Source organism: Chenopodium quinoa, unplaced genomic scaffold (genome assembly GCF_001683475.1).
Source record: "Chenopodium quinoa cultivar QQ74 unplaced genomic scaffold, ASM168347v1, whole genome shotgun sequence".
NCBI lineage: Eukaryota > Viridiplantae > Streptophyta > Magnoliopsida > Caryophyllales > Amaranthaceae > Chenopodium > Chenopodium quinoa.
The window spans coordinates 1,059,576-1,130,588 of record NW_018744080.1 but is presented as its reverse complement, the minus strand read 5'-3'; the positions used below and the strand labels follow the sequence as shown (position 1 = coordinate 1,130,588).

Genomic DNA, 71,013 nt, shown 5'->3' with positions numbered 1-71,013 from the left:
CGACAAAACCGGGTACCTGCTTATCGGGTACCCGATTTTATAGGGTCGGTTCACCGGGTACCCGTTTTTTTTTTTTTTTTTTTTAAACATTTTTATTCAAGCTTAAAAATTATCAAAGTGTGGTATAAAAACACATCATGAACATATATAGCTATAAATCCATAATTTAATATTACAATATTATAATAGTAAATCTATCCATACATTTCTTGCTTTACAAAATTACAACAAAACTAATTTCTCATTATCTTACGATTTAATTCTTACCCCTATCAAACTAATTTCAAAAACTAAACTAAGTGGAGTGAAAAACACATAAGTAATTACATACAAAACTAATTAATTATTAAGAAAAATAAAATACCCAAACAAGTCTCAAGCGGTGGAGATCGAGCTTGTAGCCATAAATAAAGACAGACGGTGGAGTGGTCGAGATCGAACTTGTGGTTGCGCGCGTAGAGCAGCACACAATACTCGGGTGTGATCTTCGGTGGAATGGTGGTTTATAGTGTAGACGTGAAATGGTGTGGGTACTTGTGGTCATGATTGCGAGTGGAGTGGTCGTGGATGCGGCTCAACTGCTCAAGGATTGGAGAGAGAGAGAGAGAGAGAGAGAGAGAGGAGACAAGAGAGGAGAGACCTCTATGCGGCTAGATGAGCAATGTAAGATTAACCCACTAACCCTAACATCTTTCCAGAAACCATAAAATAATAAATAAATTATAAAAAAATAAACGGGTATTTAACGGGTACCCGGGTACTCAAAATGCGACCCATTACCCAACCTGAAATTTAGAATTTTTTACGGGCCGAGTGTAGGGTTTTAGGTACTATAATGCAAAATTTCACGAATCATATGTGTTTGCACCTAAACAGAATCTACAACCATAACGGATAAAGAATCACATAATACATACCTTTGACGTTTGATTTCCACAAGCGATTAACTGTCAATTAGGGAGATAATTGAGCCCCAAGCGTTGCTCCTCTACTTAGTCCACGAGATAGGATTAAACCTCCACTACTACTACGTAGTTGGGCACAAACACTTCGAACCACCTTCTACGGAGAGAGGTGGAGGAAACAGAGCCACGAACAACCACAACCACCACCGTGCACCACATGCACCACCGGCGTGTGCGATCATGATGGAAAAAGAGAGAGTATGTGTGTGAGGCGTTAGGATTTAGGAAAAAGAGAGAGTCATAATAAGGTTCTTGGATTGAAGCAAGTTATGTAATTTAAGTTTTATATGTTTTGAGAAAGCATATCACATAAGTAATACGTTAACTTGCAGAATTATATTTATCAATTGAAACAAAGGTTAACTCTTTGAGATTTACACTACTCCCACTTGACCTTTTGGAAATGACATGTTTTCCATAAGGGAATATACTTGAGAAACATACATTTTGAGCTAAGCATGACTTTTGTAGTAGTATCCCGTGCTCTGTATAGGAATTGTACGTGCATTAAATGATTTAATACAATTTTATTCCTTGCTTTGTAGAAAGACTTTATAAGAACTTTTTTTTATCCATATCACATATGAAGCCTTTGCTACACTTTGATTTGACATATGTAATTTTGTTTAGTTTTGTAGCTCATCTTAAAAGTATATCCCTTGAATAATGGTTGGATAAGAGGGTATTTTCATCCATTATCAAAATGTATCTCATATAGATTGATAGCTCCTTTTCATAAACACTTCACAGGGTTTTCCTTTGGAGTTTGTTGTAAAACGATTTCACAACTTTTGGATGTTTATCAATGTCTTGGCTTGAATTCTCATTGTCACGATTATATCGCAATAAATTGAATATATATTTCCAAGTAAATGTCTTGACTCAAACTTTCACAATTACAATCATATTGTAATGTAATCATTATCTTGTCAAGTTGATACTGAACTTTTTGAACTTTTCAAATTTTTCACAATTTAACTTCAACTAAGCACATAAGATCATAACACAAATGAAGTTTCATTGTCTGTCTCTAATTTTTGAACCTTAGGTTTTCTTACATCGATATGTATTCGACCTCGAGTTCACATCATCATTTCTCTAAATGGCGTCTTCGTCAAAATTTTCAAATTAGAATGATGTTCACATATATCAATAGATTCACAATCTAATGATATTGAAAGTCCATCCCTTTGGATCTTCCGCATTCAATGTTCATTTTTCATTCAAATTAATTGACATTTTAGAGACAAATTATACATATAGAACTGGTTTATCTATATCTACCATATAGAATTTTTAAACCTATTTAGATTTTCAAAACACATCGTGACTCAATAAAGCATAGAATAACATTTTCTCCATGTTTTTGAATCTTCAATGCTTAGTCATTACTAACACTGAATGGTATTTCGATAATGGCAAGAATAAATAACATTTATTTTATTCTAGCCAATACTAGGTAAGGTGGAAAAAGTAAGCTTCTACTTGTAAAGTTGAAACTTTTGCTTCTAGATTTGTAGATTCTACTTTTGAAGTGGCAACATTTACTTCTAAACTTGTAGATTTATTTCTCAATAACCCATACTTCTTTATTTAGTTCAACCACATTCTCAATAAGAGAGAACTAAACTTGACATTATATGTTTAAGAAGTAGTTTTACGCTAAAACAATTTTTATAATATACTTCTTAAATTGGAACATTTCTTTTATTTTACCTTCCAACTATATGAGGTAGTTTCTAATCAATTGGAGTTTGTCCATTTAATTGGAAACATTTGTTGTTCATAACAAATTTTAGCATATAAGTAGTTATAGGTTTGAGAAGTAGAAACTTGTTTGCATTTCTTGGCCTATAACTTCTTAATGCAATTCTCATATATTTTTAAACCCTTTCCATTTGAGTCACTTAGAACATTTCTCTTAGGTTTAAAATGATACTTTGCTTAACTACTTTAAGCACTTTTCATGATTTTTCTAAGTCTATTCAATCATTATTCATTTTAGAGTTTAATAAACTATAACTCCATATGAAATGGATGAAGAATAATGTCATTTGATTTACTTTTAATCATTGATATTTTATTGGACTTCTATACTTGTCGTTTTAGAGGTTTTGTACCTCCCATCTCATTATAACCCTTGAAACACTTTGCAAAATGAAGATAGTGCTGGTATTTTATTCAAACATTTTGAGTTAAAGTAAACCAACTTTAGACATATGACATGGGTATCTAAAACTTGCTTTTTAATATCATCTTAGCAAAATTGGAATATAGGTTTATGGATTATCTTTTAACCTTTTGAGAACATTTATCAACTTTATTTTCAATCGAGGAGATTATACATAATTATAAAATTAGAATGAAATATTACTCATTTAATAAATGCAAAATTCAATTATGTCTAATTAAATTTAAAGTATCATAAACGATTTAAATTAAATATGTTACTTTAAAAGGCACTTTATTTAATATTAAGTGATTCCAAGATTCTTTATTCGTGCAATAATTGACCGGACTTTGGCCCTACTATCAATCATATTAAATTTTCAAGGTGAGTAAACTCTTTACTGATTACAACTCTTATAACTCTTGGTTGAATAATTAACCATCGCATGTTTAATTATTACCCTTTACTTCAAGGTTCTAAACGCTTTAGATAACCTTGTTGAGCATAACCAATTTAAATTGTAAAACTTGATTTAACCCAACTATCCCAAGATATAAAATGACACCCAGCTTTGGCATGACCTATTAAAAATACTGAAGGATTTTTTGGTTTTTAATTTGAAAAGCAACCTCAATATTTCTAGGACCTAGATTCATTATGTTGTGAATAATTTAGTGAACTCTAGAGCATCATAACAAATATCAATAAAATCTAACATGCATAATATACTGAATGCACAAACAAGACATAGCATGACCCCTAATCCTAAGAAAACTAATAAAGTTGTAACACCCCAATAATTCTCTCTTAAAACCTGTAAATACCCTAAACAAAATCCAAAATAATTACTGGCGTACTACCGGCTATATCAAATATTAGCAGCGGAAAAACTAAATCAGTTATAAATGAGTTTCAAAACTAAAAAATAAAACCAAATTAAGTGATACAAGTTGGAACCATTAAGGCCCTTATTCAAAACTCAACAAAAGTAGTAAATAAATAAAACCAGAGTTTAAATAAATTCAAACTTATGAAAAGAAATAAACTGCGAACAATAACCAACTCTCCACTCAAAATCCCACCACCTTGATGCAATTCCAAACTATGTAAACACCTGTGATGAGTCTGCTCCCCAATATTACAAGTGTAAAGATTGGATCATTACAGGGTCATTAAAAGGCGAAGGCCATGACCAAAGAAAGACACACAAAGCACGCAATCAGCAAAGCTGAGTACATACAAGCTGCGAAACATAATAAGAAACCCCTAGAATACTACTAATAATCAATCATCACACATCATTAATTTGTAGACTCAACACATGACTAAACTATCAATTTACTAAGACTTCTCTAGTTAAAAGTAATCAACTCATCATTTTTTTATTCATTGGATTAAGCAATAGACAAGGTTGTCCAACCCATGCTCCATTTGGAACATCAATAAAAGAAAAACCCTATGCCTCCTTTCGGAAACATCAATAAACATCCAACGACCACGAGCGCGACTCCGTGACCGTAGCTAGTATGAGATCTCATCTAACTCCTAGTTTTGAAAAGTATTTAAAATAAGAGACTCGTAGATCAGACGACCTCGAGAAAAGTGCACGGCTAATACCCCGTGTATCCCAACCCCTGATTGTCATTACTCCAGATGTGCACCAATCCAGAGTTTTATTGCTCGTCCATCTTGCACTTTACATGATTTACAAGTTTAGACTTGCTGATGACTCATATGCAAAACAATATAATCAATCCAATATCAATTCAATCAAGTAAACCAAGTTTCCAATTCAATTCTTGATTTATTAGTGACAAGCAATATTTATTATTAATTACTTTATCTACCTCGGTGTATAAACACCTTGAGTGCATAAAGCACCCCAAAACCTTAACCTCGTCTTATAAGACTTTAATAAATTAATCATTTCACCAATCACATACCTTTGCCTCTAAGCGCATCTTGTATAATTAGAGCATAAATAATACTTGCAATATAGAATAGTGCACGTCATACGAAATTCACAATGTATAACCAAATAATTTAACCCATTCATCCCTATACATGATACTAAGTTCTCGATCCGTCCTTAAATATGCACCTAAAAGCAAGGTTTCGTAACTCGTACGTACCTTGAATAAACGAATTGGTATGCCACTTTACTATCTAGAAACCACCTTCAATAAACTCCTCTCGTAAACCAAACAATAACATCTCAATCAATACCCAATCAATCAAGTTTACAACAATACTAACTTAATTTAAAACCTTCAAAATCCAAATCAAACAACACTTTAAAACCTTCCCTGTAGTTAAAATTAAAGGCTTATACATAGTTCTTTAAATTTTCTTTTAAAAACCTTAAAATACACTCTTATACATGAAATTACAGCAAGTTTAAAGTTTAATAAAAATCTAAAAATTATTTAAAACTCCTAATAATCTCCCTTTTTAATGGGTGATTAAACCCTCTTTATAAAACATCAAAAGTAGTACTTAGAATCTATTTCCAGCACTTTAGATTAATTAAAAACCCTTTAAAACTTTATCAACACATCACTTTTATACTCAATTAAAAGTCTCCTAGGAAATAATCACTTCCTAAAAAACAACCAACAATTAATATAACTAACCCAAGTAATTTCCAACAATATATCATGACAAAAAACCTCTTAAAACTTCAATAAAAACATATATTTATGCTTAATTAAATTTAAACATAATTGATTTTATTAATCAAACTCAAGGATAAAATTGTAAGTATAAAAAACTTCGTTAAAAATCAGAAATTGCCCGAAAATCATATTTAGAGGCTGAATTTGGCCACGAGAAGGTGGTGTACACTACCAAAGGTAATGTGGCTTTCTTAAAACGTTGTTTACACATGAAAAACACTACTTTTTTTTTTGAGTTCAGAACCTGATTGAAATTAAAACAGGATTAATATTAACGAACGAAAATCTAAAAATTAAAACATGAATTTACGTGTTCAAAATAATCTCGAATTAAGTTAAACTAATCATTAGTTATAATCACCAAAATTTCAAAACATCATTACCATAAAGTCCCTAAATCAATTGTTCATAAAAACCCTTAAATCATGATTTTCAATAATTAAAAACCCTAGGTTATAAAATTTACAAAATCTGAAAATTATGACATTAAAAATCTGAAATTATAAAGTTTAATCATTAAAATACAATTTGATACTAATTAAATTAATTTCAAGCAATAAAATCAAAACCCATAAATCAATAATTATAATTACACAAATTAATAAAATAAAGGAGAAAGAAAATAAGACTAACCTTTTTGTGTGGGAAATTTTTGGGGATTCATAGGATATTTATAGGAGAGAATTGTAGGGTAAATAGGAAGATTGAGCCTCATAAAAATAATGGGTCAAATGAATGAAATGGACTAAGCTTTAGCTGTATTGAAATAAATTATAGAATGAAGGTTCATAAAATAATTTGTACCAAAATAATTTTTGACCCAAATTAATAATTTGAATATTTTGAAATTAAATTACGAAAAAGTACAAATCAATATTATAAATAAAATTAAATTTCATTTATAACATATTTGAAAATACGGGGGATTACAAAAGTAAATGCTCCCACTTGAGCCTTCATGAATCTCATCCACCTCGGTCCTTTGGGCCTTCACTTTATGGGCTTCTTGGACTAACTACAACTTGTAATTCTATTCTATTTACTACTTCAATAAAAATAAATAAAATTACAAAAATACTTTATCGGTTTGTAGACCGTACTTAGATTACAAAAATACATCACGATACGCAGATCGTATTTAGCGATCTAGTGGGCCATACTAGTCTTTATATAGCAACACAATATCATATATCATAAAATTGCCACATAATAAATCACTAATCATGATTTCTTAAACTACAACATCAAATGTTCATAATTAAGGAAACATGATATCTAAATATCTCATATTTTAATTACTGCAATTAGATAATATCATATATTATTCATGATCATCAATAAAATATCATATATTTTAAATTAGGCATGATATAGAATTAAATCTTATTTTAATCTTACAAGATACTTCCTCTGTTCTTTTTTACTTGACATGTTTCTTTTATCACACTTGCCAATGCATAAAAGCTATATATTATGATAGTACTTATTGAGACGAATTCAAAAAGATCCTACATGAATATGTTTTTCCTTACATATTATTCATAAAATACAATCAAAGAAGGGGTGGTGAATAGTGTAAAATTCAAAGCGGGTCAAGTAAAAAAGAATGGCGGAAGTAAATCATATTTATCCTCAAAGATTATCCTAACAAAATTAGGAAATTCTATCCTAATTACTAGACAATCACAGTTTTAAATAAATTACTAACTGAATATGAAGATAATCATATTATCAATTCAATTAACATTATTGGAATATTGCTCAATTATCCTTACATATTTTAAAGATTAAAAAATATTTAAAATTTGAAATTATCCTTTAACTTTTAAAATTATCTTAGATAAAATCATATTTTATTCAAAATTAAAATAAAAATTTTAATAAAACAATTTTTTATTATTATTAAAACTTGCTGCCACGTCAGCTAAGGAGTAATCCCCAACCAACGAAGCAGCTGCTTCTCGCAATCCCGCAACCGCAGCCAGGAACAAACCCCATCCAAGGCACACCTACAGCCTGACCAAAACATTTCTTGTCGGCTATTCAGTGGGCTCTGACCGCTGATGCTACCCTCACCCTGCCTGAAACTCCTTGTCGTCCTCTAAGGACTACCGCAGCAGTTAGGCCGAAGCCTAGCCACCAGCAGAACGTTGGCTGTAGCAGAAGACAGTGCTAATAATGTTTGAATTGCTTACTTATATTAATCATGCAAAATATACAAATATATATAGGGTACAATAGAGAGCAAAGAAGGAAAGAAAATATAATACATGGAAAGCTTAAATCAAGCTAGTTAATTATACAACGTAATTGTAGCAGAGAATCATGAGATTTCATGATTATGGGGATTGTAATAATTTGTTGCCATGTTTAGAAGGTGTGCCAGAATATTCCTTGATATGCCCCCGCAAGACGGACGACCCATCAGAGAGGCCGATCTTGGACATAAGTTGCTGAAAACAGGATTGCGACAATGGCTTTGTCAGAGCATCTGCTAGTTGGTCATCGCCAGAAATATGAGTAACTCGTAGGTTTCCTAGTTGCACTTGTTCTCGAAAAAAAATAAAAATCAAGAGCTAAGTGTTTCATCCTTGAATGAAACACCGGATTAGCTGAGTAGTAAGTGGCACCCAAGTTGTCACAATAGATGGTTGGTAAGGTAGAGGAAGTGACCCCAAGCTCATGTAGTAAGGATTTGGTCCAAAGAACCTCCGTAGTAGATGCGGCAACGACACGGAATTCGGCTTCAGTGGAGGATTTAGCTAGAGTACGTTGCTTCTTAGAACTCCAAGAGAGCGGGTTGAGGCTAAGGTAGACAATATATCCAGTTGTGGAGATATAGTTGTCTTGATCCCCAACCCAATCTGCGTCGGTGAAAGCATGCAATTGTAATGGTGATTGTTGTTTGAGCATGATACCATGATGAGAGGTGCCTTTCAAGTAGCGTAGTAACCTTTTTAATGCACACCAATGAACATCAGTGGGTTTATGCAAATATTGAGATAATTTATTAATAGTGTATGTGTATGGAATATTTCAAGCATTATCCCTAGCTTGAACCCCACTGTGATCATACACTAAAGTACGGTGGCATCCAAAGGGAAAGAAGATAGAGCAAAAGAGTCTCCAACAAGTTTTAGGAACTTGTAAACCGTTCACGAGGTGAAGGTTACACCCCTTAACGATCCAGGAGATCGTCAACTCCAATAGGTCTTGAACCATGACTGGTGTTCGGGGATGAAGGTACAAATCCAACCTAAAAGAGATTGAACCTGCCCTAATAATAGGCCTCTACTTTATTCTGATCGTATTCATGTGCGCTTTTTGATTAACATGCAATCAATAGGATTACCCTAAACCTGTTTAATCTATGTTGGTTGAATATTAATGTACAAATAAATCTATTATTGGCGGTCACTAGAATTATAATCAAATTAACCCTAAACAAGATTATTAATTATCTTATTAAGCGTGATTACAAGTACTAATTCCCTATAAACATGCATAAAAAGGTGTGATCAAGCCATAACAATAAATATCAAGTAACAAAATAATAATCATAAATTATAATCAAAATAAATAAAAATCATAATCATAATCATAATCATCATAATAATAATTATAACCAGAACAATCATACTTAAAAATAAACATCATAATAATAATTATAACAATTATAATCATAAATCATAAAAATAATCATAATAATGTTAAAGCATAATAATAGCAAGATCCTAGGCATGATACTAACAAGATTAATAACAAACCCTACCATGTCACTAAACATTAAAGATCAAAGCTTTAACCCTAACATGATACTAACAATCATAAATATTAGGAAGAACATAAAAGGCATCATACTTTTAATCATACTTAATATTAAAGTTACCCTAGATATGATACTAGGAATTTATTGTTGTCACCCTAAACATCAAATTAAGAAAAACATCCTAACATGATACTAGGAATCATAATAACAATCTAGACATGATTTCTATATCATAATATCAATGCAAACAATTAAAGCACTTACTTGGATGCCTCTTATCTCTTTCTAATAACAAAATACACACGTTATTAACTTCAAGGAAAATAACAAACAACAATTAAATTAAATAATTGAAATAGAGATTAGGGACCAAACCCTCAGAAATTAAAACCTTTCACGTCTAGGGCGAAGACAACTTCGAATATGGCTAGGTGTATCTAAGTCTAATGAATGTGAAATTTTGTATTTGAGAAAAGGCTAGTTTAGAAAAGAGAGAGAGAGAATAATCAAGAAAATCTTGATGAGAGTTGGTGAATGAAAACGGAGTTTTTAGAAAGCTATTTATAGTGAAAATCAGTCAAAAAGATAGAAAATCGAAACAGAGTTCTGACGCGCATAAAACTTGATTAGCGTCGACGCTGGAAATTAGCGCTAGGCGCTGAAGGTTAGCGCTAGGCGCCAAGCGTTAGCGCCAAGCGCTAATTCTTAGCGTCGGGCGCTAATAATCAGTTTCAGGCGTTTTTTTTATCATATATTTTGATCCGGAAGTCCAAATAAGGCATATAATATGTCGTTGGAAAGCTCATGAAGTCTAATTTTCAACCCAATTTGAATCAGAATAAAATCTTTTGTAAATAAAATTATATGGCCGAAATAGTGGAAGGGTGTCAGTTTTGGATAGAGTTTCATGTCTCATTCATATCTTTTTCGTTTTAGCTCGGATTTAATATTATAATATATCATTGGAAAGATAATTTCAAGATCTATCCAACCATATAAAATTTGGATAAAGATTATGAGTCACGAAAATAAAATCTGAATATATTCCACTTCGTACAAAACAAGGATTCTCAAAAGGAGTAGTTTTATTCAATTTCAAACTCTTTAAAACATAATTATCAATCCTAACTCCATTAGGATTTAAGAGAACCTTATAGAGTATTCTAAAAGACTATAATAAATCCTAATAGCTTTAGGAATGATAATTAATAATAGGCCCTCCTCTAGATCATTGGGCCGCATATAAAAACCAAATCGGGCCCAGTTTAGTATTTTGGCCATAACTTCTTCATTATTCATCGGAATTGGGCTTATAATATATCGTTGGAAAGGTCTTTTCAAACCCCATCCAACTACACCATTATTGGACCCTTATCATGGACCAAACTAAAATATAATGCACGTTTTTCAAAAATAAGGTAAGAAAAGAAATATTTTCAAAAACAGAAAGAAGAGATATTTTAATAAAAACATCCTCATCACTAGAATTTTCACACTTTCGCTTTATTCGATAATCAAATGACGTGAAAGGTATTCATCACTGGGTTTGGTTTTGGGGAGACACAAATGGGTGTCTACAGTATGCGACATCTGGACGAGTAAGAGAGAGGTATTGAAGGCTGCCCACCAAAGCACGGTATTGAGTGGGATTTGATAAGGGAGTTCCATCAGTGATGGTTAAGGGAGGGTGGACGGCCATGGATGTTGATGTGGGCTTAGCATCCAGCATTTGAGCACGATCTAGGAGATCATGTATGTACTTTTATTGGCTTAGAAAAATACCAGTTGGTTGGATGTCAACTTCAACACCTAGAAAGTAGGATAGTGGGCCTAAGTCCTTTAAGGAAAACCTATTTGCAAGAGTTTTAATAAAGTTATTTAGATGAGTGGGAGATGGTCCTGTGATGATTATATCATGAACTTAGACAATTAAGTAAATGATGGTTTGATTGGTTGTGTAGAGAAAGAGAGAAGGGTCAAAAATGGTATTTCTAAAACCATAAGATAGAAGGTAGTTGCGGAGTTCATTGTACCAAGCCCGTGGAGCTTGTTTGAGACCACATATTGCTTTGTTGAGTTTGCATACATGGGTGGGTTTATCTTTGTCAACAAATCCAGGAGGTTGAGCTATATAAACATCATCTGTTAAATTTCCCTGTAAAAAGGCATTATTTATATCTAAGTGTCGTAATCCCCAACCATTAGTGACAACTAAGGATAGTATGACACAAACAGTTGTAGGTTTAATGATTGGGCTAAAGGTGTCAAAATAGTCAATACCCGGTCTTTGATGGAAACCTTTTGCAATAAATCGAGCTTTGTAGCGCTCGATAGTTCAATCGGGTTTACGTTTGATGCGAAAGATCCATTTTCCACCCACTAAATTTTGTGAAGGGTGTGCGGGAACGAGATCCCACGTGTGGTTTTTAGTAAGGGCAGTGAATTCTTCAGTCATGGCTTGACGCCATTGTGGATCCTTAAGAGCTTGGGTTATGTTACGAGGTTCAAGAGGCTTTGATTGGAGGGTGATTTGATTAGCATATTTCGGATTGGGTTTAGTTATATTATTTTGAAGGAGAGTAACTATGATGCGAGGTGGTGGTAGTGCTTGGTTATTGTTAAGATCAGTGGGAGAAGAAAAAGAGTTAGTGGGTGAATTGTTGGATTTAGGAGTGTGAGATTGCTGGGGTTGGGTAATGGGACTTGTGGGGGTGGATGGTGTTGGAGATAAGGTGTCATCACTAGTAGTATTTTGCAATGAGGTAGTAGTGGTGGGAGTGGGATTGTTTAATGGTTGGTACTGGTGGACAGTGTGTGGTGGAGAATGTATTGTAAATGTGCACCATTGTTCTAAATTTAGGATAGGAGGTGTAGAAGTGGATGTGAGTGTTGGGTATTGTAGGGAATAATTTCAAGCCTTTAAAATCCCACTAGCTTGAACCCCACTGTGATCATACACTAAAGTACAATGACGTCCAAAAGGGAAGAAGATAGAGCAAAAGAGTCGCCAACAAGTTTTTTTAGGAACTTGTAAACCGTTCACAGGATGAAGGTTACACCCCTTAACGATCCAAGAGATCGTCAACTCCATAAGGTCTAGGACCAAATAAGAGTTCGGGGATGAAGGTACAAATCCAACCTAAAAGAGATTGAACCTGCCCTAATAATAGGCCTCTACTTTATTCTGATCGTATTCATGTGCGCTTTTTAATTAACATGCAATCAATAGGATTAACCCTAAACCTGTTTATCTATGTTGGTTGAATTTAATGCACAAATAAACCATTATTGACGATCACTTGAAATTATAATCACAATTAACCCTAAACAAGATTATTAATTATCTTATTAAGCGTGATTACAAGTACCAATTCCCTTTAAACATGCATAAAAGGCGTGATCAAGCAATAAAAATAAATATCAAGCAACATAATAATCATGACAATAAAATTATAATCATAACAATAATAATCATAAATATAATCATAATCAAAATAATAATAATAATAATATTCATAATCATAATCATCGTAAATTACAACAATTATAATCATAATCATATTCATGTTAACATTAAAGCATAATAATAGCAAGATCCTAGGCATGATACATAACAAGATTAATAACAAACCCTAGCATGTCACTAAGCAATAAAAATCAAATCTTTAACCCTAACATGATACTAACAATCATAAATATTAGGAAGAACATAGGAAGCATCGCAACAATCATATTTAATATTAAAATTACCCTAGACATGATACTAGGAATATCATAATAACAATATAAACATGATGTCTACATCATAACATCAATTATAACCATTAAAGTACTTACTTTGATGCCTCGTAACTCTTTCTAATAACAAAATACACACGTTAGTAACTTCAAGGAAAATAATAAACAAACAATTAAATTAAATAATTGAAAGAGAGATTTGGGACCAAACCCTCAGAAATTAAAACCTTTCACGTCTAGGGCAAAGGCAACTTCGAATATGGCTAGGTGTTTCTAGATCATGTGAATGCGGAATTTTGTATGAGAAAAGCAAAGTTAGAATTAAGAAAAGAGAGAGATATTAGAAAACTGATTGTGGATGAATGATCGTGAGAATTGGTGAGAATTGGTGTCTGAAAACGGAGTTTTTGATACAATATTTATAGAGAAAATCAGCCAAAAAGATAAATTAGCAAAACAAAGTCTGACGCTCAGAAAACAGGGCTGGCGCCAACCCTGGCTAGCTGGCGCCACGCACCAACACTAGCGCCAGGCGCCAGGCCTGGGGTTAGGCGCCAAGCCTGATTCCAACGCGTTTTCAAAAATCCGATAAGTTTACCGTACTGGAGAATAAAATAATATAATTTCCTCGAAAATGCTATTTGACTTTGATTAAAACTCTGAAAAGTCAACAAAAGTGAATTTATCAATGCTTGTTGAATTGAATGAAAAGAACCTTCTAGAAGAATCTAGAAGACTAAAACCATTCCTAATTGCATTAGGAATGATAAATCATATTAGGCCCTCCCCTAGATCATTGGGCCGTACATAAAGCTCAAACCGGGCCCAGTTTAGTAAATTGGCCATAACTTCCTCAATATTCATCGAAATCGGGCTTATAATATATCGTTGGAAAGGTCTTTGCAAGCCCCATCCAACTACACTACTATTGGACCCATATCATGGACCAAACAAACTGGATTGGCTGTTTTCTTAAAATAAGTTTTCAAAAACAGAGAGAAGAGAAAAGAAATAAAAAACTTTCCGCAACACTAGACTTTCCACACTTTCGTTTCATTAGATTATGATTTGACGTGAAAGGTACTCATCACTGGGTTTGGTTTTGGGGAGACACAAATGGGTGTCTACAGAAGCCCCCACTTTGACTGAGTTTGGAGAAACGCGAGTTTCGAAAACGAAAGTCAAAGTAGCGATAGGGACGGAGAATGATTCAGAACGTTCTGCGATCCTAAATCACTCTTGTAACGCCGATACCTGCAAAACTAGCATTAGTTAAGCAGATAAAAGAGTTAAGAAACGCGTATCTTGCACCGTCGAGCACACGTCTCTAAAAGTAACCGATTGTTTTGATGACCTCCTGCAAGCTAGAGAATTCTATCCCGCTTGAAAACCGCTACGCCTGTAACTGCTTCCAAATTTGGAAGATTGCTTCGCCTGAAACGATCCTCCTCCGCATTGATAATTTTCCACATCCTAGGGAATACCATCGAAGATTGCTTCTCTTGAAACAATCTCCATCCGCATTGATAATATTCCACATCCTAGGGAATACCATCGAAGATTATTTCTCTTGAAATAATCCTCATCCGCATTGATAATATTTCACATCCTAGGGAATACCATCGAAGACAACTTCGCCCGAAATTACCTCCGGTTGTTTGTGACAACTCTCCGCAAGCTAGGGAACATTGTTGAAGATATCTTCTCTTGAAGTCACCTTCATTTGATGCAATAATTTTCCAAAGGAAATTACCGAATATCCACGCCTGTCGATCTTTAAAAGTTCGCCTGAACTTTGCTTCCGCTATGCCTGTACGTCGGTGCTTTTGCTGTGATGACAATCCTCTTTTCTTTGGGAATAGTTGCCAACACAACTCTTGTATGATGTATGACAATCCGATTTAGGGAAGGTTGTCAATGCTTCGTAACAATCCATCCTTGGAAATGTTGCCACGATGAAGCGACAATCCGTATCTCGGAAAATTCGCCAATATCCAATTTTTGGAAAAGTTGCCAATGCTTCGTAACAATCTTTCATAAGAACTTTGCTACGATCGACAATCCACATCTTTGAATATAACTCTTGAAAGCAATCCACCTTGGAAATTTTCCAAACGCTATGTGACAATCCTTTTGGGAAAATATTGCCACTATTGACAATCCGCATCTTGGAAACTTTGCAAAAAAGAGTCGACCGACAAACCACTTCGGGAAAATTTGCCACTTGCTGAAATGAATGACAATCCACGTTGAGGAACTTTTGTCGAAATTTATGATGAGTAGAGACCTACGACAATCCTTTGGTAAATTTTGCCATAGGGAACTAGGTGTATGACAATCCAATCTCGGAAAACTTGCCAACGAGCCGATGAAAGTATGACAATCCGAACTTGGAAAAACTTGCCAATAAAGAAGGAGCACGACAATCCACGCTTGGAAACTTTGCCAGAGATGACAATCCAATCTTGGAAAAATTGTCGTTGAAGAAGATGCACGACAATCCATTTTTGGAAATATTGTCAGTTGGGGATGACAATCCAATTTTTGGAAATCTTTGTCGTTTAATGCGAATGTGCGACAATCCATACTTGGAAACATTGTCGTTTGAGTGCTTGCTTTTGAACCGATGCTTTGGTGCTTGTAATGAGCCAATACTTAGGCACTTAAGCTAAGTGAGACGATCTTTCATCAGGTCAATCACTTATTGCGATTGTAATCAAACTGACTACTTAATCATGTCAAATTTCGTATAGGGGCTAACTAGCGAACCAAGGAACCCGAAATTGTTGTATGAGGTCGAAATCACCTTTCTGAGAGGCTTCGAGCTCCGTCGCTGCTGAGATATCTCTAGAGTAGGGTCTTCCCTATTTTGCTGCACCTGTATTTATTTTGACCATAGAACTTTGCCAATCTTCTTTAATCATCTTATGGTTGACCTAAGGTTTAGCATTGCTTTATTTATCGACTTGACACGACTCAAGGTATAAACTTGACTCGCTGATTGACTGACTCGAGGTTGACTCGACTCAAAGTGAAATGACACGTGTGACTCGTGACCCGTGTGTGCATATTGTTGACTCAAAAAAGCAAAAATTTTCCATCATTTTTGTGGAGGGTACCGACTTTCTCCCGAAAAAGAAAGACGCGAGAAAAGAATCGAAGTTTTCGAATGCATGTTGAACGAGCTTAGTCAAATGTCATTTGATACTATCTCTCAAGGTTCAAGGATTAATCCATCCTAGGCTATCTCAACTGTTGACTCCACGATGAAAGTATTTAGGTAACTTAGGCATGGAGGCTAAGCACTTCGTACTTCGTGATGCAATGATAATTATGATTGATGAGTGATTTTGACGAAGCATGTTTCAACGGTGATCCATGACAAAGGGTTCCTAAGGGAAGTATATTTGGTCATGTATCTGTGATGTGTGTGAAAGTGACACTAAAGTTAGGCTGCAAGGGCTAAGTGCGTGAAAAAATATATTGAAAAGAGTCAAATGGTGGTGACTCTTAGGCTAGGTAAGCTAATGATGTAGGGATCAAGCCCCTAAGTCTAGCTCTAAATGAAAAGGGATGAGCATAGGGAATCCCTTGATATGATCATGGTGCAAGTGTGAATATAAATGTATTTTTATTACGGCCGCACCTCGATGTGAGGTTGCCTACGTATCCATTAGGAATCAGGCCGAACGTAGCTCTAGCCGAACCTCGCACAAGTGTGTATACCTCAAAAAGGTATTTTTAAGGGTTGTAACGTGGTTAGGCTAAAGGTTTGAAGAAGAAGGGGATAAAGGCTCAAGACCCTAGATAAGCCCCCAAGGTGTGCAACCTCGCTTTTGAATCTTTATATTTTTATGCTTGAGTTTCTACTCTTTTTTTTTAGCTCTCTTTTATCTTTTGCTTTAGCATCTATTTTATTTTTATAAGTGTGGGCAATCCCGATCATGCGGTCTATCACTCACTTGGCATTCATGTTTCTTAGGCACGGTACCGAGCACTCGATAAGAGACGCAATCTGAGACGTGTTCTTATCGAAGATATTTTCATATCAAAGACATTGGAACACTTGCCCTTTTGCACACTTTTATTATATATTTTTTGCTTTTTCTTATTTTTGCTATTTTAATTTTTTGAATCACTCAAGCCCTTTGAGATTGCATAAGCTGCACACTGTCCCATCCCAAGGTTAGGAAGATATGGGTTGAAAAAATGAAGGGTCTATCGTTAGACGAGGCTCAAAGTGGTTTATGAAGAAAGGATTGTAAATTGAAGGGTGAAAGGAGATATGATGTGGCTACAAGGGGTGCCTCAAATCATTGGTATACCTTGTGCTTAATTTGACATGGATTTTAATTTTTTTTTAATTTTTTTTTAAATGCTATGCAATGAAATGATCATATATAAGGAAATAAATGCTCATTTTATTAAAAGAAAAGAAAGAGAAATAATCTAAAAATTAATCTAAGGAGAATAAAAAGGTGCCTATGCTAGACTTATTGGGGAAAGGAAAAAATGAAAATGAAATGGAAAAAGAGGTCACGAAATCTCGTCGTTGAAGCTCGCCTCTTGTCTTGTGTTGTTTCCTTTATCATCACTCGCTCTTCTTGTTAACTGGAGGCATGGGAAGCTTGTTATTATCAATCAAATGTTGGATAGCCTCCTTTAGCTTCCAACAGCTCTCAGTAGTATGACCCCTACCTTGATGGTACTTGCAGTGTTCGTCTGGATTCCAACTAGGCAATCTCTTTTCAGGTGCGGGATCTTGAATAGGTCCAATGGGAGTAATGAGTCCTTTGGCATGGAGTCGATCGAAGGCAGTATCGTAACTCATCCCAATGGGGGTGAAGTCTTTCCTTAGTTGCTTCTTAAATCCTTGGTTATCTATGGCTAAAACTTCACTGAGATCAAAGGTACTAACATTGTTACTAGAGTGGGCGTTTTCGGAAGAAGAAGGATTGTCGCTTGTTGAGGGTAAAAATACCCCGTATACGTGGACCAATCCCACAGTGACACGTGGCCCAATTATGGGGTGACACGTGTCACCACGGGAAGATGCCACGCAATCCAAAGTTTTTAAGGTCTCAGGCCAATCCCATGGTGACACGTGGCCCATCCATAGGGCGACACTTGTACCACGGGAAGATGCTTCTAAAAAAGAGCATGCCAAAAAAGCCCTAACAATGTCAGGGCCCAAATTCTGAGAGATGACACTGAAAGCCGCAAAACGGCGCCCCTAGAAGGGCACGTGGCGATCGCTGATTACGCAGCCAATCACGTCACGCAAATCTAGGGTATAAACCCTAGAGGGGCACGAATCCCACCCCTATAAATACCCCAATCATTTATGATGAGGAGGGATTTTTCGGACAATTGAAAACACAGAGCATTAAATAGCTCCAACTTCTCTCTACTTTCTCTCTCTAGCTCTTTTTCCGTTCTGATCACTGACTTGATCGTCGAAGGCGAATATCCCGTTGAACGGAATATTCGTGGTTTTGCAGGTGGGACCAACGTATTGCCAGCAAAGCGTGACTAGTATCCCAGGAGATCCAAAAAAGACCCGAAACATTTGGCGCCGTCTGTGGGGATACTCGTACGTTATTGCGATAGACGGTCAGACACCTAATCCAGGTGAGGATGGACATGTAGAGGATATAATCCCTACGATCCGTACTAGTGATCCTCTAATAGCCACATTTGAAGAAGCTGATGATCCTCCTGTTACTGCAGCCTCTCTTAAGGCCGCGCTTAACAAACTCAGAAAGGAAATTGAAAACGGAGCCTCTACCTCTAGGCAGCCGCCTAGGAGAGAGGAACAAAGGGCTCCAAGAAAGACACACAGCAAAACAGTCCATGCAACGGACGCTGGAAACACTCCATTTCGGAGGCCGACTGGAAGGTCCCCGAGAGTACCGCGGACTAATTTCTCTAACTTGTTGGCGAAAACGCAGTCGGCTGGGTGGAGGGGTAGGCAGCCTCGTAGAGAAGAGCCTGAACCGTCCAGATGATGGAAGGACGCAAGAGAGTATCTTAGGCATAAGCAGCGGGAACGCGTTGCCCACTCGGACACGGCTTCAACCCCAACTATGCCGGATAATTTTTCACATCACTCTCTCTCTCCCAACATACCAACACGGCCACCTCCAGTGGAAGTCATGCAATTCGCACCCCAACTCCTATTCCAGTCTTCCATGCTCCAACTCCTGTTCAGGCCCAATCACTGCAATATCAACCTCAGGGGTTCAATGGCTTGATGCAGCCAAACCCCCAGGCATACGTACAATATGGGCCATATGGGCAGGTGTACGGACAAGCTCCCTATCTGACTGGACCGTCCGTACAACCGCAACCCATTGATTGGCAAATGCGCCTACTTACTCTAGGAGATAAACCGCCCCTGTTTTCGCAAGATATCCTAAATGCCCCTCAGCCACCAAAGGTGAAAAGTGTACTTGTGGGAGCCTATGATGGCACGGGTAACCCAGAGGAGCACATCACCTTGTACAGGAACCTGATGTACTTGCAAAGTGTAGATGATGCTATGTGGTGCAAATGTTTCCCGGCCACTCTGAAGGGTGTGGCACAGGACTGGTTCAATAGTTTGCCGGCCGGTTGTATCAATTGTTTTACCACTCTTAGTTTGCTGTTCGTGGGAAATTTTTCATACAACATACCACCTCGAAAGACTAGCCTTAACTTGGCGACAATCGTCCAAGAAAAAAATGAGGGCTTCAGCTCGTACGTCCAACGATTTAACCAAGAAAAAGCCCAAATTCATAATCTACCGGATGGAATGGCTTACTCTGAATTTCTCCGGGGATTAAGGCACAATGGTTTTAAATTTGACTTGGTAAGGAAAAAGATTCGGACATACGCAGGTGTTCTGCGGGAAGCCGAAGCTTATATTGAGGCGGCGGACTTTTGTTCATTCACAAAAGCAGAAGCGCCGGCCAAGGGGGCTGAGAAAAAATCTTCTCAGCAAGACTCGGCCGGCCAAAAGAAAGAAGGAAAAAAGAGAAAAGAAGTCTAGTGGATGATGGCCAGCCGCAGAAAACCAAGAAGGTCAAGGCATACGAGCCCCAGTTTGAATTCAACAAGGATTGTTATTCTATTTTGATGGAAATCAAGGATAAGTTTGAGTTTGAGAAGCCACAGCCGCTGAGAGGCCCGGCTCAGTACAGGAACAAGAACAAGTATTATCATTACCACAAGGACGTGGGACATGACACAAATGATTGTATCAACTTGAAGAGACTGCTGGACAAATTGGCCGAGAAGGGCATGCTGAATTCATATGTGATGAAGTCCAAATTCACTTACACACGGACAAACAACAAGTCCGAGCAAAGACAGAAGAATGATAAGAATAAGAACAAAGATAAAGAGGATGATGGCAACAACACTGATTCGGGCTTTGTGGCCGTGATATCAGGAGGATTTGCCTCAGGCGGTCCCACTATGAGAGGGATCAAGCAGGATGCTCGGAACCTGGGAAAGGTGATGCAGATGGATTCAGTGAAGGCTGAACCCTTCCCCGAGGTAATTATCAGTGAGGCTGATCGGGGGGAGGTCAAAGCCTTGCACAATGATCCCATGGTATTCATTATGAAGAAAGCCAATCTGAAGTTCGGACGAATATTAATAGACACGGGTAGCGCGGCTGATATCATCAGCCTGGCCGCCTTGAAAAATCTAAGCTTTCCAGAGGATGCTCTCCAAGACATCACTCACCCGTTGGTTGGATTTGGGGGGAATGTCATCCACCCGATGGGCCGGATAGATTTACCCGTCTGATTTGGGAAAAAAGGGGAGGGAAGAGATATGGTCGTCCGCTTCTTGGTTGTGAAAGAGCTTACTGGTTATAATGTCATACTCGGCCGTCCTACGTTGAATGCAGCAAAAGCAGTCATTGTGCCTCACCTAATGCTGCTAAAGTTTGAGAGGACGGACGGGAAAATAGGTACAATCCAAGGAAGTCAGAAGATGGCAAAGGAATGTAATCAGTTGGCGGTTAAGCCTACAGCGCGCGGTCCAAAATCGTCCGAGCCAAAAGAAGAAGGAACCTCACTCCCAACACACCAGGTCGGCCAGAAGCGTAAGGCGGCCAAGATAGAGCAAGCATAGCAGCTAATGACTGTCGGTCGGCCAGAAGAGTTACGACCCCAGCCGGCCGGCAGTCACCAAGATATAGTGCTCGACCCCGAGCAACTTAATCGGACAGTCAGTATGGGCACTATAGCTTAAGGTGTGCTTGGGGATGAGTTAATTCAATTATTGAGAGAGTTCAAGGATGTATTTGCATTTGAGGTCGGCGAGATGCCAGGCATAAGTCCAGATCTGGCTGTGCACAAATTAGCGGTAAATCCGGCCGTTAAACCTGTCCGCCAGAAGAAAAGAAATCATGGAAAGGAAAGGAATCAGGCGGCCGCGACAGAAGTTAAGAAGCTTCTGGACGCCGGTTTCATTCGACAATGCTTTTACCCAGAATGGGTGGCTAATGTGGTCCTTGTCAAAAAGCCGAATGGAACTTGGAGAATGTGCGTGGATTACACAGATCTAAACAAGGCATGCCCTAAGGATAGCTTTCCCTTGCCCAAAATCGACCGGCTGGTTGATTCGACGGCCGGGCATGCCCTGATGAGCTTTATGGACGCATACTCCGGATTCCATCAGATTCCGTTATGGGAAGAAGACCAGGAGAAAACGGCGTTCGTGACTGAGCAGGGGTTGTACTGTTACAGAGTCATGCCATTCGGCCTTAAGAATGCCCCAGCTACCTTTCAGCGACTTGTAAACACAGTCTTCATAGATCAGCTCGGTCGGAATATGGAGGCGTACATTGATGACATGATTGTCAAGTCAAAAGAGCCGGCCGACCATTTGAATGATCTAAGAGAAACATTTACCGAACTCAGGCGGCATAAGATGATGTTAAATCCAAAGAAATGTGTCTTTGGTGTTGAGTCCGGTAAATTTCTTGGATTTTTAATTGATCAACGTGGAATTAAGGCTAACCCTGAAAAAATCCAAGCTGTCTTGGACATGAAGTCACCAAGGACAATTAAAGAAGTCCAAAGATTGACCGGTTGTTTGGCCGCGCTTGGTAGATTTCTGTCAAGATCAGGGGATAAGTGCCGCTATTTCTTTCAAACCATAAAAAAGAAAGCTACGTTTGAGTGGACAAAGGAAGCCGAGGAAGCATTCGTACAGCTAAAGGGCCACTTACATACACTGCCTCGGCTTGTCAGTCCAGTTAGCATCCTCAGCATGGAGACTTCGAGGCGAGGGAGCCGGCCATGATAAAGTACTTGAAGATTGTAAAAGAGGAGGCTGAGAGCCTAGATCATTTTACCCTACAGCAGGTCCCACGTTCGTCCAACCATCAGGCGGACGCCCTCTCTAAGTTAGCATCCTCAGCATCATGTGATACTCCCAGGTCAGTGTTTTGGGAAGTAAAGGAGAAGAGGAGCATTGATGTTGAGCCAGTGCATGAAATTGATAGAAGCTCCACTTGGATGGACGGGATCCTGTCTTACCTCAAGGACGGATTACTCTCGGCTGATCCCAAAGAGAGCTGGTTGATGAAAAAGAGAGTGGCTTGGTTTGAAGTTAAGCAAGGAGAGTTGTTCAAAAAGGCATTTGTAAAGCCGTACTTGAAATGCATTACTCCTGAGAGAGGGTATGATGTCTTGGATGATATTCACCAGGGGCAGTGTGGTTCTCACATTGGAGGACGCGCTTTGGCTGAAAAGGCTGCCCCCTGGGTTACTACTGGCCGAGCTTAAAGTCAGACGCAATAGAAATGGTGAGAAAATGTGACAAGTGCCAGAGGTTCGCAACATTAATTCACCGACCCGCCAACAGCCTTTCGGCCATCAGTAGTCCGCTCCCTTTGCCAAATGGGGGGTGGACATCTTAGGTCCATACACACCAGCGTCCGGCCAGAGGCGGTATGTGTTTGTAGCAGTTGACTACTTCATAAAATGGGTAGAGGCCGAGGCCGTCCGAGGCATCAAGTGGACAGATGTTACAGCCTTCATATGGAAGAGTATCATTACGCGTTTTGGCGTTCCCCAGTCTATGGTGTTTGACAATGGACCTCAGTTCGAAATGCCTCAACTCAAAAAATGGTTGGAAGACCAAGGCACGACTCATTGCTTTGCTTCGGTCGGCCGCCCACAAGCGAATGGTCAGGTAGAGGCATACAACAAATTAATCTCCAATGGAATTAAGAGCAAGCTAGAAAAAGCAGGTGGCTTGTGGGCTGACGAGTTGATTAATGTGCTGTGGTCCATACGAACCACGGCCAAAAGTTCCACAGGAGAAACTCCCTTCTTCCTAGTATATGGTGCTGAGGCGGTCCTTCCCATTGAAATGTATGAGCCCACTCTTAGGGTGATGCTATATGATGAAACGGCCAATTGGGAAGCCATGAAGACCACTCTAGACTTCCTTCCTGAAGCTATGGGCAATGCGGCGCTTAGGCATGAAATCTATCGTCTTCGGATGACCAGGGCATACAATCGCCGAGTGTCAAAGCGGCCGATAAAATTGGGAGATTTGGTCCTAAGGAAGATGGAAGCGGTCGGGCGAGCAAATGAGGATGGCAAGCTGACCCCAAATTGGGAAGGGCCTTATCGAGTCAGGGAAGAGGTCAGAGATGGGACTTACCGTCTTGAAGCCATGAACGGCCGACCGATCCCGCGTACATGGAACACCGACAATCTGAAGAAATATTATGTTTAATTACTTAGCCAAAAAGCTGTGTATACAGCTAGGTCTGCTGACCGAGCAATGTAAGCCGTACGACCATGAAAATGTAATTTTGACAGATTAATGAAAAAGTCAAACATTGTTATAATCATTTTTCCATTTTATTAATGCTTATTTGTACAAGTCATAATTTATACGGATAGGCCGCGTGAAAGTTGCAAGTAGGTTACTTGAAACATAGCAACACGATCGCAGAACAAAAATAAATTAAATAAAATAAGAATGGGCAGCTTGAGCCCAAGATTCGCACGAATGCGTCCGTCCTAAATTAATGCGGACGATAGGGGTAAGGTACCCTGTGAAACCCACATAGTGGGGAAAGGGCATACCAAGGCACTCCAGCCTAGCCGAACATGAAAATTTTAAGTTGAGATCACACTTGGAATTTCCTGAGTGCGTCCGAGCGATAGTTTCAACGGGCAAACTCAAATAAAGCCCATCGAACGGCCAATTTATGTGTTTATTCGGCGTACCACCAAGTCCAAGGGAAATCATTATTATGATTTGATTAACTTGGTAAAAGTCATACCACCTAAGGTATAAATTCTACCAAGCCAATCAAATCACCCAAAGTATGGACTAGGCGAACGCCGAATAAAGGGGCATACCCCCCAATTGTACGCGTATAAAAATGCAAAAAACTCGTTAAGTATAAAATAGGCAAAGTATGAAGCAAAATCGGAAGACAAATCAATAAAAGGGCCGCTCAAAAGGCGGTAAAATATCTTACATAAAAACCGCTCAAAAAGGCGGTTGAAAAAGTCAAGAAAACTATACATAAATAGAGCTTAAAAACATAGAAAGCTGAAAGTCAGGGGGCGGCCGGAGCAGAAGCTGAGTCTGGGACTGGGATGGGATCCTGAAGAGCTGCAGGAGAGGCGTCCTCAGTTGGTACCTCTTTGCTCTCCGCTTCACCATCATTGCCGTCGGCCACTTGATTTTCCTCATCCTCTGAGGTTGTTGGGGTGGCGTCCAGCTCAGGAGAAGGCTGGCCAGCCTTCTTAGCCTCCTCCCTGAGGCAGACGAAGTTGAGGCGCTTAGTGAAGCGCTCTTGAAAGTAGGCGGCCTCCCCATCCTCCACCATGAGCTCGAACGCCTTGAAGAAGAAACTCTTCAGCCTATCCTCAGCGTTCTGCTCAATGCGGACGACCTCATCTGCGCTAGGGGCCCGAGGTGTTTGCAACTGGAGAGTCAAGTCCTCAACGGACTTCTTTAAACTTTCCACCTCGGCCCTCAAAGTGTCCGACTCGTCCAAGGCCTCCTTTAAGTGTTTTTGGGCCAGGGCCACATCACTTTGGAGCTTTTTGGAGGCCTCGAACCCTGCCCTCCAGCGTTCGCCGTCTAGTAGGGCTTGGTCCCTCTCTTTTCTCATGGCATCCCTGGCCAAGGACTCTTGCTTTAGGGCGTCGCCCAGCTTCACCAAATCCTCTGCCTGTCGCGCAGCTTTGTCGGACAGCGCATTGATTTGGGTCTCAAAATAGCGGCGGTGGATGGCCGCCTCCTCAGTAACAGCATCCTGGGTCTTTTGAATCTGGGCCCAGGCATGCTTCAGCCGCTCGTTCTCCTTGTCCTTCCATCCCAAGAAGGCATTCAGCCGCAAGAAGAGCTGCGTACAGGGTAAATGTGTTAGCAAAATGAGCGAAAAATTGGCTAAGTGCATTTGAGGGAAAGATTTACCTCAGCGCTGCAATTGATCATGGGGCCGAGGAAGCCCTCATAAATTCCCCGCAACTTGTCTCGCTGCTCAGCAGGGACGGCCCGAGCCATGGCCTCCCACATTGCCTTCCTGTCCGCTCCAGTAAGGGACTGGCCGGGCAGCTTCATTGGTAGCTCCTCTGCAATGTCTGTAGACGGACGCAAAGAGTAAAAAAAAATAAAAATAAATAAAAAAAAAGAAGAAAAGTTATTGGAACTGACCATCAGAGAAGCTTGGAGGAGTTGGGAGGTTGAAAGTGAATGACGGGGGCGGCGCCGGCTCATTACTCTCCTCCTTCGTCCGGCCAGGCTGATCGCCGGCCGACTCATTGGCATCAAGCCAATCAGATTCATTGACTCTTTGGACGGGCGGAGTCGTCTTGGCCGCAGAAGTGGAAGTGGTCTTGGATGCGACCGTCTTCCTTTGCTTAGAGGCCTTGCCATCCTGATCCGTCTTAGACGCAGGAGACGACTGCTTCCGCTTGGACCTGGGGGTTGGAGTGGCCAGCTGTAGAAACAAAAGTTAGAAAAAGAAAGCAAGATAATATAATAGGCCGAGCCTAGTCAGGAAGAAGATCTCTTCCGTAATGCATACACGGACGTAAGAAAGAAAGCTAGATGGGTTTACTTACTCCTTTAGTTTGCTTGTACAGTCTCTGGCGAGCCTTGTACCGAGCCAGGTCAATCTCGGACATGTTGACCTCCCCTTTTTGCTCCTTGTCCAGCATCTCGTACGCCTCAGCTGAAAGAAGAAGAAAAAGAGTTAGAAGATTTTTCAAGATCAAATATTATGTGTAAGTGTAAGAATATGTGTCCGTGCGTCTACTTGGAACGCGCTCAGTCTTGTCGTTCCTTTTCACCCGCTTGACTTTGAAATATTCAAGCTGGTGCTCCTGGCTGGGGTGGACGGGTGGCTTATCGGACTTGAGATCCCCGCGTCCAAGTTGAATTGGCTCAGCATTGAACCGATTCATCCGCAAGTTAAATTCGACGTCCTTAGTTTTGACGCAGTAGAATCGGTGCTTCCAGTCACGCCACTTGGAGACGCGGTCCATCACCACCATGTAATCCCTAGTGGTGCTCAAGATGAGCCAGCCGTCCGTATCCGCGTCCAGCTTAGTCAGTGAGTGCATCTCACAGAAAACTGCAAAGTCTGGCATGAAGCCCTTGCAAATGCACGTCACCAGGTATCCAAAAATGTTCAACCAGCTGTTTGGCATCAACTGGAAGAGAGCTATGTCATACTCGTCCAAGATTGTGCGGACGAAAGGATGGAGGGGGAAGCGCAGTCCAACGTCTAAGGCCGCCCTGTAGACGCTGAAGGATCTTTGGCGCGGCCTCTCTTCTTCCCAGGCGGCCAAGGCGCGGGACTTCCTTAGAGGCTGGATCTCAAGTCCTTCCCCGAGGAGGAGGAATGCCTTGTATTCCTCAAAGTTGTGGTTCAGGTAGCCCAAGGCCGTGCTACCCACCATGCAGGCGTACGGATCCTTGAAGTTGTCAATATTGGCAACCTCTTCATCGGCCGCCTCTTCGCCCTCTGCGGCCGCCGCTCCACCCTCGGCCGCATTTTCAGCTTTGCCCTCCTCTCGTTGAGGAGCGCTCCCAAACTCGGAGGACAGCACTCTATCGAGGTGAGCTGCCTCCGCCGAGCTGCGGCTCCTAGAGCTATGGCCGCCCCGGAGGGAGATTGTGTCTTCAAGTGGTCGTTTGCCCTTATCTTTGGCACCGGCCGCCTGACTCCTAGTAGGAGGGGCCCTGCGAAGGGGCAGGTCGGACGGTTCGTTAAGAGAAATCCCCGTTCTTGGTCTGTCCAACCCGCCATATCGGAGATAGAGTTCTGAAGGAGTGGGGACGGACGCATAAGCGTCCGCTCGAGAAGAGGAAGGAGGCCCCTCACAGAGTAGCAACTCGGCCCCATCCATGACCGAGCTGGCATATTGGGGGAACCTCAAATCCGGAGTTTGCCCGGACGTTCCCCCTACTAAAGGAGCGCCTTGAGTTCTTTGACGCTCCTCAAATGAGGAATTTACCTCCACGGCCGAGCAGTGAGTGCCCGTGGAAGCGGTCGTAGGAGTAGTGGAAGGGGTCTCAGCATTAACTCTGTTTTGGTCATAAGGCGGCCTAGGGTTTACCAGACTTCCGTCTGGATTTCTGGCCGCGTGACGGTCGTGCGTTTGCATCGTCCGTGCCATGTTCGACTGCGGGGACAGAGAAGAATGGGTGGATATGAGTTGGTACACACTAGAAATGGACCCACTCCATGAGGAGAAACGGACGAAGCCGAGTGTTGAGCCAGCTTTTAAATAAACAAAGAAATGAAAAGACAAGGAAAAGAAATGCAGGCGGCCTACCTCTGTACGTGTTGAAAACCTGGAGAAACTTGAAGATTGATTGGAAACCTCAACTAATGTCACCGGAAAACTCAAAGGCGCGGTAGAGCTCTTGAAGACTCAAAGGAAAAAACACTTTCTCTCTCTAGGAGCTCTGACTTCTCTCTAGAAAATGTAAAGTTCCAAAGTGCCAAAATGAAGTCAAAGCCCTTGTATATATAGGAAAAATTTATGGGGGAAAGATGGTAAATTCAACTTTCCCGCCCAACTTAGCTAAACGGTTACAATTTGAAAAAAGTGACCTAGAATTTGGAAGGACAAGGAGTAATTCCGTCAAAATAGACGGAAGGGACGACCTAATAAACGGCACGTCCAAGGGAAAGCTGGAAGAACTAAGGCTCATTCCGAAACGGCAAGACGGCCGCAAAAATCGACAGCCCAGCTTCGTCCGCGCCGCTCGAATAGACAGGCGTTCGCCTGTCTATTCTGTTAGGCGGACAGAAAGTCGACAAACCGCTAAAATATCTGTACGCGCCAAGGCTATCAAAGGTCAGAGGAGCCGGCCTATTAGCGTACGAGCCATCCCCTCCGAGGGGCAAATGTTGAGGGTAAAAATACCCCGTATACGTGGACCAATCCCACAGTGACACGTGGCCCAATTATGGGATGACACGTGTCACCACGGGAAGATGCCACGCAATCCAGAGTTTTTAAGGTCTCAGGCCAATCTCATGGTGACACGTGGCCCAGCCATAGGGCGACACGTGTACCACGGGAAGATGCTTCTAAAAAAGAGCACGCCAAAAAAGCCCTAACAATGTCAGCGCCCAAATTCTGAGAGATGACACTGAAAGCCGCAAAACGGCGCCCCTAGAGGGGCACGTGGCGATCGCTGATTGCGCAGCCAATCACGTCACGCAAATCTAGGGTATAAACCCTAGAGGGGCACGAATCCCACCCCTATAAATACCCCAATCATTTATGATGAGGAGGGATTTTTCGGACAATTGAAAACACAGAGCATTAAATAGCTCCAACTTCTCTCTACTTTCTCTCTCTAGCTCTTTTTCCGTTCTGATCACTGACTTGATCGTCTGAGGCGAATATTCCGTTGAACGGAATATTCGTGGTTTTGCAGGTGGGACCAACGTATTGCTAGCAAAGCGTGACCAGTATCCCAGGAGATCCAAAAAAGACCCGAAACATCGCTCTTCTTTCCTTTCCAGCCACCGTGGTTACTATTGTTAGTAGCTTTTTGCTTTGCGAGGTCATCTTCGATTTCAATTCCGATGTCATAAACGGCCTTAAAATTATTCAGATTGTGTTGATATTTTAAGTGCTTTGAATACTTTTCTTGGAGGTTCTTGATAAACATCCTCACAGACTCCTTTTCGGTGGGGACCTCAATCATCTTGGAGGAAGTTTCCCTCCATTTATTGAAGAAAGAAGTAAAGCCTTCATTCTCTTTTTATCTTAGCATCTCAAGTTGTCTATGGTCGGTTTCAACTTGAATATTGCATTTGTACCTATCAACAAAAGCGTTTACTATCGATTCCAAGGTAGAGGTTTTCTCTTTTTCAAGGGAGAAGTACCATTGTTGGCAAACGGTTTCAAGAGATAGTGAGAACAGAGAAGGGAAAACCTTCTTATCGATACTCTTAATGTTCATTATAGTTTCAAAAGCTCTTAGATGAACGTAAGGATTATCCGTTGCCTTGAATTTAGGGATGTCAGTGGCGTTGAACTTATGTGGAAGAAGTTCCTTGTCCAGGGAGACCCCTTGTGAACTCATGCCCTGAAATTTATAGTCAATAGATAGCTTCCTCAAACTTTCTTGCATGAGGTTCATGTGTTGTTGCTTCATGGGATCATCGACCTTAAGGGTGAGAAGCTTCATGTTTTAGTCATGGTAACTAGTTGGTTCCTAAGCTCATTGACTTCTTCTTGAGTTGCCATTATCCTTTTAGCCTTCCTCTTTTTGACGAATCGGTTTATCAAAAAGTGAGACTTGAATAAAGAGGTTGTCCTTGATTAATCGCCCTTCTCTCCTTGACCAAGTACTGTGGAAAAGGAATTTGGGGATACTTATTGTTAATTATTTGACTCAAGATTTATTCAACATGCAATGGATGGAGGAGGTGAAGAAAGATGGAATAGAATGTGAAGAATATTTAGATGGAGGGATATGAAGGATTAGGAATAGAATGTACCCCCCAACTCAAATGACGGAAAGACCGACTCATGCATGAACCTAAGACATGGTCATGGTGATGTATACTCAAAGTGTGTGCTAAGACTAGTGAGTGTAGGTGACATGTTAAGACTCGTGTCATGACCATGTGGCTAGACTATGTGACTAGACTCAAGCAAAGACTAAGTTTAGACTTCACGTATATGCATTAAACTGGACAGACTGTGGTATTTTAGTCATAACTTTTTATCTGTGACTCTGATTTGGATGAAACCAACGCCAAATTAAAGATAAAACTCGGGGCTACAGATCCATAGGTTATACTACTCGTAGTTCTTCCTAGAACTCCGGCTATGACTAAAACAAGTTGACGTTTGTGCAGTATACGGGAATAAAAATCCGGGTTGACTTAAAGGGACTATGACACGATTTTAAGTTTATTTTTTAGCTCAAATTAATTAATTAATTAATTAAACAAAGTCCTTTAGTCATTAATCAGTTTATTTAGTCTTAACACAAGTCAAACAAACGGTTAGGAAAAATCACATAGAGTATGCACAACAAATAATGCACAATTAGTCAAGTAGGCACAATATGATGCAATGAGTTCGCAACCTAACCATGGCTCTAGTTCTCTAAAGTTCGGGATATGGTTTAGTCAATAGAGGGTCCATGTTTAATTGTCCGGATGCACCGCGCGGAAGCCTAACCGTGAAGGGTTGGCGCGAGTGGATGGGACACCGCGAGTTTTAGAAAAAACTCGCTTCCATGGTTTGGTGAATTCAACATCTCGGATGTACCCTTTGTTGCACGGAACGTTCAATCAGGTAGATGGAGCATGAATTCCCAGAAGGTTATGTCCATATGTAGAACACATATGGGTTTCAGAAAAGTGAGAAAAAAATTCAATCAGGAAGTAGGATCGAGCAAACAATACGAAAAACCGGTCGAAATTAGAACGCATATTTCTGGCTCGGTATTGGGGGAAATTGGCGCCAGCAAACACAGAGACTGGCGCCAGCTTTTAACTGTAGCGCCTGGCGCCAATACTGGCGTCTGACGCTACGATTAAATTGCTAGCGCCAAATTTTCCAGTTTCGCGCGGTGTTATTTCAGTCCTAGTTGTGAAAGACGTTTCTCAAATTTCCTACGTGTAAAATCATATGTTTTTAACTCATTACGGATGGTCTTTCCAATGAGATCTTTTTTATGCATATGACAATAATGTTAATCAAAATTACGCACATGAAATACTTAGAACGCTTCGAGTCACATCCACTCATTCTAAATCATTGCCGAAACAAATTCAGGAATTAAAATAAAAATCCTCCCCAGTGGAGTCGCCAAAAACTGTAGGGAATAATTTCAAGCCTTTAAAATCCCACTAGCTTGAACCCCACTGTGATCATACACTAAAGTACGGTGGCGTCCAAAAGGGAAGAAGATAGAGCAAAAGAGTCGCCAACAAGTTTTTTTAGGATGAAGGTTACACCCCTTAACGATCCAAGAGATCGTCAACTCCATAAGGTCTAGAATCAAATAATGGTTCGGGGATGATGGTACAAATCCAACCTAAAAGAGATTGAACCTGCCCTAATAATAGGCCTCTACTTTATTCTGATCATATTTATGTGCGCATTTTAATTAACATGCAATCAATAGGATTAACCCTAAACCTATTTATCTATGTTGGTTGAATTTAATGCACAAATAAACCATTATTGGCGATCACTTGAAATTATAATCACAATTAACCCTAAACAAGATAAGATTATTAATTATCTTATTAAGCGTGATTACAAGTGCCAATTCCCTTTAAACATGCATAAAAGGCGTGATCAAGCAATAAAAATAAATATCAAGCAACATAATAATCATGACAATAAAATTATAATCATAACAATAATAATCATAAATATAATCATAATCAAAATAATATTAATAATATTCATAATCATAATCATCATAAATTACAACAATTATAATCATAATCATATTCATGTTAACATTAAAGCATAATAATAGCAAGGTCCTAGGCATGATACTAACAAGATTAATAACAAACCCTAGCATGTCACTAAGCAATAAAAATCAAATCTTTAACCCTAACATGATACTAACAATCATAAATATTAGGAAGAACATAGGAAGCATCGCAACAATCATATTTAATATTAAAATTACCCTAGACATGATACTAGGAATATCATAATAACAATATAAACATGATGTCTACATCATAACATCAATTAAAACCATTAAAGTATTTACTTTGATGTCTCATACCTCTTTCTAATAACAAAATACACACGTTAGTAACTTCAAGAAAAATAATAAACAAACAATTAAATTAAATAATTGAAAGAGAGATTTGGGACCAAACCCTCAGAAATTAAAACCTTTCACGTCTAGGGCGAAGGCAACTTCGATTATGGCTAGGTGTTTCTAGATCTTGTGAATGCGGAATTTTGTATGAGAAAGGCAAAGTTAGAATTAAGAAAAGAGAGAGAGATTAAAAAACTGATTGTGGATGAATGATCGTGAGAATTGGTGAGAATTGGTGTCTGAAAACGGAGTTTTTGATACGATATTTATAGAGAAAATCAGCCAAAAAGATAAATTAGTAAAACAGAGTCTGATGCTCAGAAAACAGGGCTGGCGCCAACCCTGACTAGCTGGCGCCACGCACCAACACTAGCGCCAGGCGCTAATGGCTAGCGCCAGGCGCCAGGCCTGGTTCCAGGCGCCAAGGCCTGGGGTTAGGCGCCAAGCCTGATTCCAACGCGTTTTCAAAAATCCGATAAGTTTACCGTACTAGAGGATAAAATAATATAATTTCCTCGAAAATGCTATTTGATTTTGATTAAAACTCTAAAAAGTCAACAAAAGTCAATTTATCAATGCTTATTGAATTAGGAATAAAAAGAACCATCTAGAAGAATCTAGAAGACTAAAACCATTCCTAATTGCATTAGGAATGATAAATCATATTAGGCCCTCCCCTAGATCATTGGGCTGTACATAAAGCTCAAACCGGGCCCAGTTTAGTAAATTGGCCATAACTTCCTCAATATTCATCGGAATCGGGCTTATAATATATCGTTGGAAAGGTCTTTGCAAGCCCCATCCAACTACACTACTATTGGACCCATATCATGGACCAAACAAACTGGATTGGCTGTTATCTTAAAATAAGTTTTCAAAAACAGAGAGAAGAGAAAAGAAATAAAAAACTTTCCGCAACACTAGACTTTCCACACTTTCGTTTCATTCAATTATGATTCGACGTGAAAGGTACTCATCACTGGGTTTGGTTTTGGAGAGACACAAATGGGTGTCTACAGGTATGGAAAATTATTTTCAACAAATCGAACATGTCTAGATGTGAATATTTTATTTGTTGTGGGTTCAAGACAATAATAGGCACTTTGACTTAGAGAGTATCCAACAAATATGCATGGTTTGGATTTAGGTTCTATTTTGTTGGTTGTGTAAGGTCGTAGCCATGGATAGCTAAGACAACCAAAGCTTCTTATTTTTTGATAATTTGGTGGTGTCTGAAATAATTTGAGATATGGAGATTTATCTTGAAGTGTGGGAGTAGGAAGTCTATTTATTAGATAGACAACAGTGGAAAAGGCTAAAGGCCAATAAGAGGTGGGCATTTTAGCATGAGATAGAAGGGTGAGACCAGTCTCGACAATATGAAGGTGTCGTCGTTCAGCATACCCATTATGTTCAGGAGTGTGTGGTGGTGAGGTGAGATGGGTAATGTCGTATGATGTGAGATATGGCGTCATTTTCAAGTATTCACCTCCATTGTCGGAGTAAAATTGACGAATAGAACGTTGAAAGTATTTTTCAACTAGTGGTTTGAATTTTAAAAAAATGGGAAGGGTATCAGATTTTTGTTTTAAGGGATAAAACCATATGAATTTGGTGTAATGGTCAACAAATAAACATAATATTTGTGATTATCGTATGAGTACTCGAGACATGTCTAAACATCAGAAAAAATAAGATCAAGTGGTGCATGAAAAGTAAGGGTGGATTTGGAGAAGGGAAGTTTGTGACTTTTATTGCATTGACATGAGTTACAATGTAAAAACAATGATGTAGGAATATTTAGAGAAAAACTAGAATTAAGCATTTTTATTATAGAAATAGATGGGTGTCCTAATCGATGATGCCAATCATGAGTGGAGAGCTTGATACTTGAGTGGACTCTTGGTGGAGGTTGCAGTTCATATAAGCCGGTTCTAGATGGTGCTTGTAGTAGGATTGTCCCCGACGAAGGCTCCTTAATATTAAAAAGAAATGGTAAGAATTCAATAGCAACATTGTTGTCTTTACAAAAATGAGAAATTGATATAATATTTCTAGAAATGGACGGAACATATAGAACATTATTAAGAGTAAATGTACGAAAGGGTGTAAAGATAGAGATGGAACCAGTATGAGAAATTGGTAGGGTTGTGCCATCGCCGATTACGAGTTCCTCTGTGCCTTCGTAAGGAGTATGGAGTGATAGTTTGTTGAGGTCATTGGTTACATGATGGGAGGTTCCACTGTCTAAGAGCCAAGATGTCGTGGGTTTGGTGGTAGTGGTTGTCATAGTGTGGGCTTGCCGAGTAGATGTGTGGTTGGTGGTGGGGGCCGGAAAGGTAATATTTGGGTATTGTGAGGTGAAGGAGGGGCATTTAGAGATAACATTCCCTTGAGCGCGACACCATTGGCAGCGACCAAGGAAAGGGCGAGGGGTTCGATTTGTTGTTGGGTTGTTGTTGTTGTTGTGTTGAGTGTTGCGGTTGGTGCGGTAGGTGTTTTGGTTATTAGTAGGAGGCTGGGAATATGGTTGATTTGGGCGGTGTGAAGGGTGGCGGAAGGACATAGCATGGGCGGTGGGGTTAAATGTAGTGGATGGGGGTAAACTTTTGAGAACAAGCTCACGAGTGATGAGTTTCTCATGAAGCTCTTCAAAGGAGATGGCGGTGTCACGACCATTGACGGCGTCGATGACGGGTTTATAGGATTCGTAATCAAGACCATTTAGAATCTTCTCAATGACATCTTCATGGTCCATTGGTTTGCCCACAGTGGCTAGTTGATCCACACAAGCCTTAATAGCTTGCATGTATTCACTAATGGTTTGAGAGGTGTGAATGAGGTTGTTTAGAGTGGACTTTATCTGTTTGAGATGTCCACGAGATGGGTTGGCATAGGTATTTGCAAGAATAGACCAAGCATCATGGGAGGTGGAAGCAGTGGATATAAGCGGCACGAGATTTTGGGTTAAAGTGCCAACAAGTGCTCCAAGAATTAGCTTGTCTTGGCGCATCCAAGTGAGGTAGGCTGGGTTAGTGGTGCTGACATTATCAGTAGTAATGGTGGTGGGTGGAGCCTTAAGAGAACCATCAAGGTATTTGAAAAGATCATATCCAATCATGGTGGCTTCAATTTGAATCTTCCATGCTAGGTAGTTTGTTGGGGTAAGATGAATGCAATTTTGGAAATTGACAATGATGAATGGTTTGGTCGGTTTGGTGGGGTTTGGGACGGTATTGTTGGTGTTGTTCTCGTTGATAGCCATTGAAGGAGAAAAAAAATTGATAAGTTTGGGATCAAGGTTGTGATACCATAATAATGTTTGAATTGCTTACTTATATTAATCATGCAAAATATACATATATATATAGGGTACAACATAGAACAAAGAAGGAAAGAAAATATAATACATGGAAAGCTTAAATCAAGCTAGTTAATTATACAATGTAATTGTAGGAGAGAATTATGCGATTGCATGATTATGGGGATTGTAATAATTGTTGCCATGTTTAGAAGATGTGCTAGAATATTCCTTGATAAGTGCAACGTTTGCACTTCGCTGATGCCTCCCTCCCTGGTGCTCTCCTCCCTTCGACCTGTAGGGTCGCCACTGTGGTCCACCTATTGGTGGTTCTTCTACCCAGCCACGTTGACCCCCCCCCCAATTTTTTTTTGAGATAATTAATTAAAACAACCTTTGTTTAATTAATTAAAAGTCTTAGAGTATGATTAAACATAAAACGATTTTATGCCTAATTAATTGATTAGATTAAAACTAAAACAAGATCTCATCATGAAGTGTTGCAATCACATTGCAACATTTTAATTAATCAAGGCACCTAATATTTTAAATTTAAATATACATAAAACATTTTTACATGAATTAATAAAATTAAATTATATGTCAAATTGAACCAAATTTTCTTGAAAATTAGGGTTCTACACGACAATGAACAAAACGGCTAAGGTTAGGAAAATAAGAGCAACTAAAATCATCATTTTAACATATTCCAATAAATTAAAAACACTTATTTAATTATGTTATTGAATTCATATTTAAATCCTCCCTTAATTGAATTAAAATTTGTGAACATCAAAGATTAGGATCAATATGAGTAAATGCAAGAGGCAAACTGATACCACTATTGGGTTTTAGGTAACATAATGCGGAATTTCACGAATCATATACGTTTTCACCTAAACAGGATCTACAAGCTGACAAGCATAACACATAAAACAATCACATAATACATACCTTTGACATGTGGATTTCCAAAAGCGATTGACTGTCAATTATGGAGATAATAGAGCCCCAAGCGTTGCTCCTCTACTTTGTCTACGGGATAGGATTGAACCTCCACTACTTTTAGGTAGTTGGGCACGAGCACTTTGAACCACATTCTATGGAGAGGGGAGGAGGAAATCGAGCCACGAACAACCACGACCACCACCTTGCACAACCGTGCACCACCGGCGTGTGCGGTCAGGAGGGAAGAGGAGAGAGTATGTGCGTGAGGCGTTAGGGTTTGGTTGCTAGCAAGTCCATTCTCAATTGACTGCTCAAGTGTGTACCTGACCCGCAAAACTGGAATAAATTATAAATTTACCCGTTGGGTAGCTTGCGGGTCTTCGAGTTTTAGGGTCGGGTCAAACGGGGCGGGTTTTTTTTTTAACACCCCTAGCTCTAGTACCCTCATTAGTAAGAATGGAGTTTAGTAATTGGGATGCCATGAATAATCATCATCGTAGTTATGGGAAGCAAGAGGGATTTGGTGTTGTGCGTATTGGTGGTGGAAAAACAAGATCATATACCACTTATGTTTTGAAGTGTGAGGGTTATGGTATGACAACATACAGGACGAGGGTTAATGGGAAGAGGGTTGTGGTTTATGATGAGCCATCTGCGAAGAAGAAGAGCAAAAAATGCAACTGCCCAGTTATGATGTATGGGCAAGGCAATAATGAAAGTGGGTAGCAGATAAAGAAAGTAGTTAATGAGCACAATGACATAGTGAGTCCTGAGTTGTCAAGACACATTGCAATGTATAAGATGGAAAAATTACTAAGCATTTGGAGCATAGGATTGAAACTAACCATGCATCTGGCTCCCGACAGGGCATATATTCAACAACTTGGCAGCCCAAAGACATGGTGTTGAGAATGTGGGATTCATGAAAAAAGATATTCATAATTTGGTGAATAGAAAGAGGAGGTTAAAGTTAAAAAATGGTGATATCGCGGCTATAGTGGAGTATTTTGACAGAATGATTGCGGATAATCAAAAATTTTTTCACACGCATTGCCATGATGAAAAGGGGAGATTGAAATACATACATCATGTGGATTGATGCCCGGAGTAGGGAGGCATTTTAGTATTTTGGAGATGGTTTCCGCTTCAATTTGACATACTTGACAAACCAGTATGAGCTCCCTTTTATGAACTTTGTTCGGGTCAATCACCATGGTAGACAACCCTACTTGGCTGTGCTTTGGTTTCCCATGAGAATGTTGAGACGTTTAAGTGGCTATTCAAGACTTGGGTTTCTTGCATGGGAGGAAAGCCCCCGGCTGCAATTGACCTGTTGATATCATAATCAGCTTAAGGTATAACTTTGGTAGGTATACTAACAAATCTATTTAATCACCTGTTGGTATCATAATCAGCTTAAGGTATAAATTTGGCTGGTATAGTAACAAAACCATTTAATCGTATGTAGGAATCCTAACAAAGTGTTTTAACATTTTTGTTAGTATTAAATAAACTTAACCAATCACAATCCTAACCATTCAACTAACACTAGGTGAAAAAAGGAGATTGGCACCGAGGTAAGGCCACCGGTTCTTTAAAACCGGTGGGGAAAATAGGGGGAAAAATAGGCGGGATTTTGAGGGGTGGTTTTCTCCACCGGTTCAAACCAAACCGGTGGGAAAAACCATTTTCCCCACCAGTTCAATTCAAACCGGTGGCCTTTTATTAAAAAAAAGGCTCCCTATTTAAACCCTAACCCTAACCCATTTCATTTTCACGGCTTCCCTTAGTTTCTCTCTCCTCTCCCTCTCTCTCATGCTCTCTCGTCTCACTCCTCTTCTCGTCCACTCCACTACCACCACCACCACTGCTACTAACCACCGCTGCCACCAAGACCGACAACACCACCAAGACACCTCAAAGTCCTCCATCCTCTTCTCCTTCTCTCTCCTCTTTGTTTTTTCGGGGTTTGTTTTTTAATTTTAAATTAAGAGTTTAATTTATGGGATTTTTTTTTTCTAGGGTTTTTTTTTGGATTTTAAATTCTGGGTTTTTAAAATTTTCAGGGTTTTTTGAATTTTCGGGGTTTTTTATTTTAATTTCTGGGTTTTTTTTATTGATCTGGTTTTTTTTATTATTTTATTTTTTTGGTTTTACTATTTAACTTCTGGGGTTTTCAATTTTACTGGGTTTTTATTTTAATTTCTAGGTTTTTTTTTTATTTTTCTGGGTTTTTTCGATTTTTCTGGGTTTAATTGTGAGATATTAATCGATTTGGGATTGAATTCGATTTTTCTCGAGTTTTCTGGGTTTAATGTTAGGTTTTATTACCCGATTTTTCAGGATTTTTTTTAGTTTTCTAGGTTCAATCAAGACAATTTTTATGGATTTTTTTTGGATTTTTTTTTAGTTTTCTGGGTTCAATCAAAACGATTTTTTGGGGTTTTTTTTTTGGGTTTTCGGGTTTTTATTTTGTTAATTAAACGATTTTTCTAGGTTTAATCAAAATATGCATGCGGGTTTCTGGATTTTTTTATCGGGTTTTCAGGATTTTTTTTGGGTTTTCGGGTTTCTTGGATTTTTGGGTTTTCTTGTTTTTATTTTGGGTTTTCGAAATTTCTGGTTCGTGACTTTATTAATTTTTTTGTTTTAATTGATGCAGGTTAATTGATTTAGATCTTAATAAATCGAAGAATCAAGATGATCGAATATAAGTTGAAGAATCAAGATGTTGTATTAGGGTTTTTTTATGTTGATAATGTAATTTTTTTTTATTTATATTGTAATTTTTTTATTTATACGTTGTAATTTTTCATTTTCATGTTGTAATTTTTTTTTTTTTTTTTGATTATATGTTGTAATTTTTTCGATTATAATGAATGAAATTGGTCGATTATATTTTATTGATGTTTAATTTTTTTTTTTTTGAGTTAATTGGTTTATTATATTTAAAGTGAAAAAGACAAAAAAAAATTATTACAGGTACATTGCCACCGGTTAACCGGTGGCATTTATATTTAAAACCAAAAAAAAAAAGCGGGAATGTGTTATGCCACCGGTTAACCGGTGGCAATATTGGTTTTTGCCACCGGTTTTGAACCGGTGGCCTTTAAAGAAGCTATTGCCACCCCCCAAATGCCCACCGGTTCAAAACCGGTGGGATAAGGGGGTTTTGAACCAGTGGCCTTGTGTATTTTTCTACTAGTGTAACACTTGAACACATCAACTACTTTAATCAACAAAATAATATTGTTTCCCTACCTCATTTGCAACCGAGATTTCATAGGGCTCGACACTGCCTCGCAGAAACCATGGATGCCTCTCCCCATAAGCCACATCCAACAACTATAAAAACAAGTGGACCACATTTAAATCTAATGCAAAGCGAATAAAATAATAACACTATACCGACTGAATTACAACCGAACCACTTATTTTCAACAACCTATAGTCCTTTTCTTATTTAAATCCTTCTCATACCCTTCCTTAATCTTCTTTGCAATCCATACCTCAATCCTAAGATATACACCCCACTTCATCGGAGTCATATAAAGCCGATCGAGGTAGAATATTTGCAACCAAATTACAAACATCTCACTCAATTTTCTATAAAAACTGAAGACACATATTTTGATGGCCTCCCAGACATCTAAGAAATTTGAATTGAGAAGAAAGAATTAATACTTTATATATATTCATAAAATCAAGGTGTTAACACATAGAGATTGAAAATTGCTTAAAACCCATAATAATAGCAAATTGCCAAGTGATATCAGAATTGAAAATAAATAATCGCGATAAAATAGGTCACATTCTAGATTTGGAAACCAAACAACATGAAGCAACATCAATGGAAGAATTCAAGAAACTAAACAGGATTGAAAATCACCTGGACGGGAAAAGGTTAAACCTAAAATAATTATTTAAATTTTATACCATGTAAAGTAAAACACAAGATAAGTAAAGCATAAGATACCAAAAAAAGAGTGCAATGGCATGCCTACATAACTGAATTCCTCAAAAGAACCCTCCATTTGCAAAAATACGCAAATAATTGATACATAAACAACTATCAGTTGTAGCATAATGCCAATCTCTGACATCCGTGAGACAAACCATGAAATATCAACACAACAAAAGTGACAACCACAAAAACTAATATTAACCACAAAAACTAACCATGAGGAAAAGTGAACAACCACCCACCACTGCAGCATAACCAGAAGCCTCAAATTTTAAAGCAAAGTCCTAACACCTGTCATCAACCACTCGTGCGCCATCGTGCACCAATCGTATTCTCGGGCTTCCACTCCAACACAAACAAGAGGCGCCAGGGAAGCCGCCAAAAATTTTCCACCGCTAGTGGGGCATAACCGCCCCCCAAACATTGCAACCAAGAAAGCAATAATAAAATGATCTTGATCCTTCCTCGTAATTACATGCATTTTTAGAATTTTTTTCAGCAGCCATATCCACGGATATCCTAAACCTACCATTCTTGCATTTTACACCATACAAATCCTTAATTGAGATAGTAATTTTTTCACGAATAGAAAAACCACCATCAGTTACCCACCTAGGAAGATCCTTACGTGCGGCAAGAATACCAAAAATGCAGCGCCATTGTGTAGGGCACAGTGGCACTAAGCTTCCATAACCCATTTCAAAATGTCTGGTGTCACCATCGACCCTACTCATCAACCAATAAGCAAACCCCAGACAGACCTTTGCCTTCTACAACTTAATGATATGGAAAAGGTCACCAAAGCCACATCTTCCGATTATCGCCCGCCTCTCCTTATTCATCGACAACACCTCCAACACTTCACTAATAGCATCAACTTTGCACATGAAGTTTGTGGCTCGAAGAAAAAATTACAAATGCATCATTAATAACACAAAAGCCAACTAAAAACATCATTAAATTCCTGCAAAAAAGTCACCACATTGTACCTTCCCAAAACAGTAAGTTTTTTGCGTAACAACAACTATGCCCTTCTGTTTCACCATCTGACCTTATGACTGAACACCTTGGGATTCCACACCTTGAGAGTAAAACTCGTGTGGCTGAAACACTTGTGGCTGAAACCCTTGGGACTAAAAACCTTGTGACTGGAAACCATGTCGTTGCTGAAACCCTTGTAGTTGAAACCCTTCTTCCTTATCCTGAAATAATTCACAAACAATGTAACCCTTCAAATTGTGATATGAGCTTTTGCTCTATAGTAGCTTATGAACTAAGGGTTGCTAACCTAAACATGCAGTCATGCAGAGTACATGGTGTGATATCTTAATTAACAATCACTAGTGACAATTTGCAAGGAAGAACACTGAGGAGCATACTACTTTATCAACCTCTTTGTTTACCTAAAGATGCCACAGTTTATGATAACCTAAGGTTTCAAATAAGTCATTTGCAGAAAAGGATGCCACGTTAAAATAATTTTATTCCATTAACCTAACCATACCAGAGACATGTTCAACTTTTCTCACGATACCAATATACCATAAAAGTAATGTCCTTTCTCATTATAGGTCGATAAGACGCAAATTGAACTTCAAGACTTCAAATCTTGTGTTATTTATGGCAAATAATTAAAAGTGGTCCTAAAAAGACGATTAGTTCACCTTCCATTGGAAGTCATGCCCCTTGGAATAATCTTCCTGTAAATACAAAATGCAGGAGGTAAAGGTAGAGTATATACCTTTATCCCTTATATGAAGGTATTGAATTCTATAAATAAAAGGCGAGATCCCAGGGAGGCTAGAAGCCCCTAAATTAGCAAGAGCTAATACCAACAAGATTATTCACAAAAACACAAGCAAAAAGAATCTTAACATAAAAAACTAAAAAATTACATTTTCTTCTCATGAATAAGTTCTTATAAACAATGTAACCGTGAAAAAAAATGAAAGAACAACACATAAACCATGAAGACAAAAAATTCAGGGGGAGAGGGGTAAAACTCTTTATGCATACCTGTAGTCATTATCTGCAGTCATTTTATCAAAATACTCCACCATAGCCGAGACATTACCATTTTTTAACTTCGACCTCCTCTTTCTATTCACCAAATTATCAATATTTTTTTCGTGAATCCCACATTCTTAAGACCATACCTTTGGCCCGCTAAGTTGTTGAATATATGCCCTACTAGGGCGCCATATGCATGGTCAGTTTCAATCCTATGCTCGAAATGCTTAGTAATTTTTTTCACCCTATACATTGCAATGTGTCTTGACAACTCGGAACTCACTATGTGATTGTGCTCATTGACTAATTTCTTGATCTGCCACCCACTTTCATTGTTGCCTTGTCCATACATCATCACTAGGTAGTTGCATTTTTTACTCTTCTTCTTCGAAAATGGCTCATCATAAACCACAATCGTCTTCCCATTAACCCACCTCTTGTATGTTGTCATACCGTTACATTACACTTCCAAACATAAGTGTTATATGATCTTGTCTTTCCACCACCTATACGCACAAGACCAAATCCCTCTTGCTTCCCATAACTACGATGATAATTATTCATGTCATCCCAATTACTAAACTCCATTCCTACTTCTGGGGGTACTACAGCTGCTTCTACATATCTATGTGAACCTAAACTCTATAAGCCTGCACTATGTAAATCCACACTACATTCATCCTCGGTAATGGTACATTCAGCAGGAGGGTCCTTATTCAAGTCAAAACCCTCCCATACATCATTATTCAAATCATCATTTAAATCAAAATGTTCACTTTCATCACTGTCTGAACAACTATCTAAGCTACAGCTTACGTATGTGCCCCCCTACATATCTTGGTTCTGGTTCACAACATTACAATCCTAACCAAACTAAACAAAAAGTAATCAAAACATAGTCGTCCCTAATCATAATAAAACACAAAACACCGCTACAAGATCGACACAAGTCATGAAACAGCAGAGAGTAGATATTTCCTCCTATGTAAGTAGTTTATTTACCTTTTACGCATATATAGTTCACATGTACTAACTAGTATTTCATGTATGGTTGTTGGTACTACCAGTTGTACCATTAACCATGTAGATGGTATACAAACATTAACGTTGTTGATATATTTTTTCTTTAGTATGATAATGTGTACCAGCAACACTTGTATTCATACATAATGGTATGTTTTGAATTGTGTATTGTTGCCTAACTAGAAGATAAGTAACTACAAATAAAATACAAATTAATCAATTACTGAAAATTATACTTGTTGACGCCTACTGAAGAAGAAACAAATGTCACCATGTTGTTCAATTTCTCAAAATTTAACTCTCAAATTTTAATTCTCAACATTAAGAAATCCATTTCATAAATATGGAACTAAATAAACTGTTCAATTTCTCACAAAAATTCTCAAAATCCAATTCTCAACTTTAGGAAACCAATTTAATGGGTTAAAAAAAAACACCAATTTAACTTTTTGGGTACAAAATAAAACAAATCAAAATCATAACTTACCTCAATCATCTCACTATCTTTGTTCCCCAAATTACTATAGTCCCTTCAGCCAACCGCACCTACCACCAACAAATTTGCTCCAAAACTTCTTCTATTATCATTTCTAAAGCTGCAGCTCACTCAATTTTCAGGAATTAATTACTCGCAAAATAAGGGCTTCTCTCAAATTTACTTTGGAGCTTCAATTTAATGTTTTGTGCATTTCTCTTGCTTTTAGGTGGGGGGAATAAGGGAGGGAACTCCATTAATTATTTAACCAAAATTTGAGAGGGAAAAAATTGGGGAAAATTTTGAGAATTTTTTTTTCCGCCATAGTTTCATTGTTGTTGCTGGTGAAAATGAGAGTTAACTCTTCTCTTGCCTATCTATGCTAAATACAATGTATACCAAATAATTCACCTTTTCTCTAAAAAAATAAAAATAAAAATAAAAATAAAAAAATAGATAGTAAATAAATAAAATAAAAATCAGGTCGGCAAGAGTTGTGCCAATGAAAAGCTCATTTTTACGGTTGTTTCTTACTTGTAACAGTTTCATCTACATAAGACTTAGGAAAAATTGTAAAAAAAATACAAACTTTGAGGGATCTTCTAAAAACAATGCAAACTTTTAATTATTTCTAAATAATACAAATTTTAAGGGATATCTGCTTTAAACAAGTTGTTTTACATACAACTTATTTAACCGGTTATTTTTTTATTTATCATATAAAGTTGTTTAATAGTTTTAAAAAAATAAATACAATATCACGTGTTCCATATAACCTATTCATATCGGTTTTAACTTGTCTAAAGCAGATAACGGGATAACCCTCAAAATTTGTATTATTAAAAAATAATTAAAAGTTTCACTTGTTTTTGATAATTTTTCCTAAGACTTAAAAGGTTATTTTATTTTATTTTTTAATTTTTTTTTAAGGAAACTTAAAAGGTTAAAGCAGATGAAGTTAAAAACTATGCAAGTGGATTAAGTTGGGGTCTTGGGGAATCTTTAATAATCATGAATATATACGAGAAATAAGTGGGGACAAATATAAGCAATCGATTCTGGGTAATTACTAATTAGACAATTCTGTACCACATGAAGTCATGAATAAATTATTCGGCGTAAAACCAAAGAACCAAAAGTCATGCACTCATGCTGACATAACAATGCTACAATAGTACATAAATTTGCATGCATGAAGAAATTTTTTTTGAAACAATAAGCTAAAAGCTGAATAATGTACACGTACATTATAAATGTTTCACATAATCGTGTTTATGAATTAGTAAATTATAACATGGAGTAATAGCCTAATAGGGTAATACTGTGGCCAGTAACCAGTGGCGGATCTAGCGGGGGTTCAGGGGTTCAACTGAACCCCGTTAGATCCGAGAAAAAAATGGACTTTTTTATTTTAAAAAAAAAAAACTAATAGAAAACTATATAAATAAATATTCTAAACAAACATTTTGAGTGTTAAGTGCGCAGCTCAGTTGGATAGGTCACTAAGTATTGTACAAAATGTCTCGTGTTCGAGACTTTGAATAGGCAGCAGTGGTAGGTTTTTTTATTTTTTCTCCTTTTTTTTCCCTACTCCTCAGTCTCTTTCTTTTCTCTATCCTAAAATAATCTGCATTTTTCATTGATTTCTGAGAAAAATAAGACCAACCCATTTCGATTCATCCTCAAATCTACAAAACCCATGTCTTAATTTCTCGAAATTTTCTTCGAATTTCTCAATTTTTAGCTTCCCTGTTTTCTTTGAAATTTTTTTTCAATCGAAAGTCTGCCATGGCAGCCATCCTCTTCACTCAATCACTCTCTCTGAATCTCTGGCCGCCGCGGCGCCGCAAGTCCACGACCCTAAATCTCTGGCAATTTGCTTCCCTCTCTCTTTTTTCTTCAATTTCTTAAATATTTTAATAAGTTTTTACTTGTTTAAATTAGAGAATTTTTTTTGAGGGAAAGTTTAAATTAGAGATTGTTAATTTGTTTTCTTGTAAGTGTTAATTTGTTAATTGTTGTAGTTGTTTGATTAATGAATTGAATTATTGTCAATTGTATATTATTTTTTCAATTGTATAATGTTAATGTACTACTGAATAACCTATTTGTGAGTTTTTCAATTTCTTAATTGTTAATATGTTGATTTCTTTGTTGTATTGTTAACCGTTAATTAGGCAGTAGAGTAGTGTAGTACTCCTGATTAATATTTTTTTTTTAATTATTTGTAGTGTAGGACCATATATTTGGAGCATTTTTGGAACAAATCTCAAAAATCATCAATTTTTTTTTTATTATTGTAGTGTCGTTTACTTGTGTATTGTATTTATTTGAACACTTTATTTTATACTTGAATCCCCGATTTACATCCGTGCATTCGGACATTGGGTGTTTGATGAAGTTCGAACCCCCTAGGTTCAATTTCTGGATCCGCCACTGCTAGTAACTTAGGCTAATGGTGTTTAGATTTTGGTTAAAGATTTGCCAAAAATGAACTTATATATACGGATTACTTAGAGGGATTAATGTTAAAAATTACAGGTTTTTCTAATGATAATCCAATTTTGCAAGTTAGTATTTTTGTTGTTGTTAAGTTAATAATTGTTTTTATAAGTAGCTAATCTCAAATTATCAATAGATGTGAAGGATTCTTAGGGTCTGTTCTGATTGACTGGACTGAACTGAACTTATTAGAGATGAACTTAACTGAAATGAACTGAACTTATTAGAGATGAACTGAACTGAATATTTTATAAGAGAAAGAAATTAAGAGCTGAACTGAACTGAACTTATTAGAGCTGAACTGAACTTAACTGAACTGAACTTATTAGAGATAAACTGAACTGAACTGAAAATAATCATATTAGAACAGGCCCTTACACAAACTATTATAACTAGAAGTTTGGCCAAATAGGTTAGAGAGGATTTCTAAATTTGGTAAAAAAAGAAAATTATAATATGCCCCCTTCGTCTTTTATTATTTGCACCATTTGATCCAAAAGACTTTCACAAAAAGGGACACATGATGCAAACAAAAAGGGATTCAGGGACTCCCTCCGTCCCACAATATAGTTTCTGTTTTTTTTTTTTGGAGAACCAAAATGTTCTTCCTATTTCTATTTTTGGATAGTAGGTAAAAACCATTATACCCTCACTTTTTTTTTTTTTTTTACTTTATTCATTGTACTTCCTAATTTATCCTTGAATTTTACACTTGTCTTGTACTTTTTTCCACTTTCTCTTTCTAACTTTTGTCTATGATTATATTTTTCACTTTTATTAATGCATTTTATCCACTTTTTCTTCCTATTTCTTAAATACCGTGAAAAACAACAAACAAGAACAATATTACGGGACGGAGGGAGTAGTAGTTACTACGGATTACTCTGCAATACTTGGCTTTAATTTGCATGTCACAACAACAATATACTACCTCCGTTACAGGTTATGTGCAACAATTTGACATAAAGCAGAGAGGAAAATGTCTAATCGTTACACATAACCTGTAACGGAGGTAGTAATAAAAAAAATGAGGCCAATACTCTGATGTTTTCTTAAGATACAATTTATAATTTCCTGTATTTTAACCATTGGTCTTCAGGGCAATAGTCTTAAGTCAAGGCAAAATTGTACTTATGTATTATGTACTCCGTATTACATATTGCAGGTGCATGTTTGGATATTACTCACTACATACGTTGTTTACCCAATTTTGCATACCTTTTTTTAATTTTTAATTTTTTTTTTATTTGAGGGATATATTAGAAATTGATATCAGGTTTCAAAAAAAAAAAAAAAAAAAAAAAAAAAAAGAAATTGATATCATAATAGATTTGTAATCTTCTACTCAATTCATATCTTAGTCTTGTTATTTCTAATAATCATTTTCTTACTCACTCTAATTAGTTCTATGTGTATAGTGACAGACTTGACAGTGTATACCAAACCAGTGTATACCAAACCTTGGTTCCACGTATTGAAAACTCAACAAGTAATAACATTGATAGAAATTGTGCATGTGAATTTCCAAAACTTTACCATTTTTGTAAAACATAAAGTCCCAATTTACATTACATTGATGGTAATTAGTGCATATGGTTTTCCTAAGGGGGAATTACCTTTGCCTTTTGGTATTTGCTCATCCAATCCTCTATAAATAGCCCTTTATTTATGTAGCAAACCCGCACACTATACCAAGAAGCATTTCATACTTTTTACCAAAAAAAAAAAAAAAAAAAAAAAAAAAAAAAATGAAGAATAATCCATGCATTACTTCCGTCCTTTTTTTCTATCTCCTCTTCCTCCTACCTTCCCTCAACCTCGCTCACACCCATGCTCATCCTCATCATCGACCACACCGCTGCTACCCGGCCGACAAACAAGCCCTCCTTGAAATCAAGGCCGGTTTCAGTGGCGGATCTAGCATTTTTTCAACATGGTCACCACACACAGACTGCTGCAAGTGGAGTGGTGTACTATGCAAGAAGATCCCCAAGACAAATATCCGCCGTGTTAACTTCCTCGAAATAAGCGGCTCAGATGAGGTTGTAGGAACAATCCCCACTACCCTTGATAAATTCCCGTACCTCGAAACCCTCATCTTACGACTACTACCCAACCTCACAGGCCCAATCCCACCCGTCATCGGAAAACTCACTAGACTAAAACTCCTCTTCCTTAACTGGGACAACCTTAGCGGCCCCATCCCAAATTTCTTAAGCCACTTAACTCATTTAGAGTCCCTTAGCTTGAACAATAACCAATTTACCGGCTCGATTCCAGCTTTCCTAGGTCGACTCCCTAATATCAAGGGACTCGACCTACAAATAAACCACCTAACCGGTAGAATTCCGAACACATTCGGTTCTTTCGCCAATGGTTCCGCCCTACAATTATCCCACAATAAGTTATCCGGTATAATCCCAAGATCTCTAGGAAAGGTCAACTTCGGAACTCTAGAACTATCACATAATCATCTCACAGGCGACGCGTCCTTCCTGTTTGGGGAGGGCAAGTCCGAGTTGAGTCACTTGGACTTGTCGAACAATCGCTTATCGTTCGACTTGTCCAAGGTAGTGCTCCCCGTGGGGGACATCACTTCTAGCTTGTTTGAGCTAAAGTTGAGCCATAACCAAATATACGGGCGGCTGCCTGCTTGGCTGGGGCGTGCAAATTCATTGGCTATAATCGACGTAAGCTACAACCGACTTTGCGGGCCGATACCCAGAGGGAAGCTGCAAGGGTTTCCTGCGGAAGTATTTGAGCATAATTTGTGCTTGTGTGGTGCTCCCTTGCATCCTTGCAAGTCTTAAGCTAGTTGCGTGCATATGTTGTAACAATGTATGTACTTTGAAGTTTTAACGTGATTAGGTGTATGCTTTAGCTAGTGTGCTAAGTGAGTTCTAGTTTTAGTTATGAGCCAATGAATGTGAAAGCTGAAGAAAAATAATTGGAATCCTTTTAATTTAATTGCGGTTAACGCTTTCATACTCTTTACATATTCTGATATTCTTTCAAGTTTTTACGAGTAGCATGCTAAATTGGACAGTGCTAAAGCGAATACTTGAACCAAGGAATTTTGTGCCTCAAATAACTAGAGTCATGAATGTAATAACAGATTTCCAAATATTACGTTTTCATTAGTTTGAAAATATAACAAATGTAAAAGCTAGTTATATTGGTCTTAATGTGGTATTTAGATGAGACTATATAAGCATAATTTAATACTAATGTGTGTTTTATTTTAGGGTCATTCATAACTCGAGTTATTGGAGATAGAAATGTTTGTAACAAGCTTTAGCTACACGAAGAAATTAACTTTTTTTTTCTTTTTTTTTTTTTTTATTGCGGTTTTCTATTGTTTGGTTCCATGAGAATTTATCATTTTAAATTACAAATATTGACAAGTAATCTCAATACATCATAGGATACTGCAAATCATGACCAATCTGGGGGAAGCTCTGCTAACATTATATTTGAACTTAAGTAGTCTTGAAGTTTTTAAACCTAAATTCCTCAAATGTTTTGAATTTGTTAACGAGCTTTAACTTTGAGTCAAGATAATACTTTCTCCGTTTTTATTTTATTGCACCATTAGGACTTTTACACTATTCACTTAATCTTCTTTGACCATCATTTGTGATTTATACATTAAGAAAAATATAGTCATGTGGGATCTAGTTAGATTCGTATCGAACTCTACTTTTCAAATATCAAATTTTTATAATTTTTTCACAAGTATAATTGAAGATATTAATAGCTAAAGAAATGCATTGGCAAGCGTGAAATCTCTTATGGTGCAATAAAAAAGAACGGAGGAAGTATTAGTTGTCCTTGATTATTAATTTGTTGGAGCATTACTTTTAAGTCAGTCTCGAATATTTTGCAACCTGACTCGACTCATTTGAAGATTTTAACGAGTAATGTACTAATCACTAATGTTTTTATATCAATAGACAAAAAAAGTTGAATTAGTACTCATATTTCAAAAACACCGAGAATACGTGCCAACATATATACACTCATTCAGCAGTACTTTTTTTTTTTTGTATGAAATATGAAGTATATGTACTCTTTTAATTTCATCCCTATGTATTGTTTTTATTTGAATTATTTAGATTCAACTTTAAAAACTTTGACCATAATATGTCCATGTGGGATCAAATTTTTACAGAGTATAATTTTTACGCGTATGAAAATAGAGATATAAACGTTTTAAGATTAAGTGTCTATTCTAATTTATTGAATTGAACTAAGTTGACTTGAACTGAATTAAACTAAATTAAATTGTTTATAAGAGAATGAAATTAGAAATTAATTTAAAATGAACTGAAATTAAGCTGAAGAACACATCCTAAACTCGAAGACTATGAAAAATCAAACGGGACTATATCTAGGGAATGTGGGAATATATACTCCATACTTATTTTACTCCATAGTTCTTTTGTTGCTTTTGTGTGTGTCACGTGTGTTCACTGGTGATGTATAAGCTGACACAAATAGTTACGTATGATTACACAGACCTCTCGCCTCTGCGTAAACAATAGTAGCACCACATGTGAAGAATGCATTAAGTAAAAGAGCACACTATTCTTGACCACAGACTGTAAGTATAGACCTGACATGCATTTGTTTGGCAAGAACATGCGTAATTAAACCAAATCAAGTAATTCGGCTTAGAAATCCATGGTCCATTAAAGAAGATTGAACCCCACACTGATTGAGACGCCTCTGCTTGCCAGCAATACTTCCATTCATCACACGCTTACTCCGTATCCTACTATCTCCGTCCATAATACTTTAATACACTAATACAGAGTATTGACTATTGAGAAATTGTATAGTTGTTTGGGCCTACATTTGCCTAGGCTTTGAGCATATTTTTGGGCTTGGATAATTGATTTGGCCCATTTTAGTTTTAAAATTTTTAGTGAACTTTAATCTATAATTTTAAATTTTGGAAGATAATTGAGTTGATCTGGCAACTTATGATGTTAATTATGAGTAATCCAAATTCGATTTCATCAAAAACTTTTTCTAGTTAGCTCGACTCAAAATTTTAAAGAGTACAAATGAAACTGATTGTTATCGAGTTTAACAAGTACCAATGTACCATAGAAAATTTGATTAGAATTACAACATGTACCAATTAAAGTTGTATAAATCAAATTATAAATAATTTTCCTATTATAAATGGTTTTGTGACTTTTGTCTCACTTAACTAATTCATAAATCACTTGTACTACTTTTTGTACAACAAATTCATACGTAGTACTCCCTCCGTTTCATAATGATGTTCCCGTTTCGCAAATCGATGCAAAATTTTACCTATCTTTGACAGCAAATATCTTTAATCTCACACTAGTAAAAATTATAAAAGTTAGATATTAATAATCTACTCACCAAGACGAATCAAACTAGATCCCACATGACTATATTTGCTCTTATAGATTAAGAGAAATTTAGAAGATTCTCTCTTTCTTAAAAAAGTCAAAGAATCAAAACAGAAAAATCATTGTGGAACGGAGGGAGTAATATGTATCATATATGTAACGGCTAATGATCATTCTTTACTGTACCATTCACCAGACCAACTTTAATTAATTATGTAAAAAAATCTCACAACTTGACTGTTCATATCATGCAATTTATAAATACTTATCTAAACCTTATATAAGTCTCTCCAATTATGCAGTGAACACACAAACAAAAACCACTTAATATTACAATTATGGGAACCAAACCGTATATCTATACCCTCCTCTTCATCACTCTCCTCTTCCTTCTCCCTTCCCTCAACCTTTCACTCTCCCCACCCCCACCACCACAACAACGACGCTGCTACCCGGACGACGAACGAGCACTCCTCCAAATCAAGGCATACTTTGGTAGCAACTTGAGCATGTTCTCAACATGGACATCACAAAACGGTTGTTGCAACAAGTGGAGTGGTGTACTATGCAAGAAGATCCCCAAGACAAATATCCACCGTGTTAATTTCCTCGAAATCATTGGCTCGGATGAGGTTGTAGGTACAATCCCCACCACCCTCAATAAACTCCCGTACCTCGAAACCCTCATCTTAAGACTATTACCCAACCTCACGGGTCCTATCCCACCCGTCATCGGCAACCTCACTAGACTAACATACTTATCCCTTAACTGGGATGGCCTCAACGGTCCCATCCCGAATTTCTTAAGCCAGCTCACCAACTTAGTCGTCCTTAGCCTTAATAACAACCGGTTTACTGGTTCTATTCCTGCTTTCCTAGGTCAACTCCCTAAACTACAGGGAGTTGACCTACAGGAAAATCAGCTAACAGGCCGAATCCCTGAGACATTCGGCCTGTTCGCAAATGACTCACAAATTAACTTGTACAACAATAAGTTATCTGGTACAATCCCAAAGTCCCTAGGAAAGATAAACTTCGAATCCCTTGATCTATCAGGTAATCAGCTCATAGGTGACGCTTCCTTCTTGTTTGGTGAGGACAAGTCCAACTTAGCTCACTTAATCTTATCGAGGAATCGATTGTCGTTCGATTTCTCGAAGGTGGTGATGCCAGTAGGCCAGCTGAATTCATCGTTATCGGTGCTAGAGTTGAGCCATAACCAGATATATGGGAGTCTGCCTACTTGGTTGGGGTAGGCACCCTTGTTGTATCAATTCGATGTAAGCTATAACCGGCTTTGCGGGCCGATCCCGACTGTCGGAGGGAGGTTGCAGCAAAGCTTTCCTGCGTCGTCGTTTGAGCATAATTTGTGCTTGTGTGGTGCTCCATTGCCTCCTTGCAAGTCGTAATTCATCAGCTGCAGCGTTGGAGTCGGACGTTGACTACTTGTGTTGAAATGCTTTGTTTTAAGGTGTTTCTTTTAAATAATTATAAAACGGTTAAACAATGAATGTGAAAAGTGGAAGGAATGTCAAAACCTTTATTTATGTAAAATAAAAATAGATGATACAATCATACAAATTACATTACTGCTGATTGTTGAAGTTATAAATCTTATAATAATTGACCATAATTTTGGATCTATTTATGATACATATTTGTGATTCTTTTTTATGACATGGGGATCATGCATATTAAGCAAAACTAAGTTATGATGGGATCTTGAAACGGCAATTCAATAAATATATCTTTTTTTGTGTGTAATATGTGATTGTGTACCAACTATGATAATTTAGCGAGAGTTTTATAAAAAAAACATATAATTCCTCATAGTAGTTACTCATATGATGTTTAATTTGATGAGATGATATAACCAACCTTTTGTCCTTGACTCTTATTTTACGAACTTGTGATTGGTTATATACTTATATTGACTTATATTATAATCGATAATCTAATTAACTAGTTAGTTTTAATGACTAACTACTGAGTAGCTCGAACATTGTCCTGGGTTGTGATTGTTGTAGAAGTTCAACCAAGAAATTTTATTAAAGGCTTTTTAAAACTGAAATTATTGTTGTCACCAAAATTGAGTTATTATGTGAGTGTTTTTTTTTAAAACGAATTTTGTGGTTTGCATTTATATAAAAGTTTTTAGATATTAATAACATAGTTGATATGAGATTAGATGGTTAAGTAGTCACCATAACAATTATGGATTTATGATAATAAACATTTGTATTTTTTTTTAAGGAAGTACTTTATTACTTATGCTAAGACCTTTTTTTTTTTTTTTTTTTTTGGGAAAAAGTCACTACTACAAAATTGGCCAAAGAGTCCCATCGAAATTGGCCAAAGAGACTGCCTTGGAGGCGGTCTCTAGCGCAGCGGTCTCTTTGGCAAAGAGACTGCTTTATTAAAAGCGGTCTCTAGAATGAGAAAGCTAAGACCGCCTCTTTAAGATAAGTGGTCTCAATTTTGAGGAAATTAAGACTGCCTTTATTAGAAAAGCAATCTCTATTTTTTGAAAACTTAGACCGCTTATCTTACTTAGGCAGTCTCTTTTTTTAGAAAAGTGAGACCGCTTTTTAACTTAACAGGTCTCTTTGGTCACATTCTAAATTAAAAAAAAAATAGTTTATTAGATTTTTATAATTACAATTCATCAATATTAACTTAGATAATTTTATTCATATTTTTCATGATTAAATACGAAGGAGAAAAATAATTGTTGTATACTCCTCAAAAATTACGTACATATATAGCACATATATCAATGAAAATTCAATACATAAAAATTCTGTAAATGATGACTTTTTTTTTTTGACAAAACAACAAAAGCAAAATTTATTACGCTCTTACTCTGCTTATTCCAATCAGCCGGCTTGCGAAACCCAGCATGCAACCGCTTCTGCTTCGTTGACACTTCCCACTCTATCAAGCGATTTGCCTCCAGTCATCATCACATGAAAGTTCAAACTTGAAACTTGAGATTGTTACCTACAACCATAGTCATAGATATGTAAAAGAAAATTTAAAAGAAGATATTATTATCCAGAAATAAATCAGAACAATTATAAAGGAATGAAAAAAAGGGGAAAAACTTAAAATTTAAAAATCAAGATACAAAATAAAATTCGTTTACAATTAAAAAAAATGATAAATTGTTTAATTTAACTAATGAAATACGAGATCTAGAATAAAAGTTGTTTAAAATAATGAATGAACACAAAATCAAAGCAAGAACAAAAAAACTAATTTAAAAAACAAGCTAAAGAACAATTCATCAGGAAAATCTCTAAAAGAAATTTTAAAAACAAAAAATAAAGTATACTAAAACTTAAATTTAAAGAGCTGAAATCAAAATTGAAAATGATAATAGAAATAGATAATCAAATGCGAACATAATAATGACGAAAAATACCATATCTGACTCCATACGAAAGAGCGATAATAACAAAAAATAATAAATCTGACGACTATGATAGAAGTTTTCAAAACAAAAATTTCATAAAAAATGGCGAAAATTGATTTTGAAACGAAAACATTATTAACAAGCAAAATAAACAAACAATCTAATACCATGGCTAAACGAAAAAAACGGACGAATTTTTGATTTTTTAACAAAATAAATGTTAAAAAGCAATTATTATAAGAAATTCAGATTTTTAATTAAGAAAAAATGAAAAAAAAAATGAACACCAACACTTAATAATGAAAAATAATACCATACTCACTGTGACAATAGATCTTGAAACTTTGACATAATTGAGTGAAGATAACTTCTTGAAATTAAGAAGGAATATGAAAGGCATCCCTATTTGAAATAAAGTCTATGAGAATTGCGATGAGTACAAGTGAATCACCGTCGGCGGGAAAGTCCATGGGGCGTTTCAGGGGGCGATCACCGCCAACCCAAGCCCCACCGCTGCAACGACCGAGCCGAAGATGTTATTCAAGCTTGTTTTGAAGGAAACCCATTCAAGACCGATGCATGCGCTCAAAACCTGGGGAGGAGCCAACATAACCTCTCTATTACTTGGAGCTAGATCCACCAAAGAGAGAAGTACAACTTGAATGAAATTTTCAGTAAATTTCTCAATTATTCTGACAAAAAGGGGCATTATTTTGGGGTTTTCCTAATATCTGAACCTGGAGTGTTATGAATGGTGACCATATATGCATCATACACTAAAATTGCTCTCCTTCTCATAAATAAAGAAATACCACTTCATATATGTAGACACCCATTTGTGTCTCCCCAAAACCAAACCCAGTGATGAATACCTTTCACGTCATTTGATTCTCGAATAAAGCAAAAGTGTGGAAAGTCTAGTGATGAGGATGTTTTTATTAAAATATCTATTCTTTCTGTTTTTGAAAATATTTCTTTTTTTTCTCTCTGTTTTTGAAAACCTATTTTAAGAAAACAGCCAATCTTGTTTGGTTTGGTCCACGACAAGGGTCCAATAATGGTGTAGTTGGTTCAGGTTCGAAAGGAGCTTTCCAACGATATATTATAAGCCCAATTCCGATGAATAATGAGGAAGTTATGGCCAAATTACCAAACTGGCTTGGGCCCAATAACATGGTATATCATGAACTCATGAGGCCCAATAATGGGCCTCTAACTTGTTTAACCCAATACTCTTATGTGTGACCTTGTAGGATCCATTCTATAAGGCTTTGGGCCATTAAGCTAGCCCAAAGATCAATTGTCATATCTAGCACCAAACATTGACAACCCTATAGAATGGACTTATTATCTCCATAATAGTGATCCTTGATATATCTAGTAATTGCACTTATCGAAGACATAACTCCTTCAATCTCCCACTTGTCTGAGACAAGTGCGCAATATTCAAATTCCTTAAGTCAATGTGTGTCGATTTGATAATATGATTGCATCTCATGTCGTGATCATATTAGTCTACAAATCTTTTCTTGAAAAACTGAGTGAGATTAACAGAACAAATGATTACTATGTAATGCATTTGAGCACGGCCATGCATTTTATGAATTCTCCCTCTTCAAGGGGCCAAGACACATTCCTATTTAATAGGTAGAATCAATCCAATCTTGTGGCAACCAAAGCTCCCACTCAACTCATGAAGCAACCGGGAAACACCCTTTATACTCCCCAGTTACGGCTGGACGTTGGAGTGTACAACATTTAAATCAATCATTGAATGGAATCAGTGTTCCATTCATGTCAAAGGAATCCACTAATATATCCGGAAGCTCTATACTTGAACTTCAAAGTAGGTCTATAGTTCGATCATGCATCATTCATGCATACCCATGTGATTGATCGAGCTTCACTATGCTCCTATAGCCCATGAAACTGCGCTATCCAATCAATCTTACATGCTAGTCCAATTTATGAAATCATTTATATCCACTTTAATGATTCCGAACTAGGAACTTAAATAATGTATGAATTTAGTTCACCTGTGGGGTTTCATTCAACAGGTTATCAACCTGATAAGCCCATCAATTCATAATTATTTTGGACATTTTATTTAATCTTGAAACCACGATTAAATAAGATTGAAACTTTGTTTCAATTGATAAACATAATTATGCAAATGAATGTATTACACATGTAACTTGTTTTTCTCCAAAAACAAATACAACTTCTAATTACATCATTTGCCTCAATCCAGTTTCATTAGCATGTTTCTCATGCTTTGGAAATGAAAGGGGTTTAGTAAGTAGAGTTCATGAGACATTCTCATAAACATGAATTTCGCAATTTCTAAATTTTATAATCATATTCATCTCCATACATTAAAAATTTTCCTTCGCCCTTTTGCAAAGAACTTAGTAATTTCTAATTTGTATTCCAACGTTACATAGGATTTCGATTGAAATCTATCATCACTTGTTCTTAAAACCACGTGAATCAAATAGACGAGTATATTCCATGGCATGCATGATGCATCCTTTGCGAGTTGCATAAGGATCATCACTCAAAACCTTAATTTCATCAACCTTTCTCAAAGCATTGAATCATTAAGCAACGTGTCATGTTACATGGGATTGAAACTCCTTTCAATATAATGTTGAACCTTATAAGAGTCTTATCAATATAAGTTTCTTAACCAAGCTCAAACATCATTCGAGACCTATCTCTATAGATCTTAAATCCCAAATGTACTCATCTTCTTCTTCAAGATTTTCATACAAAATGCATTAGCCATCACTTGACCCTTCAAGAAATGAATAATTGCTCTCTGTACTAGACCAAGAAGACTTCATAGCTCCCACTAAACATCTTATACACACAAGACCTTTTCTTCATTTTATGAGAACATCAAACGATTTGATTTACTCACAAAATTAAGAACACTAACTCCATGATGCTATGCATCCCTAGGATTATTGGATCTTCAAACTTTTGATTGTATCATATACAAGTCTTCTTTAATGAACAATTTCAATAAAGTGTTTTGAATTCCATCTACCAAATCTTATAAGGTAGTAATCACTAAAATATCTTTAATAGATCTTTGCAACATGACTAATATAAAGTTTTCATCGTAGTCATAGTCATACTATGAATTAGTTGAATCCTTTAATAAGTCTTTGCTTTAGTTAGAAAACATTTTTCTTTCTTGTCTGTTTTGCTTATAATGGGTCTTACCCAATTAGGCAAATTATTCAAGTGTCATACACTTGCTTATAGACTTAGAATCTATTTCAGATTTCCTGGTTTTTAAACCACTTGGAGTTATAACTTGTCAAATCATCTTTGTTACTTGCATAATCATCATGTTCCAAAACAAATATTTTAGAACTCTTAGTCAATATGAAATCATATTTCTTTGGCTTATTTTTACATATGCTAGTCATCATTGTGGGTTTTTATGCAACAATTGAAACTTATACAACAACTTTGTTTAGCTTTCAATGAGAAACGACAATTGAGGATGTGCACTTGGAATGTACTACCTTCGACACATGGTTATTATTCCCATTACACTTAATGAGACCACGCGTTGTCATTTGTAACATGAGGTGAATCATGCTCATATTGTTGCTTTGATTTGATTATTTCTCAAATTTATTCGAGATTTTCGAATCACTTTTCTTGAACTCTTTCAAGGCTCTCGAACTTTTCGAGATTCTTATACTCCCACTTGCCTTTTTGAGGAGGCACTTTTAGCATAGGGTGAACCAATCATGGTTTGAACCATGTTTGTTTGTTTCTTTTCTCGAACTCTGTCAAGATTTACACTACTCCCACTTTACCTTTTGGAACAATTTCCATAAGGGCACCTACTTGAGCAACAAACATTTTGTGCTAAGTATGATTTGTGTAGTAGTACCCCGTGCTCTGTGTAGGAATTAATCGTGCATTAAACGATTTAATACAATATTTATTCCTTGCTTTGTAGAAAGGCTTAATAAGAAATTTTCTTATCCATATCACATATGAAGCCTTTGCTACAATTTGATTTGACCTATGTAGTTTGTTTAGTTTTGTAGCTTATCTTAAAAGTATATTCCCTGAATAATGGTTGGAAGATAGGTAATTTTATCCATTATCAAAATATATCTCATATAGATTGATAGCTCCCTTCATAAACACTTCACAAGGTTTTCTTTCGGAGTTTGTCGTAAAACGATTTCACAACTCTTGGATGTTTATCAAGGTCTTGGCTTAAATTCTCATTATTACGATCATATCGCAATATTTTGAATGTGTTGCCAAGTAAATGTCTTGACTCAAATTTTCACAATACAATCATATTGTAATGCAATTATTATCTTGTCAAGTTGATATTGAACTTCATACTGAACATTTTGAACTTTTTCAAAATTTTCACTCTTATGCTTCAACTAAGCACAAGTAGTGATCGTATCTCAAATGAAGTTTCATTGTTCGTCTCTAGCCTTTGAACCTTTGGTTTTCTTACATCGATATGTATTCGACCTAGAGTTCTCATCATCATTTCTCTAAATGGTGACTTTGTCAATAATTTCAAATTAGAATGATATTTACATATATCAATGGATTCATAATCCAATGATATTGAAAGTCCATGCCTTTGGATTTTCCGCATGCAATGTTCATTTTCATTCGAATTTTTGACATTTTAGAGACAATTTATATACTACCTTTGTTACATATTATTTGCAACGATTTGACATAAAGTAGAGAGAAAAAATGTCCAATCGTTGCAAATAATATGTAACGGAGGTAGTATATAGAAATGGTTTAATTATTTCTATCATATAGAACTTTGAACCTATTTAGCAATCTCAAAACACATTATAACTAAATGAAGCATAGAATAACATTTATTCCACGTTTTTGAATCTTCGATGCTTAGTCAATACTAACATTGAATGGTGTTTTGATAATGGCAAGAATGAATAACATTTATTTAATTCTAGCCAATAACTAGTTAAGGTGAAATATAGGTCCTACTTGTAAAGTTGAAACTTTTGCTTCCAGACTCGTAGACTTTACTTGTGAAGTAGCAACATTTGCTTCTAAACTTGTAGATTTATTTCTCCCTTAGCCATACTTCTTCATTTAGTTCAACCTCATTCTCAATGAGAGAGAACTAAACAAGACATCATATGTCCAAAAAGTAGCAATGTGCTAAATCAATTTCTATAATATACTTCTTAAATTGGAACATTTCCATTCTTTTACCTTCCAACTATATGAGGTAGTTTCTAATCAATTGGAATTGGTCCATTTAATTTGAAACATTTGTTGTTCATAATAACTTTTAGCATGTAAGTATTCTAGGTTTGAGAAGTAGCAACTTGTTTGCATTTCTTGGCCTATAACTTCTTAATGCAATCCTCATATATTCCTAAACCTTTCCCATTTGAGCCACTTAGAACACTTCTCTTTGGTTCAAAATGATACTTTACTTAACTACTTTAAGCACATTTCATGATTTTGCTAAGTCTATTCAATCATTATTTATAATAGAGTTTAATCAACTATTTAACTCTTATATAAAGTGGATGAAGAATAGCGTCGTTTGATCAACTTTTGATCATAGAGATTTCCAATCACTTTCTTATATTCAATTATATTGAAGATAAGAGATTTTATTGGACTTTTATACTTGTCTTTTAGAGGGTTTGTACCTCCCATCTCATTATATCCCTTGAAGCACTTTTCAAAATGAAGATGTGTTGGCATTTTACTCAAACATTTTGAATCAAACCAACCTTAGACATGTGACATGGATTTCTAAAAATTTCCTTTTAGAACCATCTTAGAAAAATTGGAATATAGGTTTATGGATTATCTTTTAAACTTTTGAGAACATTTCTGAACTTTATTTTCAATCGAGGAGATTATATATAATAATAAATTAGAACGACATGTTACTTGTAAGTAAACGCAAAATTCAATTATGTTTAATAAAAATTTAAAGTGCCATAAGCGAATTAAATTGGCAACTTTAAAGAATTTATTCAATTTTAATTGATCCCTATTGAATAAAATGATTCCAAGATCCTTTATTTGTGCAATAATTGACCGGACTGAGGCCCTACCATCAAGTATTGCATTTTCAAGGTGAGTAAACTCTTTACTGATTACAACTCTTTGTAACTCTTGGTTGAATAATTAATCATCACATGTTTAATTATTACCCTTAGCTTCAAGGTTCTAAACTCTTTAGGTAACCTTGTTGAGTATAATCAATCAAAATTGTAAAACGTGATTTACCCCCACTCCCCTAAGATATAATATGACACCCAGCTGAGGCATGACCTATCAAAAATATCAAAGGTTTCATCGGGTTTTTAATGGGAAAAGCAACCTCAATATTACTGGGACATAGATTTATTATGTTGTGATTAAATAGTGAACTCTAGCGCATCATCACAAAACATCAATAAAATCTAACATGCATAATAAACTAAATGCATAAACAAGACATAGCATTGCCCCTAATCCTAAGAAACTAATAAAGCAAAAAACTCCCACTTGAACCTTCATGGATCTCATCCACCTTGCTCCTTTGGGCCTTCACTTCATGGGCTTCTTGGATTAACTGCAACCTGTAATTTTACTCTGTTCTACCTACTACTTAAATAAAATGAAATAAAATTACAAAAATACTTTATCGGTACGTAGACCGTACTAAGATTACAAAAATACATCACGATGCGTAGATCATATTTAGTAATCTACTGGGCCATACTAGTCATTATATAGCAATAAATAACATCATATATTATAAAATTGCCACATAATAAATCACTCATCATGCTTTCCTAAACTACAACATCGAATGTTCACAATTAAGGAAACATGACACCAAAATATCTCATATTTTAATTAATGCAATTAGATAATATCATATATTATTCATGACCATCAATAAAATATCATATATTCTAAATTAGTCATGAGGTAGAATCAAATCTTATTTTAATCTTAAAAGATAAATCATATTAATCCTCAAAGATTATCCTAACAATGTTAGGAAATTCTATCCTAATTACTAGCCAATCACAAAATTTTAAATCAATTATTATCCAAAAATAATTATGGGTTAATCGCATTATTTAAATCAATTATTATCCTTTTGGAATATGCTCAGAATATCCTAACAAATCTTATCCAAAATTAACCACTTTAATTATGGATAATTACCAGTTTAACAACTTTAAATATGGATAATATCAAATACAACAACTTTTGAAAGATTTGATTTTATTCTAAAATAAAAGATTTTATCCAAATAAAACCGATTTTATCTTTCAAAATAAAATATCATGTTTTCAAAATATTTTATCCCATCCAAAATAAATCATATTTATCTTGAAATGTTTTTAAAATAATTTGTTTTTTGAAAACCGTGCACCAGCCACCGTGGTGTGGCCAGCCAAAGCCGGCCACGGAGGCCATACACCGTGACGTGTACGCTGCTCTGCGGCGGTGCACAGCAGCAGCAGTGCCGCGCAACCCTTGCACGGTGCTGCTGTTGCTGCCTTTGCTGACCCGTCTTCTTGCCCCACCCCGTCCCTCCCTCCGGACCACCTGCGGCGGCAGCCGCTGTGGCTGCGCCACCCAGCCGCAGTTGCCGCTGCTAAACCCTTTTTTTTATTTCAATTTTAATTAACAACTTTTGTTAAATAAAATTAGTGTGGTCCATGATAAATTAAAACATAACTTTTATGCTAATTCATCCTATTAAAATTAAATTCACAATCTAATTTTAAAACTAGGGTTCTTCATGAAAAAATAATCCCCAATTTAATTTAATTTTTAAATTAAATCATTAATCATGCAAAATTCATAATTTATACATGAAATCAATGGTATTAAAATCATGAAGCATATTTAAAATGAATTTAATCAAAACCAAAACACAAAATTCATAATTTAGGGTTAGGGTTTCGAAATTTTTCGAAAAAATAGGGTGGGGTTTTCTAAATTTTCGAGTGATTTGGGGCAAAATTTGGATCTCTTCATGGCTATTTTGAGCATTATTAAATCACATTTAATCAATTCCAAGAGTTAAATCACATTTAATATAATAATTGACCCATAATTAAATTATTCTCCCTCCTAATTGATTTAAAATTGTGGACTATCAAAGAATTATAGTCAGTATGCATAAATGCAATAGGCTCTGATACCACTGTAGGGAATTATAGGTACTACGCAGCGGAAAAACATGAATCATATTCATACAGTACCTAATCCCAAGATCTAATGCATAACACATAAAGAACATATAATCGTACCTTTGAAGCGTGATTCCACGTGTGATCGAGCAAGAACAATGGGAGATAAAGAACCCCAAGCGTGATTCCTCTACTTAGTCCACGAGCATGGATTAAACCTCCACTAATGTTAGTTAGTTGTGACTGAACACTTCAATCAACCTTCAACGGAGATTTGAGCCACGAACACACCACAACACCACCCACGCGCCACCCGAGGAGGAGGGTCGTACAGACAAGGAGGAGAGAGAGAGGGCCGAGTAGAGAGAGAGAGAGTTAGGGTTTTTGGGAAACCTGGTTGCTTGTGTGACAATATACTGTATGTCAATTTTTCTGTCATGCAACCCTAGGCATGGTTTATATTTATAGATCATATTTAGAAATAAAACCATGTCAAGTCCAAAACCCATTAGACTCTTCTAACTATCCAAGTCCAATTATCAACATGGTATGTCATGAACTCATGAGGCCCAATAATGGGCCTCTAACTTGTTTAACCCAATACTCTTATGTGTGACCTTGTAGGATCCATTCTATAAGGCTTTGGGCCATTAAGCTAGCCCAAAGATCAATTGTCATATCTAGCACCAAACATTGACGACCCTATAGAATGAACTTATTATCTCCATAATAGTAATCCTTGATATATCTAGTAATTGCACTTATCGAAGACATAACTCCTTCACGGGTCTCTCCATATTCCTTGATTTTTTTTTAACAATTCCAAGAGACTTGTTTTCTTAAATGATGGGTCTCTTTGATATTTCGAGAGACCTGTCGTTTAAGATAATGGGTCTCTCCTTTGTAAGGAACCCGTTATGCACATAACCGGTCTCTTATATCGGGTCTCTTTGACCATTTTTGTAGTAGTGAGTTTTAAATACATCTATATCTATACTATATATTAAAAAGTGTTCATTTTAAAGGAATGTCTTACGCGCCACACTTCAACGTATATGACACCATGTCACTATATATGCCACGTCACTATTTTAAATACATGCGACATATAAGCTTGCAACTTCATATAAAAATATAAGTAATTTATGGTTTGATCAAGATTTGAACTCGTAGCCTTTAACCAATAAAGGTTATACACTTACCATCTCAACCAACCTTTATTACTGTTTTGATTTACACATAATCAACATTATATATTCCTTTCAAATTAGAGGTTAAGTAATTTATTTATTCTTCACAAGATTAGAAAATAAATACATATGAGTTAAAAAAACCCGTAACATCCGAGGCAATGCCTAGATCATACACTAGATATATAAATAGTTGAATATAATTATAAAATTAAATATGTACAAAGTTCAAACTAGCAATGCGGAGCATCGTCCAGAAAACACATTAGTTTTTTTTTATTACAAGGTAAGGAAATAAGAAACATTAATAAGTGGAGTATGTTATTGGCGTTATGGCATGTGTTGTCACACGTGTGTTGTGCTTTTAACAAAATAGGGGCTACATATGGCCATACAAAATAAGGTGCGGGTGCATATAAGATAAAAATTATTGTAAGATGAAACCACCTTTGTTAGAATGACTTAGGCTAACCATTAAGAGTTGACTATAATGGTAAGCAAATTGATGTCATTTAAGGGAAATTTCTGGTTCGAGTCTCACCGTATGCAAAAACTCTTGTTGGGAGACTCACCCAGTCAGGTATGTGCTACCCAAGTCAGATCTGGATGTAGTCGGAGCTAACATCTAGTGAATCGGGTGAGCATCCTAATAAAAAAATGACTTAGGTTACATACAAAGATTTTGATAATCCGCGTGTATAAATTAGGAATGGCAATGGATCGGATTTGGGTCGGATGGCGCTTCACCCTTATCCATCCGCTGCATCTGATCCACCCGTCATCCGTTTAACCCGTCATCCATATCCGATAGATCTATCCATTATTTGCAGGTGAAACAGATAGATCGAGTGCTTAGTGGGTGATAACGATAATAAATGAACTTCTCTTCGAATTAAAAATAATAATAAAATAAGTAATTTAAAAAAGACATACAACATTAATTAATTAACTAATCGTCATTATCTTTGGCTCCTTCTTTAACCTGTGTTTTCTTGACCTTGTGCAATCAAACACTTAACAGTCACTGGCAATGGCAAGGTTGATAGCAATTAAAAGGGTTATATATAGAAGAGTGGAAGATCTATGTTCATTATCTACACCACTTAGAGGATTAGGATGTTTGATGAAAATGATTTGCATGAGCGATGTATACAATGTACTTAGTGTACTTAGTGAAAGGTCAACTAATTAGTATATTTCCTTTTTTATCGATATGTATTGGGTGGATGACGGATCGGGTGGTAAGCAGATGACTTGGAGCTCTATCTGAATCTAATTTGATCCGTCACCCATTCATCCATCATCTGTCTGTCATCCATTTAAATCAGGTTTTCCTCCATTTATTAATAGCGAGTGGATCTGATCCGTTGGAAAGTTGTTAAAAAGACAAAAAAAAAGCCTATCCACCACCCCCACCAGCAGCCCACGCCCCCATCCACCACCCAACACCACCAGCTCCCTTAACCTGTACCACCAACCCCCTAACTCGTACCACCAGTCACTAGCTAACCACTAAACCTCCACCAGAACCCCTTAATTCCCACCAAACCGAAACAGATCCACCCCTAGCCCTAACAAATTCATCCGAACCACCCATCCTAAGAAAACCACCCCACCACCAACCGAAACCACCATCGCCGCCGACTATATTTTTCATGGTTGAATTTGTCCTGAAAACCTATGTATTCATCATAAGAAGAGAGAGAAGGGCGAAATTCTAGATCGAAATTGTTGGCGTTGATGTTGATGTCGGTGTTGGTGTTGGTGTTGTTGTTGATGTCGATGTTGGCGGTGGTGGTGGGAGATATGAGGTGGTTAAAAGAGGGGAAAGAAGAGGAGAGAAAGACAAGATGAAAGAGAAGAGAGGAAGAGAAGAAGAACGACAAAAGAGAGAAGTAGAACGAAGAGAAAAGGAGAATGAAAAGAAGAAAGAGAACGAAGAGGAGAGAGAAGAGGAAAGACTGAGAGATGGAGAAGGGGAAAGGGAAAGAAGTGGCAGAAATGAGTATAGGGTTTTGGGGTTTCTTTAAAGGTTTTTTTTCTCTTTTTTCTTTTAATTATATTCTGACGGAACAATGCATCGGAAATTTTCGACGGAAAGTATATATATTCCGATGGTTTTATATTCCGTCAGAAATTCCCGACGGGATTTCTGAATTTGTCGGAAATATCCGACGGAAAAAAAAAACTGTCTGAACATTCGACTTTTTCGACGGCATTATGTGTTCGTCGGAACCAGTCTATCGCTATTTTCCTGTTTTCTAGTAGTGAGATCTAATGGGTTGTCGTGAAATTATGTCATCGGTGAAAAAGTTATCAAGTTTTCAATTATAAACAGATGAATTAAAAGGAACACATCCTCACGGCTACAAATTAAATAATCGTAAGATTGTCTCTCTAACAAGGTTGTACTTTCTAGCGATATAAGCGGAAGATGTTCCATGGTGCAAGATCTGTCGATGATCATAGTTTTTATGAAGGAAAATTTTATTTGATTCAATATCTTATGTATTTGTGAACGTCAAATATATATTGTAGATGTCGCATGACTTTTATTAGTGAGATATTTTTTCTATTTAAAAAAAAATCAATACTATATACTAAAGTAATCCCTAGGAATATTCTAGAATAACAGGTGTCACGTTTACATTAAAAAATTTCCCGCCAAAAACTTTTACTTTTTTTTTATTATTTTCCATAGAAAATAAAAATATAATTGATGAATAAAAATATACAGCCTTAATTCCAAAAAAAAAAAATTATACATATACATATATAATAATTGACGAAAAATAATATATAGCCTTAATTATATATATATATATATATATATATATATATATACATATATATATATATACATATATATATATATATACATATATATATATATATATACACACACCCAGGTGCAACATAGAGGTAGGTGTATTCAAAGGTAGGTTTTTTTCGTTTATTTGATATATTTCTCATTTTAATTAAGATTTTACAATGATCAAAAAAATATTAAATAGGAAGAAAATACCCTAGGTGCATGCACCCAAGTGTACATAAAATGAGCATAAGATTTTAGACAAAAATTATTTTTTTTAAAATTAAATGTAGTATTATGTGTTAATACGTGAATACTTATTTCAAATTACCGTGCAATGCACGGGTCTTAACCTAGTTAGCACAATAATGCAAAGGTAGCAACATGGTCCCACTTTATTGAAAAGTAGGTTTGATTTGAATAAATTTCATAAAAATGGCAAATTTGTTAAAAAAAAAACCCTTTAAAATAATGTATCATTTTGCGAAAAAAAAAACCCTTTTAAAAGCTTTATTGTAAAGAAAACTCGAAGTTAAATTTTTTTGTTAAAACAACCTAGTAGCACTAATTCACATAATTAATATCTAATTTCTTCTAATCACTCTATAACTCTTTTAACTATTTAATATTTAAATTAATTTACACTACTAGAAATAGGCCCATTTACGAAGGAAAAATTTTATCGGAAACACCTTGAAATCCGTCGGAAAAGAGGTTTCCGACAGAATTCCGCCGGAAGTGGTTGTCGGAAATGACATGGTAGGAAAAATGACCTTTTCCGACGGAAACGCTATTCCGACGGTATTTTCCGTCATAACAGATTTTCCGGCACCGGATAAGTTCGTCGGAAATTTCCGACGAAATAGTAAATTCGGTCGGAAACTTTCGACTGGAATTCCGTCGGAAAGTTATTTTATGCAATTAAAAAAAAACACTGCTCCACCACCGGCACGGCTTCACCACCCAAAACAAAGCTGTCAACCCCACCGCAACACAAAACCACCCTAAGCTACCTGACCCTAACCCTCCATGGCCCCCCTTAACCCACTACAACCACAACCACCACCTAACCCTAACCCACCTCAGCCTAACCCATCACAGCCACCTACCCGTAACCGTAACCCACCACAACCACCACCTCACACAACCAGACCCACACCTAGCCCCACCAACCAGATCTACAACAACCCAAAAAAAAAACCGCAAAACACAAACCATAACAAACCCCAGATCCCCAGCCACCCCAAACCCTAGCCGACCACCGGATCCCCACCAATTCCAGCCCAAACCCTAACCGCAAAACACAAACAGAAACTTACCACCACCACCACCACGTACCCACCCACCATGGCTTCCTTCTTCTCGCCGACAAACCAAAAAAATATTAAAAAAAACACATACATACCTTAAAACTTGAATTTGCTTCGAAATTAACCTCAAACTTGGTTTAATAAGGCCAAATTCGACCACGAAAACACTAGATCTAGTATTTTCATGGTCCAATTTGACCTTAAAAACCATTAATTTGTTTTAAACCCATCACCATAAATTAAAGATCATGAGAAGAGAAGGGGGAGGAGGAGAGGAGATAGAAAGAGAAGATGAGAAGGCGTTAGAATAGAGGAGGAGGAGGAGGAGAGGAGATAGAAAGAGAAGACGAGAAGGCGTCAGAAGAGAGGAGAGAAGGGGAGTCAGGAGAGGGGGAGGAGGAGAGGAGAGAAGAGAGGCGGATGAGAGAGAAAGAGGAGAAATGAAATGGGGTGGGGGGGGTTTTTCGTCGTAAATTTTGTACTTTCCGATGGATTTCTAGTAGTGGTCGTGTTGAAGATTGAGGTGAGAGAAAAAGAGAGATTGAAGAAGAAGAAGAAGAAGAAGAAGAAGAAGAAGAAGAAGAAGAAGAAGAAGAAGAAGAAGAAGAAGAAGGAGGTTGCTGCCATGGTTTAGGAAGGGGGGAGGTGGTCGCCGGGGGTGAGGGCTGTTGCCAGGGGAGGGGAAAAGGGTGGATGTCTGGTGATGGAGTGGTGGTTTTCTATATATTTTTTTTAATTTATAAATTAATTTAATTATTAAATAGTTAATCAAGAGTTAATAGAGTGATTAGAAGGAATTAGATGTTACTTAAGTGAGTTAGTGCTACTAGGTTGTTTTAAACAAAAAAAAAAATTAACTTAGGGTTTCTTTTACAATAAAGTTTTTTTATTTTTTGGGTTTCTTTTACAATAATATATTTTTTTTTTCTAATAAAAAAATTTGCCTATAAAAAATAGTAGTTATTAATCTTTATTTGGAAACTGTGTTCTTATAACTTTAGTCAATTTTTTTTATAAGTGTTTATTTAGCGACAAATACAAGTTTATCTGCCAGATAAACGAATTTTTGTTAATCTGGTGACATTTCTGAAAATATATTGAAAAAGCATGGTCATTTATTCAGTGCTTTTAATGAGCTGTCCAATTACTGTTTGCAACTTGCATTTGTTGTTTGGTGAGGAAATTACATATGTACCCCTCAACTAGTACATGAAAATACACATGTATCCCTCCATTGGTACTTGAAAATGGAATTAATTGGGCATAGCTCTTTATTTAGTGATAATTGAAAGGGAAAAAAACTTAGAAAGATGACGTCATAACTTGTTTAGGCGGAAAGATCTTCATAAGAAATTGATAGGTGTTAGTTAATGATGTCAGTAATGACATGTTTTAGTATTCCCTCTGTCCCTAAATTAGAAGCCTATTTCGGTTTATTATGCGAGTAATTAATATTAGAAATAAGCTTCTAATAAAGGGACAGTGGGATTAATAGTTAATTAATACTTAATACAATATATATATATATATATATATATATATATATATATATATATATTGGTGCATAAATGCATTGCTTGATATATCTCCCTTATAAAGTTATAATCCGCCTATAAATAGCAATAATTACGTAATGCAAATATACTATTTTAATATAATGGTTACGTATTACATCTTATTAAATAGTTCAAATATCGACGAGCTTGTTAAATGCTTTTGGCAGATTGATCTTGAATTGATTCGAAACTAAGAATCGCCACCGAATGAAATCCATACATTTTGACTATCTTCATTGTTTTTACTTCTCTATACACAATAATATCAGTATATCACATAATTGA

At 36.8% G+C, this 71,013-nt stretch overlaps 3 protein-coding genes and 1 long non-coding RNA gene across 5 annotated transcripts; 2 read left to right on the top strand and 2 right to left on the bottom strand.

The window, feature by feature from the left end:
- Positions 1–23,397: 23,397 nt before the first annotated feature.
- Positions 23,398–24,063, top strand: LOC110691345. Its single transcript, XM_021868264.1, has one exon. It carries the CDS (start codon positions 23,398–23,400, stop codon positions 24,061–24,063), a length of 666 nt encoding a protein of 221 aa, XP_021723956.1.
- A 10,101-nt stretch (positions 24,064–34,164) lies between these two features.
- LOC110691642 lies at positions 34,165–36,169 on the bottom strand. The gene is made up of 2 exons (XM_021868595.1): positions 34,759–36,169; positions 34,165–34,606 (listed from the first exon to the last, which is right to left on the bottom strand). The coding sequence occupies exons 1-2, from the start codon at positions 35,894–35,896 to the stop codon at positions 34,566–34,568; spliced, it is 1,179 nt and encodes a 392-aa protein (XP_021724287.1). The 5' UTR covers positions 35,897–36,169; the 3' UTR covers positions 34,165–34,565.
- A 4,716-nt stretch (positions 36,170–40,885) lies between these two features.
- On the bottom strand, positions 40,886–44,775 carry LOC110691421. 2 transcript variants are annotated; one of them, XR_002505296.1, is made up of 2 exons: positions 42,861–44,775; positions 40,886–42,046 (listed from the first exon to the last, which is right to left on the bottom strand). It is a non-coding gene; the product is annotated as an uncharacterized LOC110691421 (long non-coding RNA). The 2 variants fall into 2 exon arrangements; XR_002505295.1 differs by having other exon boundaries at positions 44,365–44,749.
- A 7,588-nt stretch (positions 44,776–52,363) lies between these two features.
- On the top strand, positions 52,364–53,866 carry LOC110691641 (polygalacturonase inhibitor-like). Its single transcript, XM_021868594.1, has one exon. The coding sequence runs from the start codon at positions 52,583–52,585 to the stop codon at positions 53,498–53,500; it is 918 nt and encodes a 305-aa protein (XP_021724286.1). The 5' UTR covers positions 52,364–52,582; the 3' UTR covers positions 53,501–53,866.
- The last annotated feature ends 17,147 nt before the right edge of the window (positions 53,867–71,013 follow it).

Excerpts from the sequence above, each read along its gene's own strand:
- LOC110691345 (XM_021868264.1), top strand. The coding sequence starts at position 23,398 with ATGGTGTTTGACAATGGACCTCAGTTCGAAATGCCTCAACTCAAAAAA.
- LOC110691642 (XM_021868595.1), bottom strand. The coding sequence starts at position 35,896 with ATGGCTATCAACGAGAACAACACCAACAATACCGTCCCAAACCCCACC. Across the intron at positions 34,607-34,758 it reads CCTACCAATTTCTCATACTG|GAGCCTTCGTCGGGGACAAT; the intron begins GTTCCATCTCTA and ends TTTAATATTAAG.
- LOC110691641 (XM_021868594.1), top strand. The coding sequence starts at position 52,583 with ATGGGAACCAAACCGTATATCTATACCCTCCTCTTCATCACTCTCCTC.